We start from the raw sequence: 70,397 nt of genomic DNA on the forward strand, positions 1-70,397 counted from the left end.
CATTGAGGTGACATAACTCCTAGCAACCCCACGTTTATCAGAGTAGAACTGTGTTCCACAGGGTTGTCAGTGGCTGAGTTTTCAGAAGTAGACTGTCAGGCCTTTCTTCCAAGGTCCCTCTGGGTGGACTCAAACCTCCAAGCTTTCTGTTAGCAGCTCTGGTAATAGCAATAGCAGTATAAATTGTATGAGCAATGGGCATGCACTCTGTGTGGAATGCTTAACTTTTTTTGTTTTCTTTTGTAGTTCTGGAAGGTAGGTACGCTATCATCACTCCCATTACACAAATGAGAAACTAAAGCTCAGGCAAGCTCAAGGATTTCACCCCTGGCTTTAGGCAGGATTTGGATCTAGTTTGGGCTTATGATACTCCATGTATTATGGATTGAATTGTGTCCCCTCAAAATCTGAGTTAGAATTCTAACCCCTATACCTGTGAGTGTAATTCCATTTAGGGACAGTCTTTGTTTTGTTAATGTCACCATATCAGTGTAGCATGTTTCCTAAACCAAATCACTTCTGAGTGATATGAAGAACAGCATAAAATACCCTTTGCTTTCAAGTGGATTCCCGCTCAGTGACAGTATAGGACAGAGTAGGACTGCCCCCTAGGGTTTCCAAGGCTGTAATCTTTGTTTTGTGACATTGGTGGAATCCCCACAGTGTGTCAGCACTCCCACCTTTCCCTTTCCACCTCAGGCTCTCTGTGTCCATTGTCCAGTTTTCCTGTCCCTTCCTGCTCTCTCATCTTTGCTTTTGGACAGGTGTTGCCCATTTGTTCTCATATACTTGATTGAGTTAAGAAGCATATTTCCAAGTGTGTTATTGTTTGTTTTATAGGACTGTCTGCTCATTCCCTGAATGGTGGACTTCAGGAGTGGCTTCAGATCTGTGTTAGCAAGGTGTCCTGGGGTCATACTCTCAGGGGTTCCTCCAGTCTCTGTCAGACCAGTAAGTCTGGTCTTTTTGTGTGAATTTGAGTTTTGTTCTACATTTTTCTCCTACTCTGTCCAGAATCCTCTCTTATAATCTCGGTTAGAGTGGTCAGTGCTGGTAACTGTCCAAGGCTGTCATCTTTACAAAAGCAAACTGCCATATCTTCTCCTATTGGGTGGCTGGTGGGTGTGAATCACTGCTGATCTTTTGGCTAGTAGCCAAGTACTTTACTGCCTGCACCACCAGGCTCCTACAAAGAGCAGCATCGACAAAGAGAAAGAAACGTAAATGGGAGAAGATAGATGCCACAGTGAGATCACTCAGGAACCAAGCAATGCCAGGGCTACAGAAGTTGAGAAAGGATCTTCCGCCGGAGCCAACAAAAAAGCTACTTCCCCTAGAGCTACTGCCCTGAATTTGGACTTCTAGCCTCCTGAACTGTGAGAAAGTGAACTTGTGTTCTTTGAATTCACCCACTTGTTCTATTCCTGATACAACAGCTCTAAGAAAACGGGATATCACACTTTAGAAATTTCTATAGCAGTGTTACTTAATGTGTGATTACCCAGACCAGCAGCATCAGTATCAGCTGGGAACTTGTCAGAGATGCAATTTCTTGGGTCCCAACCTGGACCTACTAAATCAGAAACTCCTAGGTAGAACCCAGAGATCTGTGTCTTAACAATCCCTTTGGGTGATTCTGATGTACACTAAGGTTCGGAGCTACTGTGCTACAGTAATGTGCTGTCTTTATGTAGAATAACCAACTCATCAATCTCCACCTCTCTTTTGTGCACCTGGCTCATGGAGCAGGGTGGCTGAGGACTGAGAGCTCTGGCCCTCATTATATTTTTACGCCAACACCTTGGGCTTCATGATGGATGGTTCATATATCTGCCCTGTTAGGAATGACTGGTAGAAAATGGGCCCTGTCAGGCCACCCAGTGGCTCATTTTGGCCTCCTTCAAAAGGTCCAAGGGTCACTCTTCCAGGATCCTGCAGGAGACTGAGGGGGCAGAGAAGGTATGATTCTAAGCCTTGGCCATAGTACAAATTCTGCCAGGAGACAACATTTAACCTTAGTCATTCTTGAAGTGGACTTTGATGAGATTCTACCAAGAGGGAGAAGAGGTAGTGTCTAACTATCCATGGATACAGTAAAATATTTCCTGATCTAAAACCCCCTGACTGAGGGACAAGGAAGAGGAAAGAGTGAGGGTGGGGTTCTAGTTCCTGAGAAGGGCATTCCCATTTGTGAAGTGTGAGAGAAGACGAACAGGTGATTTCTCAAAGCACCATGAAGGACCGGAGGATAAGTAAAACAACCCAGAAAGAGTTCCTTCAATATTTTAATGCAGAAAAATTGTAATGACAACCTTTCTTGCATTTTTTGATTTTCCCAATTTTTCTCCTTTCCATTCATGTTTCTAGAGTAGTCAGTGACTGTTGATGAAACAGATAACAACACACAAGTCAGGAAATTGAGGAAAACAAGGAACATTCTAATCCAAGCTCAACATTTTCTCTCCCATAAAGGCTACTACAATTATGTTGGTGTTGTTTGGTGTCATTGAGTTGGTTTTCAACTCATAGGGACCCCATGTGACAGAGTAGAACTGCCCTATGCTGTACTCTTGACTATAATCTTTACAGAAGCAAATCACTTTGTCTTTCTCTCATAGAGCCAAAGAGTGGTTTCGAATTACCAACCTCTCAGTTAGCAGCCAAGCACTTAACCATTGCTACACCAGGGCTCCTTACAACAGCTGTACTGCTATTAATAGAAATATAACAACAACAATAACAGCTAATAATTCTATTCACTATATCCCAAGCACTGAGACATTTTCTTGTTTAATGCACACGGCGTTTTATTCATTTGAAACATACAGGTGAACTTAATGTTCTACGTCACTGGCATGATAACCCCTCTTGAGGATGTGCCTGTCAAGTGGCCCAAATGTTACCACTGGCTAGTCAAACAACTCTCTTACTCAGCCAGAGGACAAAGGAAAAAAATGCTGGCTCCACACCTCTGCCCTCTCAAGACTTCATGTATTCCATCCTCCTTCCACTTCTGTTGTGAAAATGTGCCCTTCCAAAGCTCACATCCTAAGATGAATAGTTTTGTTTTGACTAAAGCAGAAAACTAGACATTTTCAATAATCAGGTGCATACCAGCTCTTAGACTCATTTTTGCTTGCAGATTTCTTGACTCAACCATGATATGGAGCTTCAGTGTTATGAGGTGGCAATTGCTGAGGGTCCATCACCCCCTAGGTACTAATGGCAGAGGCCAGATGGTGGAAGAACCTGAATGACAAAGTGAAGATTCCAAGTTTTATTTCAGTAGGACACCATTGTGGTGCTCCACAGGAATGTGCTAGGCCCTCAGAAGCTCCTTTGGGAAGATCACTCTGCAAAAATGCACAGGACCGGTGCATTCAGGCTTGTAAGGAATGGCAATGATTACAAAATCATCGCCACAAGGACATGTTCTAGAAGGTAGCTGCCAAGAAAACATATTCAAAAAGAAGTATACTGTAAAACGACTGAATGTCTAGACTCAGTCCACACATATGGCCCTAAGCTTCTTAGCAGCCAAAGAAATGATAAAAACATGTAATTACAAGAGAAAATAAACTCGTTATTCAGAAAAAAAAAGCACAGCAGTCCTTTTTTTGTAAAGTCCAGACAGGAATTTCCTCTATGTGCCTAATATTCGCACAGTAAACTCAATGGAGATTCAGTTGGCCTTTTCCTATAATGTCCCTCACTGTAGGCTAATAACAAACGAAAAATCACAATTCTACTGACTGAAACAATTCTTTCTAAATAGACGGGCTTCAATGGTGAGGTTTGATCTAACTGTAAAATACAGAATATTTGAAGGACCTGGTTTATGATGTTATTGTTCACAAGGAGGCAGCAGAGAATCTGGGATTATAATTTCCAGCAACAACTGAGATTTGAAATTATGAGCAAACTCGGATACTCTCAAGTTAACTACAGAGTTAAAACTCTTTGAGAAAATGAAGTCATCTAACCAGTTTTGAGAGTCGCTGGGTGGTGCAAAGGGATACCCGGTGGTTCGGTGATTAAGAGCTGAGCTGCTAACCAAAAGATTGGCTGTTAACCAAAAATGGGCAGTTCAAACCCACCAGCCGCTCCATGGGAGAAAGATGTGACAGGCTGCTTCCGTAAAGATCACAGCCTTGGAAATCCTATGAGGCCGTTCTACTCTGTCGTATGGGTTGCTATGAGTTGGAATCAACTCAACACCAAAGGGTTGGGTTATGTGGTGCAAACAATAAACCAAAAGGTTGGAGGTTCAAATTCAGAGATGCTTCAAAAGAAAGGGCTGGTGATCTACCTCCAAAAAATCAGCCTTTGGAAACCCTGTGGAGCACAGTTCTACCCTGACAAACATGGGATGGCCATGAGTTTGAATCAGCTCAACAGGTTTTTTTTTTTTTTTTCTGAACCAGGTGTGATGCTATATTAAGAGACTATTAGAATTGAATCCTAGATGTAAAAATACTGTGCAGCCTTGATGGTTCCTAAAAAATAAAACAAGACATGTTTCCTTTTTTGTACTATAACACTAGAAAAATATATGATATATGGAAGCTGCTCAAAAAAAATATTCGGTGAAGGAAGGAAATAAGTAGAGGAAACTGAGGGAAAGAATTATTTCAATATTACTAGAATTTAAAGCATTAAAAAATTTCATTCAATGTGTCTGCTTCACTTTGCTTCAGACCCATCAACAACATGAAATCAGCAAACCACACAGGTGTCTCAGGATTCCTCCTTCTGGGCCTCTCTGAGGATCCGGAAGTGCAGCCCTTACTCTTTGGACTCTTCCTGTCCATGTACCTGGTCACTGTGCTTGGGAATCTGCTCATCATCCTGGCTGTCATCTCTGACTCCCACCTCCACACCCCCATGTACTTCTTCCTCTCCAACTTGTCCTTTGTCGACATCTCTTTCACCTCCACCACAGTCCCCAAGATGCTGGTAAACATCCAGACAGAGAACAGAGCCGTCAGTTACACAGGCTGCCTTACTCAGGTCTATTTTTTCTTGGTTTTTATATGTATGGAAAATTACTCCTGACAGTGATGGCCTATGACCGGTTTGTGGCCATCTGCCACCCTCTGTATTACACGGTCATCATGAGCCCCTGCCTCTGTGGCCTGTTGATTCTACTCTCCTTCTTCATTAGCATCATGAACGCCTTGCTCCAGAGTCTGATGGTGTTGCATCTGTCCTTCTGCACAGACCTAGAAATCCCTCACTCCTTTTGTGAACTTGCTCAGATCCTCAAGCTGCCCTGTTCTGATACCCTCATCAATAGCATCCTCGTGTACTTAGTGACTAGCCTCCTGGGGGTGGGGTCTCTCTCTGGGATCATTTTCTCTTACATTCGAATCTTCTCCTCCATCCTAAGAATCCCATCAACTGGTGGCAGGTATAAGGCTTTTTCCACCTGTGGGTCTCACCTGTCTGTTGTTTCCTTATTCTACGGGACCTGTGTTGGGGTCTACCTTAGCTCTGCAGCTACTCTGTCCTCTAGGAGGAGAGCAGCGGCCTCAGTCATGTACACCGTGGTCACTCCTATGATGAACCCCTTTATCTACAGCTTGAGGAATAGGGACATGAAAGGGGCCGTCAGAAAACTTATCTCTGCAACACCTTCCTGTTTTTGACTGTGTCATTTGCCTTGGATGTGGGCTTCTAGAACAAGTGTCAAAAGAAATGAAATACTGCATATGCCAGAGACCCTGATGCTTCTATAATTCAGTTTTTCCAGCAAAGTAGTTAATTCAAGGGCTGTCAAGGCAAATAGCTTTGTGTTGAATCCTGCTTTTTTATGTCTTACTAAAACCAAAACCAAGCCTGTTCCTACAAAGTTGATTCCGACTCATGGCAACTCCATGTGTTACAGAAAAAAACTGTTCCATGGGGTTCTCTTGGCTGTAAGCTTTATGGAAGAGGATCACCTGGACTTTCTTCCATGTTGCTGCTAGGTGGGTTTGAACTGCCAATGTTTAGGTTAGTAGTTGAGCACAAATTGTTTGCACTACCCATGTATTGAGTAACAACTCTCTGAGTTCTGTTTCCACCTCTATAAAAAGAACAGAGTCATAGTGCATCCTTACTGGTGATATTAGGAATGTTAACTGAGATAGTTCAATATATTATATAGTAAAACGTGTGAGAGCTGGAACCTGTTGAAGGTGGAAACCTGTAAAAGAGGGAAAACCCAAGTATTTTCCATAAGGAGAGAGCAATAGAGAAGTGGTAATCAACACCCTGTCAAAGGTGGAAAACTCGTGAGGCCCAAAACAACAAGGCAACCCCATCAAGATCAAGCTCTTACAGGTTTCACTGTACATATGCAGCAATTTGTCGGTATTAAAGACTTGTAAAATTAAACAAGGAGAGAGGAGAGAGGGCGGAGCTCTCTATACTTTCTCCTCAATTTTTCTGTAAGCCTAAAACTACTCTAAAAATAGTTTCTTTTAATGAATTTTTAAAAATAAATGAGTAATTCTCAGCTGTGCAATCCTCAGGTTAGTGAGCCTTCTTCAGTAGACACTCAGTTGCTTCCACTTTAATGTATTGATTAAATCAACCCTCACTTCACCCTCTCCTCTTTGAGTTATGCTCATTTTCCTCTTTGTCCTCATTTCTGTTAGAATCTATACAGGGAAATGTATTTGAATGAAGCCATTTGGGATTTCTTATTAACCCACCCAGCCCTGTTGCTGTTGAGTCATTTCTGATTTATAGTGATCCTGTTTTTGTAGGCCAGAGCAGAACTGCCCCATAGGGTTTCCAAGGAGCAGCTGGTGGCTTTGAACTGCTGACCTTTTGGTCAGCAGCCATGACTCTTAACCACTGCACCGCGAGGAGTCCTATTAACCTGCAACATTTATCCATGAGTGCACTTCTTACTATCCAAATGTATGGAGCTTCTCTTTTCATCCTTTTGTTAGTGATTTCTAGCAGAGTTGCCTTGTGGTCAGAGAACATAGTTTGTATCATTTTAATTCTTTGAAATTTATTGAGACTTGCCTTACGCTGTATATGTGGTCAAAGATAGTAAATGTTCTGTTTCTGCTGGAAAATAAAAGTGTATCCTATGATTATGGGGTGCATCATTCTATATATCTCCAATAGGTCAAGTTTGTTTGCTGTTCTCGTTATCTGCCATCATATAAGCCACGGAGACATGGCACCCCTTGCAAAAGAGAAGAAACCACCCCCCATCCCTACGATGGGTTACAGATGGGACCCTTGGATCCATACTGTTTTCACTGGCTGATTTTCTGCAAGTTTGTTAATCATCTTCAAATCTTGTTTCTTTTTACTGATTTTTGATCTGGTGATTGTATCCACTGTGGAGCAATATGTTTTAAAAGCACTTAAATGATTTTGAATCCGTCTGTGGAAACCCTGGTGGTATAGTGGTTGAGTTTGGCTCCTAACCAAAAGGACAGCAGTTCAAATTCACCAAGCACGCCTTGGAAACCCTGTGGGGCAGTTCTACTCTGACCTAGAGGGTTGCTATGAGTTGGAATTGGCCTTGGTTTGGTTTTTTTTTTTAATCTTTATTTCTCCTTGTAGTTCAATTAACGTACCATTAAATCAAACCAAACTAGTTTTCACTAAGTCAATTCTGACTCATAGCGACCCTCTAGTACAGAGTAGAACTGCCCCATAGGGTTTCCAAGGAGCAGCTGGTGGATTCAAACTGCAGCAGTAGCACTTAAACACCACACCACCAGGGCCCAATGTGCCATTAAGTGAGTGAAAATTCAAAATTGTTACATCTTCCCGGTGTGTTGAATCTTTTATCTTAATGAGGTTACCTTTTTTATCTCTGGGTATGTTCTTGCATTAAAGTCTACTTCATCCGATATTACCAGAAAACAACAAACAAACCCATTGCATTCAGGTGGATTCCTCATAGCGACTCTAGAGGACAGAGTAGAACTTCCCATAGTTTCCAAGGAGCCCCTGGAGGATCTGAACTGCCGATGTTTTGGTTAGTAGTCATAGGTCTTAACCACTGCGCCCCCAGGGTTTCCCATCTGATAGTAGCATACTGTAATTAGACAAGCTTTTCTGGGCCCTCTAGGTGATGGAAAATATGGCAGTAATCCATGCAGTGGCTAGACGGCTCCCAAAATAACCAGTTGCCTTCAAGTCAACGCTGACTCATAGTGACCCCATATGTGTCAGAGTAGAACTGTGCTCCATAGTGTTTTCAGTGGCTGAATTTTCCAGAAGTAGATTGCCAGACCTTTCTTCCCAGGTGCCTCTGGATGGACTCTAACCTTCAACCTTTCAATTAGCAGTCAAGCTCATTAAGTATTTACACCTCTCAGGGACTCAGGTTAGTCCCTGGTTCTCCTCTATTCTGAAGACACATTGCGTTGTGGGCCCAGCCCAAAATAGGGAGTCCCTGACTCTGACTCTGACTTTAAACCTGTGGATTCCTAAAACCCCTCAGCTGCCTCGCCTAGACCAACTCAAGGGTAAAACCAACCACCCTGATGTCTGGCTCGCCTCTCTGAATCCCCATCCTGGTCTCATTGCAGTAATTTCTTACTATCATTGAGCTTTTTAAGTGCTTTTCAGTTCCATTTTTTCTGATACAGAAATCTTAAATGAAAAGCAACTGTTTGTTCTTATCATATTCTTTCTTGATTTAAAAGTTTATTCGAACATCGCCTTTCTTAGTGGGGTCCTTGATATTTTGTGATGTTTATGGAAATGCTGATTACTATATCTTGCCTCAAGTAATAGAATTTTGAACCCCAAGATCTTTGCACCCTAGGGTTACACCCATGGTTATGTTATGTTACACGGTAAGAGGGACTTTGCAGATGCAGCAGTATTGTTGTTGCTCTGTGCCATCAAGCTCATTCTGACACATGGTGAACCTATATGGCAGACTAGAACTGTTCTATAGGGTTTCCTAGCCTGTAATCTTTATAGGTGCAGACCACCAGATCTTTTCTCCCGTGGAGTTGCTGGTAGGTTCAAATCGCCTTTTGTTTAGCAGTAGAGCGCTTAACCATTGCACCACCAAGGATCCTTTGGCAACAGTATTACAATAGCCAAAAGGGAAAACAACCCAAATGGCCATCAACAGATGAATGCGTAAACAAATTATGGCCTATATATACAATGAAATATTATTCAACCATCAAGAGAAATAAAGTTCTGATACTGAAGCCTAGATACAACGCGGATGAACTTCAAAAACACAATGCTAAGTGAATGCAGCCGGACACAAAACATGATATATTGTATGATTCCATATATATGAACTATCCGGAGCAGGTAAATCCATAGAAACAGAATACAGATTGGTGGTTAGCAGAAGCAAGGGAAAGGGGAATGGACAGTTATTGCTTAACGAGTACAAGGCTTTCCGTTGTTGTTGTCAGGTGCCCTCGAGTCAGTTCCGACTCACAGCAAACCTATGTGTAACAGAACAAAACACTGCCCAATTCTGTGCCATCCTCACAATTGTTGCTAAGTTTGAGCCCATTGTTGAAAAATAGGTATAATAAAGACTCTGTCAGTTTGTTGTATTGTGGTGGCTGGTGTGTTGCTATCATGCTGAAAGTTATGCCACCAGTATTTCAAATACCAGCAGGGCTTCTCCCAGAGTGAGACAAACTAGGAAGAAAGGCCTGGTGATCTACTTCTGAAAAGTAGCCAATAAAAATCCTACGGATTACAACACAGTATTGTCCAATATAGAGCTGAAAGATGATCCTCCTGGTTGACCGGCACTCAAAATACACAGTGGCCAAATCAATCATACACAACAATGGACTCGAGCATACCAACGGTCGTGAAGATGGTGCAGGACCCAATGACGTTTTGCTCTGTTTTACAAGGGAACTGCCGTGAGTCAGAGCCTAATCAAGAGTAGCTAGCAACAACAGGAAGACATTCAATGTCATACAACTAACCTATTCTTCCTCAAAATTTCCCCCTAGAAGTAGACTTCATTGATGATTCTTGCCTAATCCAATCTTTCCATCTCTAGCACTCCTTGCACACTTACCAATTAGTCCTCAGCATTTTACTACAAGTACAAGCTCTCTCTTCTCCCCATCGATTGATTTACCTATTTATTGTTGGTATGGACTCATGAGTTACTATTTTTTCCAATGGTTTGTTCCTCTTTGCTGTACTCAATGTGGTGTTCAAATTGTATCAGATTAGGCCCTTCATGCTGGCTCCTGTATCGTTGTGATGTGTCCCATCATATTTTTCATCACTCCTTTACTTCTTGGAAAAACCTGGTTGCATAGTGGTTAAGTTCTATAGCTGGCAACCAAAAGGATGGCTGTTCAAATTCACCATGTGCTCCTTGAAAACCCTATGGGGCAGTTCTACTCTGTCCTATAAGGTCAACATGAGTCGGAATCAACTCGACAGCAATGGGTTTGTTTTTGCATTTTTTACTTCCTGACATAATAAGATGTTGCAGGCTAATCTCGAACCTAACCTGCCCCAGCTCTGAAATCAACCATCTTTCTGCAACCTTTCTTTTTAGTGTGAAATGGAATTAGAGACCAAGATCTAGGTTTGCTCATTGCCACTGAGGTAAACTTGCTTCTTGGCACTTTCAGAGGACAGAACAGGGAAACAGTGTAAAAACAGTATGGGGGCAGTGTCTACCTCCTCTAACATCACAGGGGAGAAGGAGAATAAAGATCAATAGCCCAAGGCTGATTCTTATGAGGCAGAGATCAGATATGCTTCCTCTGTCTGCCATCTTTACCGATTCTGACACCTTCCCTCCCACGACACTGTCTACTTCTCTGTTGGTTTCAATAATTCATTGCAATGGCCATACAGAACTCACAGACAATAGCCATGATTATGGGGTTTATTAGGGAATTTACAGTTACAATTCAGGTTTAGGAATGCTCAGGATACAATTGTTCCAACAGGACAGCCTCTTGCCAGCCATGCTTGCAGGCAGTTCTCTCTGGCCCTCAGCCTCTTCCCTGCTAGGGCAAGTGCTACAAAGCTCTTTTAGCTCTGATGATAAGTGTCCAGAGGAACCCTACCCCACCAACAAGCCTCCCTCTCTAGGTTCTCAGCTTTCTCACTCCGTGGGCCAGGAAGCCTAACACCCCGTCTCCTGCCATGAAATCTCTCTCTCCCTCTGTCTCCTGGTAATAGCAGCTTCTCAGCGGAGGGATCCCCGGTCTCTCTAGTCCTGCCTCTTCTTCCTTGGTGGTGGTGGGATCATCTCTCTGCTCTGGAATTGGCTCTCTTTTAAGGTAAAACTGACCAATCCCCTTGGTGGGCCACAGTTAATTTACCTTATTTGCACAGTTCCACCCAATCACTTGGGTGGGAGTTACAAAACCCTGGCAAGAAAGGCCACACAAAAGTGATCCATCGCACCACACTAGCATGTATGTACACATATACATGCACATATTTGTGAACATGAACACATGTTGTTGTTGTTTTTAGGTGCTGTCGAATGGATTCCAATTCAGCAACACTACGTACAACTGAATGAAACACTACCCAGCCCTTCACCATCATACATATAGTCCAGCTTCTCGAATTATTTGCTCAGCATACGTGTGTACATACATATATGCATTTAGCAGTGATGACTTCACATTAATACTTCCAATTTCAATCCTCCTCCCCAGCACACACAGGGTTCTTTCTTGGTCTCCAATTTCTGTGTGGATTGTAGAGACCTTGACTTATTCTTCTTTGAATCAAATTCTGACACACTGTAAGATTTCCATATATGTGTTTTTATGTTGTTAGGTGCCAACAAGTCAGTTCCTACTCTTAGCGACACTGCTTATAACAAAACTAAGCATTGCCGAGTTCTGTACCATCCTCATGGTCATTGTTATGCTTTCAGCCCTTTGGCCACTGGGTCAATCCCTCTCATTGAGGGTATTGTTCTCTTTCACTGACCCTGTAATTTACCAGGGATGATGACCTTCTTCATGGACTGGTCCTAAGACAGGAAGCAAAGGCCCTGAGAAAGGAGGGCGTCTTTTTGAGAAACAGCAAAGAGACTACTGTGGTTAGAGGGGAAGCAAGTAAAAGAGAAATAGACTATACCGTCAGAGAGGTAATAGGGGGTTGAGTGTGGCACCTAGAGCCTTAGTAAGACAGAGAACAAAGGGGCCCCCAAAGCTGCAAACAAAGTAACAAGAAATGGGCCAGGGCACCGAAACAAAGCCATTCCCCAGAACAGTGGGGTAGAGTATCTAAAAATAGCCCAGAAACTTCTTTAAAGTTGCCTTTGAGAAGCAGCTGGAGAAAACCAGGCCCAGGGACATGTGTTGAATATCCACCTGTGACCCCTGTGTGACCTCTCACCAGGGGCAGTGAGGGGCAGCGGCCCCAGCCAGGGAATCGAAGCCGGGATGCCAGGGACTTCACAGTTGTGACACCCCATAATAAGTCCTTCTACAAATAACAGAGGCCTCCAGGACAGGAGCCATCTTGGAAAGCTCATGGGCCTGTACCTTAGTTAACATATCCCAGCCTGTGGCTATGAATAAACGAAACTTTTCTTGCCCAAGAACTTTTAAAATTTCAGGCCTGTCTTTTGTTCTGAGACGGGGGTATGCCTTGCCCTAGGCCCTACTCGTCTCTGCTTGCAAGCCTCTTCAATAAAGCTTTGCTTCTGTGGAAAACTCTACGTGCCTTACTTGGTCATTCTTGACCAGTGAGAGCCAAGAACATTATTCTGGTAACATTTCCAAAATAGGATACAGAGTGTTTCAGATATTTCCTATTTATGTACATATTTTGGTATACATTAGGAAATATATTGCCAGCACACGCAAAAATATCCTCTGCTCAGGATTAACCAAAAAACCAGTTGTCTTTGAGCTGACTCTGACTCATGGCAACCCCATGTGTGTCAGAGTAGAACTGTGCCCCATAGGGTTTTCAGTGCTGATTTTTGGGAAGTAGATCACCAAGCATTTCTTCTGAGGCACCTCTGGGTGAACGTGAACCTCCAACCTTTTGGTTAGCAGCTGGGTTAACCATTTGTACCACCCAGAGACTCCTTCCTCAGGATTAACCAAAACCAAAAATCTGTTGCCATGTACTTGATTCTGACTCATAGCAACCGTTTCACACAGACTAGAGCTGCCCCCACTGGGTTTCCAAAAGTCTGATCTTTACAAAATAAGATGTCACATCTTTCTCCCATGGAGTGGCTGGTGGGTTTGAACTACCAACCTTTCAGTTAGCAGCCAGACACTTACCCACTAAGCCCCCAGGGATCCTTTGTTCATGATTAGGCTGAGTTAAAAATCCAGGTTGATTAAGAGTCACTTTTATGTGGGTGAGTGTATTGGTGACAATCATAATGATGGTTCAAAAATTAACGATGTTTGAGCAACTGCCTCCTGCAAAAGCACTTGGTGAAAGGTTCCCTGCTCTTCAGTACCTGGATCAGCCTCTTGCTGTGACCTTCAACTCTGGAGCACAACAGAGGCAGGTCATTAGGGCCACTGGTTCCCTTTTTTGTGCTGTAGGACTGGGATGATGGGACAACAATTTGGCTAATGAGGAGCTTTGGAGATAAGGACTCCAGGGCTAGAAAAATCTGTAAATTGACCCTCTCTTTTCTGTCAACACAACCTCACCACTGCCACACCAGAAAGGAAGACAACTTCTCTCCTCCCAGGGAAAGTGCCTTCTCCATAAACTCCACTCATGACTGTCTCCTTGAGGTTGGTTGATCTGTCTTCAGTATTCACAACCTTGGAAGAAACTCAGCCCTGTGACTCTCCCTGGGACAACTGTGGAGATACAGAAATTCCTTGTAAGTTACAAAGGAAAGAAAGTAGGCTTTATTATTATTAATCCCATTCTGGGGATAGTCTCGGGTTAGTTAAGTACGAAGCCTAAAGCAGTGGTTCTCACGATGTTGTCCGCATACCCAGCATCCAGGGATGGCTTCGTGGGCTTGTGACCCACTCTCTTGCTTTAATGCTCTGCTGTCACCATCTTGACATTTTTGAACAAGGGACCATGACATTATGCACTTGTCCCCAAAATTATGTAGCTGGTCCTGCAGTAGCCTGAGCATCACCAGGAGAGTTCTTTGAAATGTAATTTCTCGGGTGCTGAATCAGATACGGGGGATGGAGCCCAGAAATCTTTGGATTTTTTTTTTTTTGGTTGATTTTTGTTATTTCTTCAGAAATCGGTCTTTTAAGAAGCCGTCCAGGTGCCTCTGATGCATGCTAAAAATTGAGAAACCAATAAATAAATAAATAACGATTGCTGTCCAGTCAGCTCCAACTCATGGCAGCTCCATGTGTGTCAGAGTAGAACTGTGCTCCACAGGGTTTTCGATGGCTGATTTTTGTGGAAGTAGATCAATAGGCCTTTTCCGCAAGGTGATTTTGGTAGACTCAAACCTCCTACCTTTTGGCTAGCTGTGAGTGCTTTAACCATTTGATCCACCCAGGGACTCATCACCTAAAGTTAATGCCTTATACATCAGACAGCTCCCAACTTTTCATTAGCTTCTTGGCATATTTCCAAGTTCTCAGACAGTGGATTTGCAATTGCTCCTGACTCTGCTGACCCTTTATCTCAACCTAGAATTGCAGGCACTGATTTCTTCCTCAGAGGAATCAGTACTTTCTAAAAGGTTCTAAACACTCAAGGCCATTCTGATGCCTCCCCTTACATCCCAGGAAAGGCAGGAGGGGACCCATGGGCTGCACCGTCACAGTACTGATTTTGGACTCACACCTTTAGGGGGGCGTTGAGATTCAGGGTAGGAAGATTAGTCTCCCAAGTCTACTTGCTCCTTGATATGATCAAGAGTCCTGGTGGAATTTTCAAAACAGACTTCTTTTCCTCACAATTCGGAAGTGTTGCCTTGAGGATGTTCTCTCTTCTACCTTCCTCCTCCTCTTTAACCTTCCTGCCCTTTCCTATCATACCCTCTCCCCACACCACGTGCCCTTCTAGGGGAGGTATCATGTCAGGATCTCTGGTCACATCCTGCTTATAGTAATAACCGAAAGCAAATCAGGTGCCATTGAGTTGGCTCAACTCTTAGTGACCCCACGTGTATCAGAGTAGAAGTGTTCTCCATGGGGTTTTCAGTGACTGAGTTTACAGAAGTGGATTGTCAGAGCTTTCTTCTGAGGTACTCTGGGTGGCCTCGAACCTCCAACCTTTCTGTTAGCAGCTCAATAGCAGTATAAAAAATATGAGCAATGGGTGTGCACTCTGTGTAGTGTGCTTGACTTTTCCTTTTCATCTGTAGTTCTGGAAGGTAGGTACTCTATCATCATTCCCATTACACAGATTAGAAACTAAAGCTCAGGCAGGCTCAAGGATTTCACCCCTGGCTTTAGACAGGATTTGGATCTAGATAGGGCTTATGATACTCCATGTATTATGGATTGAATTGTGTCCCCTCAAAATAGGAGTAGAATTATAACCCCTGTACCTCTGAGTGTAATTCCATTTGGGGACAGTCTTTTCTTTGTTTTGTTAATGTCACCAGATCAGTGTACTGTGTTTCCTAAACCAAATCACTTCCGAGTGATATGAAGAACAGCATAAAAAACCCTTTGCTTTCAAGTGGATTCTCACTCAGTGACCCTGTAGGACAGAGTAGAACTGCCCCCTAGGGTTTCCAAGGCTGTAACCTTTTTTTCACATTCAGAAATTTATACACAAATTGTTTTGTTACGTTGGTTGCAATCCCTACAATGTGTCAGCACTCCCACCTTTCCTTTGAACCCCAGGTTCTCCGTGTCCATTTGTCCAGTTTTCCCGTCCCTTCCTGCCCTCTCATCTTTGCTGTTGGACAGGTGTTGCCCATTTGTTCTCATTTACTTGACTGAATTAACAAGCATGTTCTCAATGTGTTATTGTTTGTTTTATAGGTCTGTTTAATCTTTGGCTGAATGGTGGGTTTCAGGAGTGGCTTCAAATCTGAGTTATTAAGGTGGCCTGGGGTCATACTCCTTTGCGTTCCACCAGTCTCTGTCAGAGCAGTAAGTCTGGTCTTTTTTTGTGAATTTGTGTTTTTTTCTACATTTTTCTCCTACTCTATCCAGAATCCTCTGTTATGATCCCTGTCAGAGTGGTCAGTAATGGTAGCTGTGCAAGACTGTAATCTTTACAAAAGCAAACTGCCATATCTTCTCCCATTGAGTGGCTGGTGGGTGTCAATCACCGCTGAGGTTCTGGTTACTAGCCAAGCACTTTAACCCCTGCACCACCAGGCTCCTACAAAAAGCAGCATCGACAAAGAGAAAGAAACGTAAATGGGGGAAGATAGATGCCACAGTGACACCACTCAGGAACCAAGCAATGCCAGGGCTACAGAAGCTGACAAAGGATCTTTCCCCAGAGCCAACAGAGAGAGCACCTTCCCCTACAGCTGCTGCCCTGAATGTGGACTTCTAGCCTCCTAAACTATGAGGAAGTGAAATTCTGTTCTGTAAAGGCACCCACTTGTATTCCTGTTACAGCAGCTCTAAGAAGCCCGGACATCACCCTTTAGAAATTTCTACAGCAGTGTTTCTCAAGGTGTGATTACCCAGACCAGCAGCATCAGTATCACCTAGGAATTTGTTAGAATTGCAAATTCTTGGGTCCCAACATGGACCTACTAAATCAGAAACTCTTAGGTAGAACCCAGAGATCTGTATCTTAACAATCCCCTTGGGTGATTCTGGTGCGCACTAAGGTTCGGAGCTACTGTGCTATAGTAATGTGCTGTCTTTATGGAGAATAACCAACTCATCAATCTCCACCTCTCTTTTGTCCACCTGGCTCATGGAGCAGGGAGGCTGGGGACTGAGAGCTCTGGGTCTCATTATCTTTTTACTCTAACTCCTTGGGCTTTATGATGGATGCTTTATATATCTGCCTTCTTAAGAATGACTGGTAGATAATGGGCCCTGTCAGGCCACCCAGTGGTCCTTTCTGGCCTCCTTCAAAAGGTTCAAGGATCAGTCTTCCAGGATCTTGCAGTAGACTGAGGGGACAGAGAAGGTACGACTCTAAACCTCGGCTGTACTACAGATTCTGCCAGGACACAACATTCATCCCTAGTCATTCCTGAGCTGGACTTTGATGAGATTCTACCACGAGGAGGAGGAGGTAGGGTCTAATCTCCAAGGATGCAGTAAAATATTTCCTGATCTACAGCTCTGTGACTGAGGGACAAGGAAGAAGAAAATGTGAGGGTGGGGTTGTAGTTCCTGAGAAGGGCATTCCCCTCTGTGAAGTGTGAAAGAAGAGGAACAGCCGATTTCTCAAAGCACCATGAAGGACCAGAGCATAAGTAAAACAAGCCAGAAAGAGTTCCTTCAATATTTTAATGCAGAAAAAATTTTACTGACAACTTTTCTTGCATTTTGTAATTCTCCTAATTTTCATTGTTTCCATTCATGTTTCTAGAGTAGTTAGTGACTCTTGATGAAACAGATAACAATATATATGTCAGGAAACTGAGGAAAAAAAGGAACATTCTAATCCAAGCTCAACATTTTCTCTCCCATAAAGACTACTACAACTATGTTGGTGGTGTTGGGTGTCATCCAGTCAGTTTCCAACTCATAGCGACCCTATGTGACAGAGTAGAATGGCCCTGTGGGGTTTTCTTGGCTGTAATCTTTACACAAGCAGGTCATTTTGACTTTCTCCAATAGAGCCACAGAGCAGGTTCGAATTACCAACCTTTCATTTAGCAGACAAGCGCTTAACCATTGCACCACTGGGGCTCTTTACAACAGCTATACTGCAGTTAATAGAAATATAACCACAACAGTAATAGCTAATAATTCTATTCACTATATCCCAAGGGCTGAGATCTTTTTTTCTTTAATGCACACAGCATTTTATCCATTTTTAGGACACAGGTGAGCTTAACGTTCAGGGTGACTGGGTTCATAAATCCTCTCGAGGATGTGCCTGTCAAGTGTCCTAAATGTTACTATTGGCTACTCAAACAACTCTCTTACTCAGCCAGAGGACAAAGGAAAAAAATGCTGGCTCCACACCTCTGGCCTCTCAAGACTCCATACGTTCCATCCTCCTTCCACTTCTCTTGTGAAAATATGCCCTTCCAAAGCTCACATCCTGAGATGAATAGTTTTGTTTTGATTAAAGCAGAAAACAAGTCATTTTCAATAATTAGGTGCATACCAGCTCTTAGAATAGTATTTGCTTGCAGATTTCTTGACTGAACCATGGTATGTTGCTTCCGTTTTATGAGGTGGCAATTGCTGAGGGTCCATCACCCCCTAGGTACTAATGGCAGAGGCCAGATGGTAGAAGAACCTGAATGACAAAGTGAAGACTCCAAGTTTTATTTCGGTAGGACACCATGGAGGTGCTCCACAGGGATGTGCTAGGCCCTCAGAAGATCCTTTGGGAAGATCACTCTGCAAATATGCACAGGAGCAGTGCATTCAGGCTTGTTGGGAGTGGGGAATGATTACAAAATCATTGCCACAAGGACTTGTTCTAGAAGGTAGCTGCCAAGAAAACGTAGTCAAAAGAAATACACTGTAAAATGACTGTGAATTTCTAGACTCAGTCCACACATATGGCTCTAAGCTTCTTAGCAGCCAAATAAATGATAAAAACATGTAATTACAGGAAAAAAATGAACCTGTTATTCAGAAAAAAAGTACAGGAATCCTTTTTTGTAATGTCCAGACAGGAATTTCCACTGTGTCTGATATTTCTACAATAAACAAAACACAGCTTCGTTTGGCCTTTTCATATAACGTCCCTCACTGTAAGCTGATAACAAATGAAAAACCACAGTTGTACAAAAGCAGTTCTAGTGGCTGAAACAATTCTTTCAAAATAAACAGGCTTCAATGGTGAGGTTTGATCTAATTGTAAAATACAGAATATTTGAAGGACTGGGTTAATGATGTTATTGTTCCAAGGAGGCAGCAGAGAATCTGAGGTGATAATTTCCAGCAACACCTGAGATTTGAAATTATGAGCAAACTCAGATACTCTCAAGCTAACTACACAGTTAATACTCTTTGAGAAAATCAAGTCATCTAACGAGTTTTGAGTCACTGGGTAATGCAAAGGGATCCTTGGTGGCTCTCAGCTGCTATCCAAAAGATTGGTTTTTAACCAAAAGATGAGTGGTTCGAATCCACCAGCCACTCCATGGGAGAAGGATGTGGCAGTCTGCTTCCATAAAGATCACAGTCTTGGAAACCTTATGAGGCAGTTCTACTCTGGCCTATAGGTTGCTATGAACTAGAATCAACTCGACACCAACGGGTTGGGTTATGTGGTGCAAACAGTATAAATAAAAGGTTGGTGGTTCAAGTTCACCCAGAGATGCTTCAGAAAAAACGCCTGGTGATCTAATTTCAAAAAATCAGTCATTGAAAACCCTGTAGAGCACAGTTCTACTCTGACAAACATGCAGTGGCCATGAGTTCGAATCTGCTCGACTGTTTTTTTTTTCTGAACCAGGTGTGATGGTGTATTGTGAGAATATTAGAATTAAATCCTAGATGTAGAAATGCTGTGCAGGATTGATAGTTCCTAAAACATAAAACAGCACCTGTTTCCATTTTTGTACCACTAGAGAAATATATGATACATGGAAGCTGCTCAAAAAAATATTTAGTGAAGAAAGGAATCAGTAGAAGAAACTGAGGGAAAGAATTACTTAAATATTACTAGAATTTAAGGCATAAAAAATTTCATTCCATTTGCGTGTTTCATTTTGTTTCAGACTCACCAACAACATGAAATCAGAAAACCACACAGGTGTCTCAGGATTCCTCCTTCTGGGCCTCTCTGAAGATCCGGAAGTGCAGCCCTTACTCTTTGGACTCTTCCTGTCCATGTACCTGGTCACTATGCTTGGGAACCTGCTCATCATCCTGGCTGTCATCTCTGACTACCACCTGCACACCCCCATGTACTTCTTCCTCTCCAACTTGTCCTTTGTCGACATTTGTTTCACCTCCACCACAGTCCCCAAGATGCTGGTAAACATCCAGACAGAGAACAGAGCCATCAGTTACACAGGTTGCCTTACTCAGGTCTATTTTTTCATGGTTTTTATCTGTATGGACAATTTACTCTTGACTGTGATGGCCTATGACCGGTTTGTGGCCATCTGCCACCCTCTGTATTACACGGTCATCATGAACCCCCGCCTCTGTGGCCTGTTGATTCTACTCTCCTTCTTCATTAGCATCATGAACGCCCTGCTCCAGAGTCTGATGGTGTTGCATCTGTCCTTCTGCACAGACCTAGAAATCCCTCACTTCTTTTGTGAACTTGCTCAGATCCTCAAGCTGGCCTGTTCTGATACCCTCATCAATAACATCCACGTGTACTTAGCAACTAGCTTGTTGGGTGTGGGTTCTCTCTCTGGGATCATATTCTCTTACACTCGAATCGTCTCCTCCATCCTAAGAATCCCATCGACTGGTGGCAAGTATAAGGCTTTTTCTACCTGTGGGTCTCACCTGTCTGTTGTTTCCTTGTTCTACGGGACCTGTGTTGGGGTCTACCTTAGCTCTGCAGCTACTCTGTCCTCCAGAAAGAGAGCAGTGGCCTCAGTGACGTATGCCGTGGTCACTCCCATGATGAACCCCTTTATCTACAGCCTGAGGAATAGGGACATGAAAGGGGCCTTGAGGAAACTTATCTCTGTGATACCTTCCTGTTTTTGACTTGTTATTTACCTTGGATGTGGGCTTCTAGAACAAGTGTCAAAAGAAATGAAATATTGAGTATGCCAGAGACCCTGATGCTTCTATAATTCAGTTCTTCCAGCAAACTAGTTAATACAAGGGCTGTCAAGGCAAATAGCTTTGTGTTGAACCCTGCTTTTTTAGGTCTTACTAAAATCAAAACCAAACCCGTTCCTACAGAGTTGATTCCAACTCCCGGGACCTCCATGTGTTACAGAAAAAAACTGTTCCATGGGGTTTGCTTGGCTGTAATCTTTATGGAAGCAGATCGCCAGGACTTTCTCCCATGGTGCTGCTAGATGTGTTTGAACCGCCAATGTTTAAGTTAGTAGCTGAGCACAAATTGTTTGCACCACGCATGTGTCAAGCAACTTAACTCTCTGAGTTCAGTTTACACATCTATAAAAGAAGCAGAGTGGTATTGCATGCTTAATGGTGATTTTGGGAGTGTTAACTGAGACAATTCAATATATTATATGGTAAAATATGTGAAAGCTAGAAACTATTTGAGGTGTCAGAAAAGGAAAACTCAAGTATTTTCCACATATAGAGAGCAATAAGAAAAGTGGTAAGCTGCACCCTGCCAAAGGTGGAAAACTTGTGAGAGGAAAAACAAGGCAGCCCCATCAAGTTCCAGTTCTTACAGGTTTCATTGTATATATGCAGCAATTCGTCTGTATTAAAATAAAAAAAACCAAACCCGCTTTTCTCGAGTCAATTCCGACTCATAGCGAACCTATAGGACAGAGTAGAAATAACTCACAGAGTTTTCAATGAGCACCTGGTGGTTTCGAACTGCTAACCTCTTGGTTAGCAGCCATAGCACTTAATCACTATGCCACCAGGGTTTCCTCGTATGTATTAAGGCCTTGTAAAATTAAATAGGCAGAAAGGAGATACGGCGGATCTCTCTATATTTTTTCCTCAATTTTTCTGTAAGCCTAAAACTGCTTTAAAAACACTTTTCATTAATTTTTAAAAAGTAAATGAATAATTATCAGCTGTGCAATCCTCAGGTTACTGGACTGTCAGTGGACACTCAGCTGCTTCCACGTTCATATATTGATTAAACAACCCTCACTTCACCCTCTCCCCTTTGAGTTATGCTCGTTTTCCTCTTTAACTTTGTCCTCATTTCTGCTGGAATCTATACAAGGAAATTAATTTGAATGAAACTATTTGGGATTTCTTATTAACCCACCAAGCCCCGTTGCTGTTGAGTCAATTCTAACTCATAGAGATCCTGTAGGATAGAGCAGAACTGCCCCATAGGGTTTCCTAGGAGGGGCTGTTGAATTTGGTTAGCAGCCATGGCTCTTAACCACTGCACCACAAGGGGTCCTATTAACCCACAACATTAATACATAAGTGCACTTCTTACTATCCAAATATGTGGAGCATCTCTTTTCACCCTTTTCTTACTGATCTCTGCATAGTTGCCTTGTGATCAGAGAACATAGTTTGCATGATTTTAATTCTTTGAAATTTTTTGACAATTGCCTTATGCTGTATATGTGGTCAAAGATAGTAAATGTTCTGTTTGTGCTGGAAAATAAAAGTGTATCCTATGATTATGGGGCGTGTCGTTCTATATATCTCCAATAGGTCAAGTTTGTTTGTGGTTCTTGTTATCTGCCATCATATAAGCCACAGACTCATGGCACCTCATGCACAAGAGAAGAAAATACCTCCCATCCCTATCATGGATTACAGGTGGGACCATTGAATCCATACTGTTTTCAGCGGCTGATTTCCTGCAAGTTTGTTAATCATCTTCAAATTTTGTTTCTTTTTACTGATTTTTGATCTGTTTATTGTATCAATTGTGGAGCAATATGTGTTAAAATCACTCAAATGATTTTAAATCTGTCTGCGGAAACCCTGGTGGTAGAGTGGTTGAGTTCGGCTGCTAATCAAAAGGGCGGCAGTTCAAACCCACCAAGCACTCCTTGGAAACCCTATGGGGCTGTTCTCCTCTGTCCCAAACAGTTGCTATGAGTCAGAATTGGGTTTGTTTTTTGGATTTTTTTTTTTTTAAACCTCATTTCTCCTTGTAGTTCAATCAATGTACACTTAATCCAAACCCGTTGCCACTAAGTCAATTCTGACTCATAGCGACCCTCTAGGACAGAGTAGGACTGCCCCATAGTGTTTCCAAGGAGCGGCTGGTGGATTCGAACTGCCAACCTTTTGTTAGCAGCCATAGCAATTAACCACTATACCACCAGGGCCCCAATGTACCATTCAGTGAGTGAAAATTCAGAATTGTTACATCTTCTGGTGTGTTGAATCTTTTATCTTAATGAGGTCACCTTTGGTATCTCTGGGTATGTTTTGCATTAAAGTCTACTTCATCTGATAAAAACAAACAAACTCGTTGCCTTTGAGTGGATTCCTCATAGTGACCCTAGAGGACACAGTAGAACTTCCCCATAGTTTCCAAGGAGCCCCTGGTGGATATGAACTGCACACATTTCGGTTAGTAGCTGTAGCTCTTAACCACTGTGCCACCAGGTTTCCCATCTGATATTAATATACTGTAATTAGACGAGCTTTTTCTGGGCCCTCTAGGTGATCAAAAATATGGCGGCAATCCATGCAGTGGCTAGACTGCCCTTCAAACAACCAGGTGCTTTCAAGTCAACTCTGACTCATGGTGACCCCATATGTGTCACAGTGGAATTGTGCTCCATAGTGTTTTCAGTGGCTGATTTTTCCAGAAGTAGATCGCCAGACATTTCTTCCCAGATGCCTCTGGATGGACTCTAACTTTGAACCTTCCAATTAGCGGTCAAGCTCATTAAGCATTTGTACCTCTCAGGGACTCAGGTTAGTCCCCAGTTCTCCTCTATTCCGAAGATGCATTCCTTTGTGGGCCCAGCCCAAAACAGGGAGTCCCTGACTCTGACTCTGACTTTGAACCTGTGGATTCCTAAAACCCCTCAGCTGCCTCTCCTAGACCACCTTAAGGGTAAAACCAGCCACCCTGATATCTGCTCACTTTTCTGAATCCCAATCCTGGACTCATTGCAGTAATTTTTTACTATCATTGAGTTTTTTTGGTGCTTTTCAGTTCCATTTTTTTCTGATACAGAAATCTTAAATGAAAAGAAACTGTTCCTGCTTATCATATTCTTTCTTGATTTAAAAGTTTATTCTAACATTGTCTCTCTTAGTGGGGTCCGTGATATTTTGTGATGTTTCTGGAAATGCCGATTAACATACTTCACTTCAAGTAATAGAATTTTGGACCCCAAGATCTTTGCACCCTAGTGTTACTCCCATGGTTATGTTATGTTACACAGTAAGAGGGACTTTGCAGATGCAGCAGTATTGTTGTTGCTGTGTGCCATCAAGTCCATTCTGACACATGGTAAACCTATATGGCAGACTACAACGGCCCCATAGGGTTTCTTAGGCTGTTATGTTTACAGCTGCAGACCACCAGATCTTTTCTCCCCTGGAGCTGCTGGTAGGTTCCTTTTGGTTAGCAGTCGGGTGCTTAACTACTGCACCACCAAGGATCTTTGGCAACACTATTACAATAGCCAAAAGGGAACAACAACCCAAATGGCCATCAAAAGATGAATGGATAAACAAATTATGGCCTATACATACAATGAAATATTATTCAACCATCAAGAGAAATAAAGTTCTGATACTGAAGCCTAGATACAACGTGCATGAACTTCAAAAATACAGTGCTAAGTGAATGCAGCCGGACACAAAACATGATATATTGTATGATTCCATATATATGAAATATCCGGAGCAGGTAAATCCACAGAAACAGAATACAGAGTGGTGGTTAGCAGAAGCAAGGGAAAGGGGAATGGACAGTTATTGCTTAATGAGTACAAGGCTTTCTGTTGTTGTTGTTGTTAGGTGCCCTCGAGTCAGTTCTGACTCACAGCAAACCTATGTGTAACAGAACAAAACACTGCCCAATTCTGTGCCATCCTCACAATTGTTGCTATGTTTGAGCCCATTGTTGAAAAACAGGTATAATAAAGACTCTGTCAGTTTGTTGTATTGTGGTGGCTGGTGTGTTGCTATCATGCTGAAAGTTATGCCACCAGTATTTCAAATACCAGCAGGGCTTCTCCCAGAGTAAGACAAACTAGGAAGAAAGGCCTGGTGATCTACTTCTGAAAAGTAGCCAATAAAAATCCTACGGATTACAGCACAATATTGTCCAATATAGAGCTGAAAGATGATCCTCCTGGTTGACCAGCAGTCAAAATACACAGTGGCCAAATCAATCATACACATCAATGCACTCGAGCATACCAACGGTCCTGAAGATGGTGCAGGACCCAGTGACATTTTGTTCTGTTTTACAAGGGAACTGCCGTGAGTCAGAGCCTACTCAAGAGTAGCTAGCAACAGCAGGAAGACATTTAAGGTCATAGGACTATCCTACTCCTCATCACAATTTCCCCCAGATGTAGAATTCATTGATGATTCTTGCGTAACCCATTTTTTCATCTCTAGCACTCCTTGCACATTTACCAATTGGTCCTCAGCATTTTGCTGTAAGTACGAGCTCTCTCTTCTCCCCATCAATTTATTTATTTATTGCTGTTTTAAGGACACATGAGCTCCTGTCTTTTCCACATGAGCTCCTGTCTTTTCCAGTGGTTTGTTCCTCATTGCTGTACTCAGTGTGGTGTTCAAATTGTATCACATTTGGCCCTTCGTGCTGGATCCTGTATCCTTGTGACATGCCACATCATATTTTTCATCACTTCTTTATTTCTTTACCTCCTGGAAAACCCTGGTGGCATAGTGGTTAAGTGCTATAGCTGCTAACCAAAAGGCTGACAGTTCAAATTCACCAGGTGCTCCTTGGAAACCCTATGGAGCAGTTCTGCTGTGTCCTATAGGTAAGTATGGGTCGGAACCGACTCGACAGCAATGCGTTTGTTTTTGGATTTTTTACTTCCTGTCATAATAAGATGTTGCAGGCTAATCTTGAACCTAACCTGCCCCAGCTCTGAAATCAACCATTTTTCTGCAACCTTTCTTTTTAGCATGGAATGGAATTAGACACCAAGATCTAGGTTTGCTCATTGCCACCGAGGTAAAACTGCTTCTTGGTACTTTCAGAGGACAGAACAGGGAAACAGTGTAAAAATGGTATGGAGGTGGTATCTGACCTCCTCTACCTTCACAGGGGAGAAGGAGAATCAAGATCAATAGCCCAAGGTTGATTCTTATAAGGCAGAGGTCAGATATGCTTCCTCTGTCCCCCTTCTTTACCGATTCACACCAACTGTCCCTCCCACGACACTGTCTACTTCTCTGCTGGTTTCAATAATTCATTGCAATGGCCATACAGAACTCACAGACAATAGCCATGATTATGGGGTTTATTAGGGAATTTACAGTTATAATTAAGGTTTAGAAATGCTCAGGATACAATTGTTCCAACAGGACAGCCTCGTCCCCGCCATGCTTGCTGGCAGTTCTCTCTGGCCCTCAGCCTCGTCCCTGCTGGGGCAAGTGCTACAAAGCACGTTTAGCTCTGCTGATAATTGCTCAGAGGCATCCTACCCTACCAACAAGCCTCTAGCCCAAAGGTACTCAGCTTTCTCATTCCTTGGGCCAGGAATCCAGATACGCCGTCTCCTGCCATGAATCTCTCTTTTTCTCTCTCTCTCTCTCCTGGTAACAACATTCTCAGTGCAGGGATCCCAGGTCTCTGTATCCCTAGCTGTTCCTCCTTGGTGGTGGTGGGATCCTCTCCCTGCTCTGGAATTGGCTCTTTTTTGAGGTAAAACTGACCAATCCCCTTGGTGGGTTACAATTATTAACCTTATTTGCACAGTCCCACCCAATCGCTTGGGTGGGAGTTACAACACCATGGCAAGAAAGACCACAAAAAAGCGATCCATCGCTCCCCACTAGCATGTATGTACACATATACATGCACATATTTGTGAATATGAACACATGTTGTTGTTTTTAGGTGCTGTTGAATGGATTCCGACTCATAGAGACACTACGTACAACTGAATGAAACACTACCCAGCCCTTCACCATCATCCATGTAGTCCAGCTTCTCGAATTATTTGCTCAGCATACGTGTGTACATACATATATGCATTTAGCAGTGATGACTTCACATTAATACTTCCAATTTCAATCCTCCTCCCCACCACATGGGGTTCTTTCTTGGTCTCCAATTTATGTGTGGATTGTAGAGACCTTGACTCATTCTTCTTTGACTCAAACTCTGACACAATGTAAGAATTCCATATAAGCGTATTTATGTTGTTAGGTGCCAACAAGTCAGTTTCTACTTTTAGCGACCCTTCTTATAACAAAACTAAACATTGCTGAGTTCTGCACCATCCTCATAATCATTGTTATGCTTTCAGCCCATTGGCCACTGGGTCAATCCATCTCGTTGAGGGTATTGCTCTTTTTCACTGACCCTCTAATTTACCAGGGATGATGTCCTTCTTCAGGGACTGGTCCTAAGACAGGGAGCAAAGGCCCTGCAATCGGAGGGTGTCTGTTTCAGAAACAGCAAAGAGACTGCTGTGGTTAGAGGAGAAGCAAGTAAAAGAGAAATACACTATACGGTCAGGAAGGTAATAGGGGGTTGAGTGTGGCACCTAGAGCCTTAGTAAGACAGAGAACAGAGGGGTCCCCAAATCTGCAAACAAAGTAACAAGAAATGGGCCAGGGCACAGAAACAAAGCCATTCCCCAGAACAGTGGGGCAGAGTATCTAAAAATAGCCCGCAAACGTCTTTAAAGTTGCCTTTCAGAAGCAGCTAGAGAAAACCATGCCCAGGGACTTGTGTAGAATATCCACCTGTGACCCCTGTGTGACCTTCCACCAGGGGCAGTGAGGGGCAACAACCTAGCCAGGGAATCGAACCCAGGAAGCGAGGGACTACACAGTTCTGACACCCCATAATAAGTCCTGCTACAAAAACCAGAGGCCTCCAGGACAGGAGCCATCTTGGAAAGCTGATGGGTTGGCACCTTAGTTAACATATCCCAGCCTGTGCCTATGAATAAATATGAATCTTTTCCTACCCAAGATCTTTTAAAATCTCAGGCCAGTCTTTTGTTCTGAGACGGGGGTATGCCTCGTCTCCGCTTGCAAGCCTCTTGGATAAAGCTTTGCTTGTGGGGAAAACTCCACGGGCCTTACTTGCTCATTCTTGACCAGTGAGAGGTAAGAATATTATTCTTGCAAAATGGGAAACAGAGAGTGTTTCAAATATTTCCTATTTATGTACAAATTTTGATATATATTACGAAATATATTGCCAACAGGCACAAAAATATCCTTTGCTCAGGATTAAAAACAGAACCAGTTGTCATTGAGTTGACTCTGACTCATGGCAACCCCATGTGTGTCAGAGCAGAACTATGCTCCATAGGGTTTCCTTTGTTCATGATTAGGCCGAGTTAAAATTCTGAGTTGATTAAAAGTCACTTTTCTGTTGGTGAATATATTGGTGACAATGATGGTTCAAAAATTAATGATGTTTGAGCAACTGCCTCCTGCAAAAGCACTTGGTGAAAGGTTCACTGCCCTTCAGCATCTGGAACAGCCCCTTGCTGTGACCTTCAACTCTGGAACACAACAGAGGCAGGTCATTAGGGCCACTGGTTTCCTTTTTTATGCTATAGGACTAGGATGATGGGAGAACAATTTGGCTAATGAGGAGCTTTGGAGATAAGGCCCCCAGGGCCAGAAAAATCTGTAAATTGACCCTCTCTTTTCTGTCAGCACCATCTCACCACTGCCACACCAGAAAGGAAGACAGCTTCTCTCCTCCCAGGGAATGTGCCTTGTCCATAATCTCCACTCATGACTGTCTCCTTGAAGTTGATTGATATGTCTTCAGTATTCACAACCTTGGAAGAAACTCAGCCTGTGATCCTCTCGGGGACGATTGTGGAGATACAGAAATCCCTTGTAAGTTACAAAGGAAAGAGAGAAGGATTTATTATTATTAATCCCATCTGGGAGTAGTCTTGGGTTAGTTAACTACGAAGTCTAAAGCAGTGGTTCTCACAATGTTGTCCCCAAGCCCAGCATCCAGGGATGGCTTCATGGGCCTGTGACCCACTCTCTTGGTTTAATGCGCTGAAATTTTTGAACAAGGGACCACGACATTATGCAATGTCCCCAAAATAATATAGATGGTCCTGCAGCAGTCTGAGCATCACCTGGAGAGTTCTTTGATATGTAATTTCTCGGGGTTAACCTTAGACCTGCTGAATCAGAAACAGTGGATGGAGCCCAGAAATCTGTGGGGTTTTTTTTTTTGTTGTTGTTGTTGTTGCTGATTTTTGTTATTTCTTCAGAAATCCGTCTTTTAAGAAGCCCTCCAGGTGACCCTGGTGCATGCTAAAAATTGAGAAACCAAAAAAAAAAAAGTTGCTATCCAGTCGACTCTGACCCATGGCAGCACCATGCATATCAGAGTAGAACTGTGCTCCACAGGGTTTTCAATGGCTGATTTCTGTGGAAGTAGATCACCAGGCCTGTTTCCCAAGGTTCTTTTAGGTGGACTCAAACCTCCAACCTTTGGCTAGCAGTGAGTGCTTTAACCATTTGCACCACCCAGGGACTCACCACCTAAAGTTACTGCCTTATACATCAGATACCTTCCAATTTTTCGTTATCATCTTGGCATGTTTCCAAGTCCCCAAGCAGTGGATTTGCAATTGCTCCTGACTCTGCTGACCCCTTTCTCTCAACCTAGAATTGCAGGCACTGATTTCTTACTCAGAGGAATCAGTACTCTCTAAAAGGTTCTAAACACTCAAGGCCGTTCTGATACCTCCCCTTTCTTCCCACGAAAGGCAGGAGGGGACCCATGGGCTGCCCCGTCAAATTCCTGATTTTGGACTCACACCTTTAGGGAAGACACTGAGATTCAGGGTAAAGATTCGTCTCCCCAGTCAACTTGCTCCTTGATATGATCAAGGGTCCTGGTGGAATTTTCAAAATAGTTTTCTTTCCTCACAATTCACAGATGTTGCCTTGAGGATGTGCTCTCTTCCACCTTCTTCCTCCTCTTTAATTTTCTTGCCCTTTCCTATCATACCCTCTCCCCACACCACATGCCCTTCTGGGCAAGCAATCATGTCAGGATCTCTGCTCACATCCTGGAAATAGTAACAACCAACAGCAAACCAGCTGCCATTGAGGTGACATAACTCCTAGCAACCCCATGTTTATCAGAGTAGAACTGTTTCCACAGGGTTTTCAGTGGCTTAGTTTTCAGAAGTAGACTGTCAGGCCTTTCTTCCGAGGTCCCTCTGGGCGGACTCAAACCTCCAAGCTTTCTGTTAGCAGCTCTGGTAATAGCAATAGCAGTATAAATTGTATGTGCAATGGGCATGCACTCTGTGTGGAATGCTTAACATTTTTGTTTTCATTTGTAGTTCTGGAAGGTAGGTACTCTGTCATCATTCCCATTACGCAGATGAGAAACTAAAGCTCAGGCAAGCTCAAGGATTTCACCCCTGGCTTTAGGCAGGATTTGCATCTAGTTTGGGCTTATGATACTCCATGTATTATGGATTGAATTGTGTCCCCTCAAAATCTGAGTTAGAATTCTAACCCCTATACCTGTGAGTGTAATTCCATTTGGGGACAGTCTTTGTTTTGTTAATGTCACCATATCAGTGTAGCATGTTTCCTAAACCAAATCACTTCTGAGTGATATGAAGAACAGCATAAAATACCCTTTGCTTTCGAGTGGATTCCCACTCAGTGATACTGTAGGACAGACTAGGACGGCCCCCTAGGGTTTCCAAGGCTGTAATCTTTTTTTTTTCCTCATCCAAAAATTAATGCAAAAATTGTTTTGTGACATTTTTGGATTCCCCACAGTGTGTCAGCACTCCCATCTTTCCCTTTCCACCTCAGGCTCTCCGTGTCCATTCGTCCAGTTTTCCTGTCCCTTCCTGCCCTCTCATCTTTGCTCTTGGACAGGTGTTGCCCATTTGTTCTCATATACTTGATTGAATTAAGAAGCATGTTCCCAAGGGTGTTATTGTTTATTTTATAGGACTGTCTACTCATTGCCTGAATGGTGGACTTCAGGAGTGGCTTCAGATCTGTGTTAGCAAGGTGTCCTGGGGTCATACTCTCAGGGGTTCCTCCAGTCTCTGTCAGACCGGTAAGTCTGGTCTTTTTGTGTGAATTTGAGTTTTGTTCTACATTTTTCTCCTACTCTGTCCAGAATCCTCTATTATGATCCCTGTCAGAGTGGTCAGTGCTGGTAGCTGTCCAAGGCTGGAATCGTTACACAAGCAAACTGCCATATCTTCTTCCGTTGGGTGGCTGGTGGGTGTGAATCACTGCTGATCTTTTGGCTAGTAGCCAAGTACTTTACTGCCTGCATCACCAGGCTCCTACAAAGAGCAGCATCAACAAAGAGAAAGAAACATAAATGGGGGAAGATAGATGCCACAGTAAGACCACCCAGGAACCAAGCAATGCCAGGGCTACAAAAGCTGAGAAAGGATCTTCCCTCAGAGCCAACAAAAAAGTTACTTCCCCTGGAGCTACTGCCCTGAATTTGGACTTCTAGCCTCCTAAACTGTGAGAAAGTGAACTTGTGTTCTTTGAATTCACCCACTTGTTCTATTTCTGTTACAGCAGCTCTAAGAAAACAGGATATCCACTTTAGAAATTTCTATAGCAGTGTTTCTTAACGTGTGATTACCCAGACCAGCAGCATCAGTATCACCTGGGAACTTGTTAGAAATGTAATTTCTTGGATCCCAACCTGCACCTACTAAATCAGAAACTCCTAGGTAGAACCCAGAGATCTGTGTCTTAACAATCCCTTTGGGTGATTCTGATGCGCACTAAGGTTCGGAGCTACTGTGCTATGGTAATGTGCTGTCTTTATAGAGAATAACCAACCCATCAATCTCCGCCTCTCTTTTGTCCACCTGGCTCATGGGGAAGGGAGGCTGGGGGGTGAGAGCTCTGGGTCTCATTAAATTTTTACGCTAACACCTTGGGCTTCATGATGGATGGTTCATATATCTGCCCTGTTAAGAATGACTGGTAGAAAATGGGCCCTGTCAGGCCACCCAGTGGCTCTTTTTGGCCTCCTTCAAAAGGTCCAAGGGTCACTCTTCCAGGATCCTGCAGGAGACTGAGGGGACAGAGAAGGTACGATTCTAAGCCTTGGCCATAGTACAAATTCTGCCAGGAGACAACATTTAACCTTAGTCATTCCAGAGCTGGATTTTGATGAGATTCTACCAAGAGGGAGAGGAGGTAGGGTCTAAGTGTCCATGGATACAGTAAAATATTTCCTGATCTAAAACCCCCTGACTGAGGGACAAGGAAGAGGAAAGAGTGAGGACAGGGTTCCAGTTCCTGAGAAGGGCATTCCCATCTGTGAAGTGTGAGAGAAGACAAACAGGTGATTTCTCAAAGCACCATGAAGGACCGGAGGATAAGTAAAACAACCCAGAAAGAGTTCCTTCAATATTTTAATGCAGAACAATTGTAATGACAACTTTTCTTGCGTTTTGTGATTTTCCCAATTTTTCTCCTTTCCATTCATGTTTCTAGAGTAGTCAGTGACTATTGATGAAACAGATAACAACATATAAGTCAGGAAATTGAGGAAAACAAGGAACATTCTAATCCAAGCTCAACATTTTCTCTCCCATAAAGGCTACTACAATTATGCTGGTGTTGTTGGGTGTCATTCAGTCGGTTTTCAACTCATAGGGACCCCATGTGACAGAGTAGAACTGCCCTATGGTGTTCTCTTGACTGTAATCTTTACAGAAGCAAATCACTTTGTATTTCTCTCATAGAGACACAGAGTGGGTTCAAATTACGAACCTTTCAGTTAGCAGCCAAGTACTTAACCATTGCTACACCAGGGCTCCTTACAACAGCTCTACTGCTATTAATAGAAATATAACAACAACAAAATCAGCTAACAATTCTATTCACTATATCCCAAGCACTGAGACGTTTTCTTGTTTAATGAGCACAGTGTTTTATTCATTTGAAGGACAGAGGTGAACTTAATGTTTTGCGTCACTGGCATCCTAAACCCTCTTGAGGATGTGCCTGTCAAGTGGCCTAAATGTTACCACTGGCTAGGCAAACAACTCTCTTACTCAGCCAGAGGACAAAGGAAAAAATGCTGGCTCCACACCTCTGACCTCTCAAGACTTCATGTATTCCATCCTCCTTCCACTTCTGTTGTGAAAATGTGCCTTTCCAAAGCTCATATCCTGAGATGAATAGTTTTGTTTTGATTAAAGCAGAAAATAAGTCATTTTCAATAATTAGGTGCATACCAGCTCTTAGACTCATTTTTGCTTGTAGATTTCTTGACTCAACCATGATATGGAGCTTCAGTGTTATGAGGTGGCAATTGCTGAGGATCCATCACCCCGTAGGTACTAATGGCAGAGGCCAGATGGTGGAAGAACCTGAACGACAAAGTGAAGACTCCAAGTTTTATTTCACTAGGACACCATTGTGGTGCTCCACAGGAATGTGCTAGGCCCTCAGAAGCTCCTTTAGGAAGATCACTCTGCAAAAATGCACAGGACCAGTGCATTCAGGCTTGTGAGGAATGGGGAATGATTACAAAATCATCGCCACAAGGACATGTTCTAGAAGGTAGCTGCCAAGAAAATATATTCAAAAGAAATATACTGTAAAATGACTCTGAATTTCTAGACTCAGTCCACACATATGGCCCTAAGCTTCTTAGCAGGCAAAGAAATGGTAAAAACATGTAATTACAAGAGAAAATAAACCCGTTATTCAGAAAGAAAGCACAGCAGTCCTTTTTTTCTAATGTCCAGACAGGAATTTCCTCTATGTGCCTGATATTCCTACAGTAAACACAATGGAGATTCATTTGGCCTTTTCCTATAACGTTCTCACTGTAGGCTAATAACAAATGAAAAATCACAATTCTAGTGACTGAAACAATTCTTTCTAAATGAACAGGCTTCAATGGTGAGGTTTGATCTAATTGTAAAATACAGAATATTTGAAGGACTGGGTTTATGATGTTATTGTTCAAAAGGAGGCAGCAGAGAATCTGGGAGTATAATTTCCAGAAACACCTGAGCTTTCAAATTAAGAGCAAACTCAGATACTCTCAAGTTAACTACACACTTAAAACTCTTTGAGAAAATGAAGTCTTCTAACCAGTTTTCAGAGTCAATGGGTGGTGCAAAGGGATACCTGGTGGCTCAGTGATTAAGAGCTCAACTCTTAACCAAAAGATTGGCTGTTAACCAAAAGATGGGCAGTTCAAACCCACCAGCCTCTCCATGGGAGAAAGATGTGGCAGCCTGCTTCCATAAAGATCACAGCCTTGGAAATCCTATGAGGCAGTTCTACTCTGTCGTATGGGTTGCTACAAGTTGCAATTAGCTCGACAATAAAGGGTTGGGTTATGTGGTGGAAACAGCATAACCAAAAGGTTGGAGGTTCAAATTCAAATAGAGGTGCTTCAGAAGAAAGGGCTGGTGATCTAGCTCCAAAAAATCGGCCATTGGAAACCCTGTGGAGCACAGTTCTACCCTGACAAACATGGGATGGCCATGAGTTTGAGTCAGCTCGACAGGTTTTTTTTTTTTTCTGAACCAGGTGTGATGCTATGTGAAGAGACTGTTAGAATTAAATCCTAGATGTAAAAATACTGTACAGGCTTGATAGTTCCTAAAAAATAAAACAGCACATGTTTCCACTTTTGTAACACTGGAAAAATATATGATATATGGAAGCTGCTCAAAAAAATATTCGGTGAAGGAAGGAAATAAGTAGAGGAAACTGAGGGAAAGAATTATTTCAATATTACTAGAATTTAGAGCATTAAGAAATTTCATTCAATATGTCTGTTTCGCTTTGCTTCAGAACCACCAACAACATGAAATCAGCAAACCACACAGGTGTCTCAGGATTCCTCCTTCTGGGCCTCTCTGAGGATCTGGAAGTGCAGCCCTTACTCTTTGGACTCTTCCTGTCCATGTACCTGGTCACTGTGCTTGGGAATCTGCTCATCATCCTGGCTGTCATCTCTGACTCCCACCTCCACACCCCCATGTACTTCTTCCTCTCCAACTTGTCCTTTGTCGACATTTGTTTCACCTCCACCACAGTCCCCAAGATGCTGGTAAACATCCAGACAGAGAACAGAGCCATCAGTTACACAGGCTGCCTTACTCAGGTCTATTTTTTCATGGTTTTTATATGTATGGACAATTTACTCTTGACTGTGATGGCCTATGACCGGTTTGTGGCCATCTGCCACCCTCTGTATTACACGGTCATCATGAGCCCCTGCCTCTGTGGCCTGCTGATTCTACTCTCCTTCTTCATTAGCATCATGAACGCCTTGCTCCAGAGTCTGATGGTGTTGCATCTGTCCTTCTGCACAGACCTGGAAATCCCTCACTTCCTTTGTGAACTTGCTCAGATCCTCAAGCTGGCCTGTTCTGATACCCTCATCAATAACATCCACGTGTACTTAGTGACTAGCCTCCTGGGTATCGGTCCTCTCTCTGGGATCATTTTCTCTTACATTCGAATCTTCTCCTCTATCCTAAGAATCCCATCGACTGGTGGCAAGTATAAGGCTTTTTCCACCTGTGGGTCTCACCTATCTGTTGTTTCCTTGTTCTACGGGACCTGTGTTGGGGTCTACCTTAGCTCTGCAGCTACTCTATCCTCTAGGAAGAGAGCAGTGGCCTCAGTCATGTACACCTTGGTCACTCCTATGATGGACCCCTTTATCTACAGCTTGAGGAACAAGGACATGAAAGGGGCCGTCAGAAAACTTATTTCTGTGATAACTTCCTGTTTTTGATTGTGTCATTTGCTTTGGGTGTGTACGTCTTGAACAAGTGTCAAAAGAAATGAAATACTGAGTATGCCAGAGACCCTGATGCTTCTACAATTCAGTTCTTCCAGCAAAGTAGTTAATTCAAGGGCTGTCAAGGCAAATAGCTTTGTGTTGAATCCTGCTTTTTTATGTCTTACTAAAACCAAAGCGAAACCCGTTCCTACAAAGTTGATTCCGACTCATGGGAAGTCCATGTGTTTACAGAAAAAAACTGTTCCATGGGGTTCTCTTGGCTGTAATCTTTATGGAAAAGGATCACCAGGTCTTTCTTCCATGTTGCTGCTAGGCGGGTTTGAACTGCCAGTTTTTAGGTTAGTAGTTGAGCACAATTTTTTTGCACTACCCATGTATCAAGTAACAACTCTCTGAGTTCTGTTTCCACCTCGATAAAAAGAACAGAGTCATAGTGCATCCTTACTGGTGATATTAGGACTGTTAACCGAGATAGATCAATATATTATATAGTAAAACGTGTGAGAGCTGGAACCTGTTGAAGGTGGAAACCTGTAAAAGAAGGAAAACCCAAGTATTTTCCACAAATAGAGAGCAATAGAGAAGTGGTAATCAACACCCTCTCAAAGGTGGAAAACTCGAGAGACCCAGAAAAACAAGGCGACACCGTCAAGTTCAAGCTCTTACAGATTTCGCTGTACATATGCAGTGATTTGTCTGTATTATGGACTTGTAAAATTTAAAAGGGAGAGAGGAGAGAGGGCGAAGCTCTCTAGAGTTTCTCCTCAGTTTTTCTGTAAGCCTAAAAGTACTCCAAAAATAAGTTCTTTTAATTAATTTTAAAAAATAAATGAGTAATTATCAGCTGTGCAATCCTCAGGTTAGTGAACCTTCTTCAGTAGACACTCAGTTGCTTCCACTTTAATGTATTGATTAAATCAACCCTCACTTCACCTTCTCCTCTTTGAGTTACGCTCCTTTTCCTCTTTGTCCTCATTTCTGTTAGAATCTATACAGGAAATGTATTTGAATGATGCCATTTGGGATTTCTTATTAACCCACCCAGCCCTGTTGCTGTTGAGTCGATTCTGATTTATAGTGATCCTGTAGGCCAGAGCAGAACTGCCCCATAGGGTTTCCAAGGAGCGGCTGGTGGCTTTGAACTGCTGACCTTTTGGTCAGCAGCCATGATTCTTAACCAGTACACCACAAGGAGTCCTATTAACCCGCAACATTTATACATAAGTGCACTTCTTACTATTCAAATATATGGAGCATCTCTTTTCATCCTTTTGTTAGTGATTTCTAGCAGAGTTGCCTTGTGGTCAGAGAACATAGTTTGTATGATTTTAAATCTTTGAAATTTATTGAGACTTGCTTTACGCTGTATATGTGGTCGAAGATAGTAAATGTTCTGTTTCTGCTGGAAAATAAATGTGTATCCTTTGATAAGGGTGCATTGCTCTATATATCTCCAATGGGTCAAGTTTGTTTGCTGTTCTCGTTATCTGCCATCATATCAGCCACGGAGACATGGCACCCTGTGCACAGGAGAAGAAACCACCCCCCATCCCTACGAGGGGTTACAGATGGGACCCTTGGATCCATACTGTTTTCACTGGCTGATTTTCTGCAAGTTTGTTAATCATCTTCAAATCTTGTTTCTTTTTACTGATTTTTGATTTGCTGATTGTATCCACTGTGGAGCAATATTTGCTAAAATCACTCAGATGATTTTGAATCCGTCTGTGGAAACCCTGGTGGTATAGTGGTTGAGTTTGGCTGCTAACCAAAAGGACAGCAGTTCAAGTCCACCAAGCACTCCTTGGAAACCATATGGGGCAGTTCTTCTCTGTCCTAGAGGGTCGCTATGAGTCAGAATTGGGCTTGGTTTCATTTTTTTTTTTTAATCTTTATTTCTCCTTGTAGTTCAATCAACGTACCATTAAATCAAACCAAACTAGTTTTCGCTAAGTCAATTCTGATTCATACTGACCATCTAGGACAGAGTAGAATTGCCCCATAGGGTTTCCAAGGAACAGCTGGTGAATTCAAACTGCAGCAGTAGCACTTAAACACTATGCCACCAGGGCCCCAATGTACCATTAAGTGAGTGAAAATTCAGAATTCTTACATCTTCCCGGTGTGTTGAATCTTTTATCTTAATGAGGTCACCTTTGGTATCTCTGGGTATGTTCTTGCATTAAAGTCTACTTCATCTGATATTACCAGAAAACAACAAACAAACCCATTGCATTCAGGTGGATTCCTCATAGCGACTCTAGAGGACAGAGTAGAAATTCCCCATAGTTTCCAAGGAGTGCCTGGTGGACCTGAACTGCCCACGTTTCAGTTAGCAACCGTAGCTCTTAACCACTGCGCCCCCGGGGTTTCCCATTTGATAGTATTATACTGTAATTAGACGAGCTTTTTCTGGGCCTAGGTAATGCAGTGGCTAGATGGCTCCCAAAAAAACCAGTTGCCTTCAAGTCAATGTTGGCTCATGGTGACCCATATGTGTCAGAGTGGAATTGTCCTCCATAGTGTTTTCATGGCTGATTTTTCCAGAAGTAGATTGCCAGACCTTCTTCCCAGGTGCCTCTGGATGGACTCTAACTTTCAACCTTGCAATTAGCAGTCAAGCTCATTAAGCATTTACACCTCTCAGGGACTCAGGTTAGTTCCCACTTCTCCTCTATTCCAAAGATGCATTCCTTTGTGGGCCCAGCCCAAAACAGGGAATCCCTGACTCTGACTCTGACTTTGAACCTGTGGATTCCTAAAACCCCTCAGCTGCCTCTCCTAGACCACATAAGGGTAAAACCATCCACCCTGATGTCTGGCTTACCTCTCTGAATCCCCATTCTGGTCTCATTACACTAATTTCTTACTATCATTGAGTTTTTTTTAGTGCTTTTCAGTTCCATTTTTTTCTGATACAGAAATCTTAAATGAAAACAAACTGTTTCTGCCTATGATATTCTTTCTTGATTTAAAAGTTTATTCTAACATTGTCTTTCTTAGTGGGGTCCTTGATATTTTGTGATGTTTATGGAAATGCTGATTACTATACCTCACCTCAAGTAATAGAATTTTGGATCCCAAGATCTTTGCACCCTAGTGTTACTCCCATGGTTATGTTATGTTACAGGGTAAGAGGGACTTTACAGATGCAGCAGTATTGTTGTTGCTCTGTGCCATCAGGCTCATTCTGACACATGGTGAACCTGTATGGCAGACTGGAACTGTCCCATAGGGTATCCTAGGCTGTAATCTGTACAGATACAGATCACCAGATATTTTCTCCTGTGGAGTTGCTGGTAGGTTCAAATCTCCTTTTGGTTAGCAGTCGAGTGCTTAACCATTGCACCACCAAGGATCTTTGGCAACACTATTACAATAGCCAAAAGGGAAAACAACCCAAATGTCCATTAATAGATGAATGCATAAGCAAATTATGACATATACATACAATGAAATATTATTCAACCATCAAAAGAAATAAAGTTCTGATACTGAAGCTTAGATACAACGTGGATGAACTTCAAAAATACAATGCTAAGTGAACGGACCAGACACAAAAGGTGACATACCGTATGATTCCATATATATGAAATATCCGGAGCAGGTAAATCCACAGAAACAGAATACAGATTGGTGGTTAGCAGAAGCAAGGGAAAGGGGAATGGACAGTTATTGCTTAACGAGTACAAGGCTTTCTGTTGTTGTTGTTAGGTGCCCTCGAGTCACTTCCGACTCACAGCAAACCTATGTGTAACAGAACAAAACACTGCCCAATTCTGTGCCATCCTCACAATTGTTGCTACGTTTGAGCCCATTGTTGAACAATAGGTATACTAAAGACTCTGTCAGTTTGTTGTATTGTGGTGGCTTGTGTGTTGCTATCATGCTGAAAGTTATGCCACCAGTATTTCAAATACCAGAAGGGCTTCTCCCAGAGTAAGACAAACTAGGAAGAAAGGCCTGGTGATATACTTCTAAAAAGTAGTCAATAAAAATCCTACGGATTACAGCACAATATTGTCCAATATAGAGCTGAAAGATGATCCTCCTGGTTGGCAGGCACTCAGAATACACAGTGGCCAAATCAATCATACACAACAATGGACTCGAGCATAGAAACGGTCATGAAGATGGTGCAGGACCCAATGACGTTTTGCTCTGTTTTACAAGGGAATTGCCATGAGTCAGAGCCTAATCAAGAGTAGCTAGCAACAACAGGAAGACTTTTAATGTCATACAACTAACCTATTCTTCCTCAAAATTTCCCCCTAGACGTAGAATTCATTGATGATTCTTGCCTAATCCAATCTTTCCATCTCTAGCACTCCTTGCACACTTACCAATTAGTCCTCAGCATTTAACTATAAGTACGAGCTCTCTCTTCTCCTCATCAATTTATTTACCTATTTATTGTTGGTATGGACTCATGAGTTCGTATCTTTTCCAATGGTTTGTTCCTCTTTGCTGTACTCAATGTGGTGTTCAAATTGTATCAGATTAGGCCTTTCCTTGCTGGCTCCTGTATCCTTCGGATGTGTCCCATCATATTTTTCATCACTCCTTTACTTCTTGGAAAAACCTGGTTGCATAGTGGTTAAGTTCTACAGCTGGCAACCAAAAGGATGGCTGTTCAAATTTGCCAGGTGCTCCTTGGAAACCCTATGGGGCAGTTCTACTCTGTCCTATAAGGTCAACATGATTCGGAATCCACTCCACAGCAATGGGTTTGTTTTTGCATTTTGTACTTCCTGACATAATAAGATGTTGCAGGCTAATCTCAAACCTAACCTGCCCCAGCTCTGAAATCAACCATCTTTCTGCAACCTTTCTTTTTAGTGTGGAATGGAATTAGAGACCAAGATCAAGGTTTGCTCATTGCCACTGAGGTAAACTTGCTTCTTGGCACTTTCAGAGGACAGAACAGGGAAACACTGTAAAAATGGTATGGGGGCAGTGTCTGACCTCCTCTAACATCACAGGGGAGAAGGAGAATAAAGATCAATAGCCCAAGGCTGATTCTTATGCGGCAGAGATCAGATATGCTTCCTCTGCCTGCCATCTTTACCGATTCTGACACCTTCCCTCCCACGACACTGTCTACTTCTCTGTTGGTTTCAATAATTCATTGCAATGGCCATACAGAACTCACAGACAATAGCCATGATTATGGGGTTTATTAGGGAATTTACAGTTACAATTCAGGTTTAGGAATGCTCAGGATACAATTGTTCCAACAGGACAGCCTCTTCCCAGCCATGCTTGCAGGCAGTTCTCTATGGCCCTCAGCCTCTTCCCTGCTAGGGCAAGTGCTACAAAGCTCTTTTAGCTCTGCTGATAAGTGTCCAGAGGCACTCTACCCCACCAACAAGCCTTCCGCTCTAGATACTCAGCCTTCTCACTCCGTGGGCCAGGAATCCTAAGACGCCGTCTCCTGCCATGAAATCTCTCTCTCCCTCTGTCTCCTGGTAATAGCAGCTTCTCAGCGGAGGGATCCCCGGTCTCTCTAGTCCTGCCTCTTCTTCCTTGGTGGTGGTGGGATCATCTCTCTGCTCTGGAATTGGCTCTCTTTTAAGGTAAAACTGACCAATCCCCTTGGTGGGCCACAGTTAATTTACCTTATTTGCACAGTCCCACCCAATGGCTTGGGTGGGAGTTACAAAACCATGGCAAGAAAGGCCACACAGAAGCGATCCATCGCACCACACTAGTGTGTATGTACACATATACATGCACATATTTGTGAACATGAACACATGTTGTTGTTGTTTTTTGGTGCTGTCGAACGTATTCCAACTCAGCAACACTACGTACAACTGAATGAAACACTACCCAGCCCTTCACCATCATACATATAGTCCAGCTTCTCGAATTATTTGCTCAGCATACGTGTGTACATACATATATGCATTTAGCAGTGATGACTTCACATTAATCCTTCCAATTTCAATCCTCCTCCCCACCACACACAGGGTTCTTTCTTGGTCTCCAACTTGTGTGTGGATTGTAGAGACCTTGACTTATTCTTCTTTGAATCAAACTCTGACACACTGTAAGAATTCCATATATGTGTTTTTACGTTGTTCGGTGCCAACAAGTCAGTTCCTACTCTTAGCGACACTGCTTATCACAAAACTAAACATTACCAAGCTCTGCACCATCCTCATAATCATTGTTATGTTTTGAGCCCATGGGCCACCGTGTCAATCCATCTCATTGAGGGTATTGCTCTTTTTCCCTGACCCTCTAATTTACCAGGGATGATGTCCTTCTTCAGTGACTGGTCCTAAGACATGGAGCAAAGGCCCTGAGATCGGAGGGTGTCTGTTTGAGATACAGCAAAGAGACTGCTGTGGATAGAGGGGAAGCAAGTAAGAGAGAAATAGACTATATCGTCAGAGAGGTAATAGGGGGTTGAGCCTGGAACCTAGAGACTTAGTAAGACAGAGAACAGAGGGGCCCCCAAATCTGCAAACAAAGTAACAAGAAATGGGCCAGGGCACCGAAACAAAGCCATTCCCCAGAACAGTGGGGTAGAGTATCTAAAAATAGCCCAGAAACTTCTTTAAAGTTGCCTTTGTTTTTTTTCAGAAGCAGCTGGAGAAAACCAGGCCCAGGGACATGTGTACAACGTCCACCTGTGACCCCTTTGTGACCTCCCACCAGGGGCAGTGAGGGGCAGCGGCCCCAGCCAGGGAATCGAAGCCGGGATGCCAGGGACTTCACAGTTGTGACACCCCATAGTAAGTTCTGCTACAAATAACAGAGGCCTCCAGGACAGGAGCCATCTTGGAAAGCTCATGGGCCTGCACCTTAGTTAACATATCCCAGCCTGTGGCTATGAATAAACATGAATCTTTTCTCGCCCACGAACTTTTAAAATTTCAGACCTGTCTTTTGTTCTGAGACCGGGGTATGCCTTGCTCTAGGCCCTACTCGTCTCTGCTTGCAAGCCTCTTCAATAAAGCTTTGCTTCTGTGGAAAACTCTACGTGCCTTACTTGGTCATTCTTGACCAGCGAGAGTCAAGAACATTATTCCCGTAACATTTCCAAAATGGGATACAGACTGTTTCAGATATTTCCTATTTATGTACATATTTTGGTATATACTGGGAGATATATTGCCAGCACACACAAAAATATCCTTTGCTCAGGATTAACCAAAAAACCAGTTGTCATTGAGCTGACTCTGACTCATGGCAAACCCATGTGTGCCAGAGTAGAACTATGCCCCATAGGGTTTTCAGTGCTGATTCTTTGGAAGTAAATCACCAAGCCTTTCTTCTGAGGCACCTCTGGGTGAACGTGAACCTCCAACCTTTTGGTTAGCAGCTGGGTTAACCATTTGTACCACCCAGAGACTCCTTGCTCAGGATTAACCAAAACCAAAAATCTGTTGCCATGTACTTGATTCTGACTGATAGCAACCATTTCAGACAGACTAGAACTGCCCCATTGGGTTTCCAAAGCTGTGATCTTTACAGAATCAGACTGTCACATCTTTCTCCCATGGAGTGGCTGGTGGGTTTGAACTACCAACCTTTCAGTTAGCAGCCAAACACTTACCCACTAAGCCCCCAGGTCTCCTTTGTTCAGGATTAGGCTGAGTTAAAATTCTGAGTTGATTAAGAGTCACTTTTATGTAGGTCACTGTACTGGTGACACTCATGATGATGGTTCAAAAAATAATGATGTTTGAGCAACTGCCTGTTCCAAAAGCACTTGGTGAAAGGTTCTCTGCTCTTCAGTACCTGGATCAGCCCCTTGCTGTGTCCTTCAACTCTGGAACACAACAGAGGCAGGTCATTAGGGCCAGTGGTTTCCTTTTTTGTGCTGTAGGACTGGGATGATGGGACAACAATTTGGCTAATGAGGGCCTTTGGAGATAAGGCCCCCAGGGCTAGAAAAATCTGTAAATTGACCCTCTCTTTCCTGTCAACACAACCTCACCACTGCCACACCAGAAAGGAAGACAACTTCTCTCCTCCCAGGGAATGTGCCTTGTCCATAAACTCCACTCATGACTGTCTCCTTGAAGTTGGTTGATCTGTCTTCAGTATTCACAACCTTGGAAGAAACTCAGCCCTGTGACTCTTTCTGGGACAATTGTGGAGATACAGAAATTCCTTGTAAGTTACAAAGGAAAGAAAGTAGGCTTTATTATTATTAATCCCATCTGGGGATAGTCTTGGGTTAGTTAAGTAGAATGTCTAAAGCAGTGGTTCTCACGATGTTGTCCCCATACCCAGCCTCCAGGGATGGCTTCATGGGCCTGTGACCCACTCTCTTGCTTTAATGCTCTGCTGTCACCATCTTGACATTTTTGAACAAGGGACCATGACATTATGCACTTGTCCCCAAAATGATGTAGCTGGTCCTGCAGTAGCCTGAGCATCACCAGGAGAGTTCTTTGAAATGTAATTTCTCGGGTGCTGAATCAGATACGGGGGATGGAGCCCAGAAATCTTTGGGGTTTTTTTTCTTTTGGTTGATTTTTGTTATTTCTTCAGAAATCGGTCTTTTAAGAAGCCGTCCAGGTGTCTCTGATGCATGCTGAAAATTGAGAAACCGAAAAAAAAAAAAATTGCTGTCCAGTCAACTCCAGCTCATGGTAGCCTAAAACTGTGCTCCACAGGGTTTTCGATGGCTGATTTTTGTGGAAGTAGATCAATAGGCCTTTTTCCCAAGGTGATTTTGGTAGACTCAAACCTACCTTTTGGCTAGCAGTGAGTGCTTTAAGCATTTGCACCACCCAGGGACTCACCACCTAAAGTTAATGCCTTATACACCAGACAGCTCCCAACTTTTCATTAACTTCTTGGCATATTTCCAAGTCCCCAAGCAGTGGATTTGCAATTGCTCCTGACTCTGCTGACCCTTTATCTTAACCTAGAATTGCAGGCACTGATTTCTTCCTCAGAGGAATCAGTGCTTTCTAAAAGGTTCTAAACACTCAAGGCCCTTCTGATGCCTCCCCTTACATCCCAGGAAAGGGGAAAGGCAGGAGGGGACCCATGGGCTGCACCATCAAATTACTGATTTTGGACTCACACCTTTAGGGGAGACATTGACATTCAGGGTAAGAAGATTAGTCTCCCAAGTCAACTTGCTCCTTGAGATGATCAAGAGTCCTAGTGCAATTTTCAAAACACTCTTCTTTTGCTCGCAATTCACAGGTGTTGCCTTGAGGATGTTCTCTCTTCTACCTTCCTCCTCCTCTTTAACCTTCCTGCCCTTTCCTATCATACCCTCTCCCCACACCACGTGCCCTTCTAGGGGAGGTATCAGGTCAGGATCTCTGGTCACATCCTGCTTATAGTAATAACCAAAAGCAAATCAGGTGCCATTGAGTTGGCTCAACTCTTAGTGACCCCACGTGTATCAGAGTAGAAGTGTTCTCCATGGGGTTGTCAGTGGCTGAGTTTTCAGAAGTGGATTTTCAGAGCTTTCTTCTGAGGTACTCTGGGTGGCCTCGAACCTCCAAGCTTTCTATTAGCAGCTCTGGTAATAGCAATAGCAGTATAAATTGTATGAGCAATGGGCATGCACTCTGTGTGGAATGCTTAACTTTTTTGTTTTCTTTTGTAGTTCTGGAAGGTAGGTACTCTGTCATCATTCCCATTACGCAGATGAGAAACTAAAGCTCAGGCAGGCTCAAGGATTTCACTCTGGGCTTTAGGCAGGATTTGCATCTAGTTTGGGCTTATGATACTCCATGTATTATGGATTGAATTGTGTCCCCTCAAAATAGGAGTTAGAATTCGAACCCCTATACCTGTGAGTGTAATTCCATTTGGGGACAGTCTTTTGTTTGTTTTGTTAATGTCACCATATCAGTGTAGCGTTTTTCCTAAACCAAATCCCTTCTGAATGATGTGAAGAACAGCATAAAATACCGTTTGCTTTCCAGTGGATTCCCACCTAGTGACACTATACGACAGAGTAGGATGGCCCCTTAGGGTTTCCAAGGCTGTAATATTTTTTTTTTCTCATTCAAAAATTTATGCATAAATTGTTTTTTCACATTGGTGGAATCCCCACAGTGTGTCAGCACTCCCACCTTTCCCTTTCCACCTCAGGCTCTCCATGTCCATTCGTCCAGTTTTCCTGTCCCTTCCTGCCCTCTCATCTTTGCTTTTGGACAGTTGTTGCCCATTTGTTCTCATATACTTGATTGAATTAAGAAGCATATTTCCAAGTGTGTTATTGTTTGTTTTATAGGAGTGTCTACTCATTGCCTGAATGGTGGACTTCAAGAGTGGCTTCAGATCTGTGTTAGCAAGGTGTCCTGGGGTCATACTCTCAGGGGTTCCTCCAGTCTCTGTCAGACCAGTAAGTCTGACCTTTTTGTGTGAATTTGAGTTTTGTTCTACATTTTTCTCCTACTCTGTCCAGAATCCTCTATTATGATCCCTGTCAGAGTGGTCAGTGCTGGTAGCTGTCCAAGGCTGGAATCGTTACAAAAGCAAACTGCCATATCTTCTCCTGTTGGGTGGCTGGTGGGTGTGAATCACTGCTGATCTTTTGGCTAGTAGCCAAGTACTTTAATGCCTGCACCACCAGGCTCCTACAAAGAGCAGCATCAACAAAGAGAAAGAAACATAAACGGGAGAAGATAGATGGCACAGTGAGACCACTCAGGAACCAAGAAATGCCAGGGCTACAAAAGCTGAGAAGGTATCTTCCACTGGAGCCAACAAAAAAGCTACTTCCCCTAGAGCTACTGCCCTGAATTTAGAATTCTAGCCTCCTGAACTGTGAGAAAGTGAACTTGTGTTCTTTGAATTCACCCACTTGTTCTAATCCTGTTACTGCAGCACTAAGAAAACAGGATTTCACACTTCAGAAATTTCTAGAGCAGTGTTTCTTAACGTGTGATTACCCAGACCAGCAGCATCAGTGTCACCTGGGAACTTGTTAGAAATGCATTTTCTTAGATCCCAACCTGCACCTACTAAATCAGAAACTCCTAGGTAGAACCCAGAGATCTGTGTCTTAACAATCCCTTTGGGTGATTCTGACGCGCACTAAGGTTCGGAGCTACTGTGCTATAGTAATGTGCTGTCCTTACAGAGAATAACCAACTCATCAATCTCCACCTCTCTTTTGTCTACGTGGCTCATGGAGCAGGGTGGCTGAGGACTGAGAGCGCTGGCCCTCATTATATTTTTACGCCACCACCTTGGGCTTCATGATGGATGGTTCATATATCCGCTCTGTTAAGGATGACTGGTAGAAAATGGGCCCTGTCAGGCCACCCAGTGGCTCTTTCTGACCTCCTTCAAAAGGTCCAAGGGTCACTCTTCCAGGATCCTGCAGAAGACTGAGGTAGACAGAGAAGGTATGATTTTAAGCCTTGGCCATAGTACAAATTCTGCCAGGAGACAACATTTAACCTTAGTCATTCTTGAAGTGGACTTTCATGAGATTCTGCCGAGAGGGAGAGGAGGTAGTGTCTAACTGTCCATAAGGATACAGTAAAATATTTCCTGATCTAAAACCCCCTGACTGAGGGACAAGGAAGAGGAAAGAGTGAGGGTGGGGTTCTAGTTCCTGAGAAGGGCATTCCCATCTGTGAAGTGTGAGAGAAGACGAACAGGTGATTTCTCAAAGCACCATGAAGGACCAGAGGATAAGTAAAACAACCCAGAAAGAGTTCCTTCAATATTTTAATGCAGAACAACTGTAATGACAACTTTTCTTGCATTTTGTGATTTTCCCAATTTTTCTCCTTTCCATTCATGTTTCTAGAGTAGTTAGTGACTGTTGATGAAACAGATAACAACATATAAGTCAGGAAATAGAGGAAAACAAAGAGCATTCTAATCCAAGCTCACCATTTTCTCTCCCATAAAGGCTACCACAATTATGTTGGTGCTGTTGGATGTCATTGAGTTGGTTTTCAACTCATAGGGACCCCATGTGACAGAGTAGAACTGCCCTATGCTGTGCTCTTGACTGTAGTCTTTACAGAAGCAAATCACTTTGTTTTTCTCTCATAGAGTCACAGAGTTGGTTCGAATTACCAACCTTTCAATTAGCAGCCAAGCACTTAACCATTGCAACACCAGGGCTCCTTACAACAGCTGTCCTGCTATTAATAGAAATATAACAACAGCAATAACAGCTAATAACTCTATTCACTATATCCCAACCACTGAGACGTTTTCTTGTTTAATGCACACAGCGTTTTATTCATTTGAAGGTCACAGGTGAACTTAATGTTCTACGTCACTGGCATCATAACCCCTCTTAAGGAAATGCCTGTCGCCTAAATGTTACCACTGGCTAATCAAACAACTCTCTTACTCAGCCAGAGAACAAAGGAAAAAAATGCTGGCTCCACACCTCTGACCTCTCAAGACTTCACGTATTCCATCCTCCTTCCACTTCTGTTGTGAAAATGTGCCTTTCCAAAGCTCACATCCTGAGATGAATAGTTTCTTTTTGATTAAAGCAGAAAACAAGTCATTTTCAATAATTAGGTGCATACCAGCTCTTAGACTCATTTTTGCTTGCAGATTTCTTGACTCAACCATGATATGGAGCTTCAGTGTTATGAGGTGGCAATTGCTGAGGATCCATCACCCCGTAGGTACTAATGGCAGAGGCCAGATGGTGGAAGAACCTGAACGACAAAGTGAAGACTCCAAGTTTTATTTCAGTAGGACACCATTGTGGTGCTCCACAGGAATGTGCTAGGCCCTCAGAAGCTCCTTTGGGAAGATCACTCTGCAAAAATGCACAGGACCAGTGCATTCAGGCTTGTTGGGAGTGGGGAATGATTACAAAATCATTGCCACAAGGACATGTTCTAGAAGGTAGCTGCCAAGAAAACATATTCAAAAGAAATATACTGTAAAATGACTCCGAATTTCTGGACTCAGTCCACACATATGGCCCTAAGCTTCTTAAAGCAGGCAAAAAAAATGATAAAAACATGTAATTACAAGAGAAAATAAACCCGTTATTCAGAAAAAAAGCGCAGCAGTCCTGTTTTTGTAATATCCAGACAGGAATATCCTCTGTGCCTGATATTCCTACACTAAACACAATGGAGATTCATTTGGCCTTTTCCTATAACGTTCTCACTGTAGGCTAATAACAAATGAAAAATCACAATTCTAGTGACTGAAACAATTCTTTCTAAATGAACAGGCTTCAATGGTGAGGTGTGATCTAATTGTAAAATACAGACTATTTGAAGGACTGGGTTTATGATGTTATTGTTCAAAAGGAGGCAGCAGAGAATCTGGGAGTATAATTTCCAGCAATACCTGAGATTTCAAATTATCAGCAAACTCAGATACTCTCAAGTTTTAACTACACACTTAAAACTCTTTGAGAAAATGAAGTCATCTAACCAGTTTTGAGAGTCGCTGGGTGGTGCAAAGGGATACCTGCTGGCTCGGTGATTAAGAACTCAGCTGTTAACCCAAAGATTGGCTGTTAACCAAAAGATGGGTAGTTCAAACCCACCAGCTGCTCCATGGGAGAAAGATGTGGCAGCCTACTCCCATAAAGATCACAGCCTTGGAAATCCTATGAGGCAGTTCTACTCTGTCCTATGGATTGGTATGAGTTGGAATCAGCTCAACACCAAAGGGTTGGGTTATGTGGTGCAAACAGTAAACCAAAAGGTTGGAGGTTGAAATTCACACAGAGGTGCTTCAGAAGAAAGGGCTGGTGATCTAGCTCCAAAAAATCGGCCATTGGAAACCCTGTGGAGCACAGTTCTACCCTGACAAACATGGGATAGCCATGAGTTTGAATCAGCTCAACAGGTTTTTTTTTTTCTGAACCAGGTGTGATGCTATATTAAGAGACGATTAGAATTGAATCCTAGATGTAAAAATACTGTGCAGGCTTGATAAAAAAAAGGCTTGATAGTTCCTAAAAAATAAAACAGCCCATGTTTCCATATCTGTACTATAACAACTGGAAAAATATATGATATATGGAGCTGCTCAAAAAAATATTTGGTGGAGGAAGGAAATAAGTAGAGGAAACTGAGGGAAAGAATTATTTCAATATTACTAGAATTTAAAGCATAAAAAAAATATCATTCAATGTGTCTGCTTCACTGTGCTTCAGACCCACCAACAACATGAAATCGGCAAACCACACAGGTGTCTCAGGATTCCTCCTTCTGGGCCTCTCTGAGGATCCGGAAGTACAGCCCTTACTCTTTGGACTCTTCCTGTCCATGTACCTGGTCACTGTGCTTGGGAATCTACTCATCATCCTGGCTGTCATCTCTGACTCCCACCTCCACACCCCCATGTACTTCTTCCTCTCCAACTTGTCCTTTGTCGACATTTGTTTCACCTCCACCACAGTCCCCAAGATGCTGGTAAAAATCCAGACAGAGAGCAGAGCCATCAGTTACACAGGCTGCCTTACTCAGGTCTATTTTTCCACGGTTTTTATATGTATGGACAATTTACTTCTGACTGTGATGGCCTATGACCGGTTTGTGGCCATCTGCCACCCTCTGTATTACACAGTCATCATGAGCCCCTGCCTCTGTGGCCTGCTGATTCTACTCTCCTTCTTCATTAGCATCATGAACGCCTTGCTCCAGAGTCTGATGGTGTTGCATCTGTCCTTCTGCACAGACCTAGAAATCCCTCACTTCTTTTGTGAACTTGCTCAGATCCTCAAGCTGGCCTGTTCTGATACCTTCATCAATAACATCCTCGTGTACTTAGTGACTAGCCTGTTGGGTGTGGGATCATTTTCTCTTACATTCGAATCGTCTCCTCCATCCTAAGAATCCCATTGACTGGTGGCAAGTATAAGGCTTTTTCCACCTGTGGGTCTCACCTGTCTGTTGTTTCCTTGTTCTACGGGACCAGTGTTGGGGTCTACCTTAGCTCTGCAGCTACTCTGTCCTCCAGAAAGAGAGCAGTGACCTCAGTCATGTACACCGTGGTCACTCCCATGATGAACCCCTTTATCTATAGCTTGAGGAACAGGGACATGAAAGGGGCCTTGAGAAAACTTATCTCTGTGATACCTTCCTGTTTTGATTGTGTCATTTGCTTTGGATGTGGACGTCCAGAACAAGTGTCAAAAGAAATGAATTATTGAGTATGCCAGAGACCCTGATGCTTCTACAATTCAGTTCTTCCAGCAAAGTAGTTAATACAAGGGCTGTCAAGGCAAATAGCTTTGTGTTGAATCCTGCTTTTTTATGTCTTACTAAAACCAAAACCAAACCCGTTCCTACAAAGTTGATTCCAACTCATGGCAACTCCATGTGTTACAGAAAAAAACTGTTCCATAGGGTTTTCTTGGCTGTAATCTTTATCAAAGAGAATCACCAGGACTTTGTTCCATGTTGCTCCTAGGTGGGTCTGAACTGCCAATGTTTAGTTTAGTAGTTGAGCACAAATTGTTTGCACTACCCATGTATCAAGTAACAACTCTCTGAGTTCTGTTTCCACCTCTATAAAAAGAACAGAGTCATAGTGCATCCTTACTGGTGATATTAGGAATATTAACTGAGATAGGTCAATATATTAAATAGTAAAACGTGTGAAGCTGGAACCTGTTGAGGTGCACACCTGTAAAAGAAGGAAAACCCAAGTATTTTCCATAAGGAGAGAGCAATAGAGAAGTGGTAACCAACACCCTGTCAAAGGTGGAAAACTCATGAGACCCAGAAAAACAAGGTAACCCCGTCAAGATCAATCTCTTACAGGCTTCACTGTACATATGCAGCAATTTGTCTGTATTAGGGACTGGTAAAATTAAATAGGGAGAGAGAAGAGAGGGCGGAGCGCTATATACTTTCTCCTCAATTTTTCTGTAAGCCTAAAACTACTCTAAAAATAGTTTTTTTAGTTAATTTTTAAAAATAAATGAGTAATTCTCAGCTGTGCAATCCTCAGGTTAGTGAGCCTTCTTCAGTAGACACTCACTGGCATCCACTTTAACGTATTGATTAAATCAAACCTCACTTCACCCTCTCCTCTATGAGTTATGCACATTTTCCTCTTTGTCCTCATTTCTGTTAGAATCTATATAGGGAAATGTATTTGAATGAAGCCATTTGGGATTTCTTATTAACCCTCCCAGCCCCGTTGCTGTTGAGTCAATTCTGATTTATACTGATCCTGTAGGACAGAGCAGAAGTGCCCCATAGGGTTTCTAAGGAGGGGTTGGTGGATTTGAACTGCTGACCTTTTGGATAGCAGCCATGACTCTTAATCACTGCACCACGAGGAGTCCTATTAACCCGCAACATTTACATATAGTGCACTTCTTACTATTCAAATATATGGAGCATCTGTTTTCATCCTTTTGTTAGTGATTTCTAGCAGAGTTGCCTTGTGGTCAGAAAACATAGTTTGTATGATTTTAACTCTTTGAAATTTATTGAGACTTGCTTTACACGGTATATGTTGTCAAAGATAGTAAATGTTCTGTTCGTGCTGGAAAATAAAAGTATATCCTATGATTATGGGGTGCATTGTTTTATATATCTCCAATAGGTCAAGTTTGTTTGCTGTTCTCGTTATCTGCCATCATATAAGCCACGGAGACATGGCACCCTGTGCACAAGAGAAGAAACCACCCCCCATCCCTACGATGGGTTACAGATGGGACCCTTGGATCCATACTGTTTTCACTGGCTGATTTTCTGCAAGTTTGTTAATCATCTTCAAATCTTGTTTCTTTTTACTGATTTTTGATCTGCTGATTGTATCCACTGTGGAGCAATATGTGTTAAAATCACTTAAATGATTTTGAATCCGTTTGTGGAAACCCTGGTGGTATAGTGGTTGAGTTTGGCTGCTAACCAAAAAGACAGCAGTTCAAATCCACAAAGTACTCCTTGGAAACCCTATAGGGCAGTTCTACTCTGTCCTAGAGGATCGCTATGAGTCGTAATTCGACTTGGTTTGGTTTTTTTTTTTAAACCTTACCTCTCCTTGTAGTTCAATCAATGTACCATTAAATCAAACCAAAGTAGTTTTCACCAAGTCAATTCTGACTCATAGTGACCCTCTAGGACCGAGTAGAACTGCCCCATACAGTTTCCAAAGAGCAGCTGGTGGATTCAAACTGCACCAGTAGCACTTAAACACCACACCACCAGGGCCCCATTGTGCCATTAAAAAAAAAAAAAAAAAAAATTTTTTTTTTTTTTTAAGTGAGTGAAAATTCAAAATTGTTACATCTTCCCAGTGTGTTGAATCTTTTATCTTAATGAGGTTACCTTTGTTATCTCTGGGTATGTTCTTGCATTAAAGTCTACTTCATCTGACATTACCAGAAAACAACAAACAAACACACTGCATTCAGGTGGATTCCTCACAGCGACTCTAGAGGACAGAGTAGAACTTCCCCATAGTTTCCAAGGAGCCCCTGGTGGATCTGAACTGCCGATGTTTTGGTTTGTAGCCATAGCTCTTAACCACTGCACCCCCAGGGTTTCCCATCTGATAGTAGCATACTGTAATTAGACAAGCTTTTCTGGGCCCTCTAGGTGATGGAAAATATGGCGGCAATTTCGCAGTGGCTCGATGGCTCCCAAAATAACCAGTTGCCTCCAAGTCAACGCTGACTCGTGGTGACCCCATATGTGTCAGAGTAGAACTGTGCTCCATAGTGTTTTCAGTGGCTGAATTTTCCAGAAGTAGATTGCCAGACCTTTCTTCCCAGGTGCCTCTGGATGGACTCTAACTTTTAACCTTTCAATTAGCAGTCAAGCTCATTAAGTATTTACACCTCTCAGGGACTCAGGTTAGTCCCCAGTTCTCCTCTATTCCGAAGATGCGTTCCTGTGTGGACCCAGCCCAAAATAGGGAGTCCCTGACTCTGACTCTGACTCTGACTTTAAAACTGTGGATTCCTAAAACCCCTCAGCTGCCTCTCCTAGACCACCTTAAGGGTAAAACCAGCCACCCTGATGTCTGCTCACTTTTCTGAATCCCCAAACTGGTCTCATTGCAGTAATTTCTTACTATTATTGAGCTTTTTAAGTGCTTTTCAGTTCCATTTTTTTTCTGATACAGAAACTTAAATGAAAAGCAACTGTTTGTTCTTATCATATTCTTTCTTGATTTAAAACTTTATTCGAACATCGCCTTTCTTAGTGGGGTCCTTGATATTTTGTGATGTTTATGGAAATGCCGATTACTATATCTCATCTCAAGTAATAGAGTTTTGGACCACAGGCTCTTTGCACCCTAGGGTTACTCCCATGGTTATGCTATGTTACACGGTAAGAGGGACTTTGCACATGCAGCAGTATTGTTGTTGCTCTGTGCCATCAAGTTCATCTGACACATTGTGAACCTATATGGCAGACTAGAACTGTCCCATAGGGTTTCCTAGGCTGTAATCTTTACAGGTGCAGACCACCAGATCTTTTCTCCAGTGGAGTTGCTGGTAGGTTCAAATTGCCTTTTGGTTAGCAGTTGAGCGCTTAACCATTGCACTACCAAGGATCCTTTGGGCACACTATTACAATAGCCAAAAGGGAAAACAACCCAAATGTCCATTAATAGATGAATGCAAAAACAAATTATGGCCTATACATACAATGAAATATTATTCAACCATCAAAAGAAATAAAGTTCTGATACTGAAGCCTAGATACAACGTGGATGAACTTCAAAAATACAAAGCTAAGTGAACGGAGCCGGACACAAAAGGTGACATATCGTATGAATCCATATGTATGAAATATCCGGAGGAGGTAAATCTATAGAAACAGAATACAGATTGGTGGTTAGCAGAAGCAAGGGAAAGGGGAATGGACAGTTACTGCTTAACGAGTACAAGGCTTTCTGTTGTTGTTGTTAGGTGCCCTCGAGTCACTTCCGACTCACAGCAAACCTATGTGTAACAGAACAAAACACTGCCCCATTCTGTGCCATCCTCACAATTGTTACTATGTTTGAGCCCACTGTGGAAAATTAGGTATAATAAAGACTCTGTCAGTTTGTTGTATTGTGATGGCTTGTGTGTTGCTATCATGCTGAAAGTTATGCCACAGTATTTTAAATACCAGCAGGGCTTCTCCCAGAGTAAGACAAACTAGGAAGAAAGGCCTGGTGATCTACTTCTGAAAAGTAGCCAATAAAAATCCTACGGATTACAACACAATATTGTCCAATATAGAGCTAAAAGATGATCCTCCTGGTTGGCAGGCACTCAGAATACACAGTGGCCAAATCAATCATACACAACAATGGACTCGAGCATACAAACAGTCGTGAAGATGGTACAGGACCCAATGACGTTTTGTTCTGTTTTACAAGGGAACTGCCGTGAGTCAGAGCCTAATCAAGAGTAGCTAGCAACAACAGGAAGACATTCAATGTCATACAACTAACCTATTCTTCCTCAAAATTTCCCCCTAGACGTAGAATTCATTGATGATTCTTGCCTAATCCAATCTTTCCATCTCTAGCTCTCCTTGCACACTTACCAATTAGTCCTCAGCATTTTACTATAAGTACAAGCTCTCTCTTCTCCCCATCGATTTATTTATCTATTTATTGTTGGTATGGACTTATGAGTTCCTATCTTTTCCGATGGTTTGTTCCTCATTGCTGTACTCAATGTGGAGTTCAAATTGTATCAGATTAGGCCCTTCATGCTGGCTCCTGTATCGTTGTGATATGTCCCATCATATTTTTCAACACTCCTTTACTTCTTGGAACAACCTGGTGGCATAGTGGTTAAGTTCTATAGCTGGCAACCAAAAGGATGGCTGTTCAAATTCACCATGTGCTCCTTGAAAACCCTATGGGGCAGTTCTACTCTGTCCTATAAGGTCAATATGCGTTGGAATCGACTCGACGGCAATGGGTTTGTTTTTGGATTTTTTACTTCCTGACATAATAAGATGTTGCAGGCTAATCTCAAACCTAACCTGCCCCAGCTCCAAAATCAACCATTTTTCCACAAGCTTTCTTTTTAGTGTGGAATGGAATTAGAGACCAAGATCCAGGTTTGCTCATTGCCACTGAGGTAAACTTGCTTCTTGGCACTTTCAGAGGACAGAACAGGGAAACACTGTAAAAATGGTATGGGGGCAGTGTCTGACCTCCTCTAACATCACAGGGGAGAAGGAGAATAAAGATCAATAGCCCAAGGCTGATTCTTATGCGGCAGAGATCAGATATGCTTCCTCTGTCTGCCATCTTTACCGATTCTGACACCTTACCTCCCACGACACTGTCTACTTCTCTGCTGATTTCAATACTTCATTGCAATGGCCACACAGAATTCACAGACAATAGCCATGATTATGGGGTTTATTAGGGAATTTACAGTTACAATTCAGGTTTAGGAATGCTCAGGATACAATTGTTCCAACAGGACAGCCTCTTCCCAGCCATGCTTGCAGGCAGTTCTCTCTGGCCCTCAGCCTCTTCCCTGCTAGGGCAAGTGCTACAAAGCTCTTTTAGCTCTGCTGATAAGTGTCCAGAGGCACCCTACCCCACCAACAAGCCTCCTGCTCTAGGTACTCAGCTTTCTCACTCCGTGGGCCAGGAAGCCTAAGACGCCGTCTCCTGCCATGAGATCTCTCTCTCCCTCTGTCTCCTGGTAATAGCAGCTTCTCAGCGGAGGGATCCCCGGTCTCTCTAGTCCTGCCTCTTCTTCCTTGGTGATAGGTGGGATCATCTCTCTGCTCTGAAATTGGCTCTCTTTTAAGGTAAAACTGACCAATCCCCTTGGTGGGCCACAGTTAATTTACCTTATTCACAAAGTACCACCCAATCACTTGGGTGGGAGTTACAAAACCATGGCAAGAAAGGCCACACAAAAGTGATCCATCGCACCACACTAGCATGTATGTACGCATATACATGCTCATATTTGTGAATATGAACACATATTGTTGTTGTTTTTAGGTGCTGTCAAATGGATTCCAACTCAGCAACACTACGTACAACTGAATGAAACACTACCCAGCCCTTCACCATCATACATATAGTCCAGCTTCTTGAGTTATTTGCTCAGCATACGTGTGTACATACATATATGCATCTAGCAGTGATGACTTCACATTAATACTTCCAATTTCAATCCTCCTCCCCACCACACACAGGGTTCTTTCTTGGTCTCCAATTTCTGTGTGGATTGTAGAGACCTTGACTTATTCTTCTTTGAATCAAACTCTGACAACACTGTAAGAATTCCATATATGTGTTTTTACGTTGTTAGGTGCCAACAAGGCAGTTCCTACTCTTAGCGACCCTTCTTATAACAAAACTAAACATTGCCGAGTTCTGCACCATCCTCATAATCATTGTTATGTTTTGAGCCCATTGGCCACTGTGTCAATCCGTCTCACTGAGGGTAAGCCTCTTTTTCACTGACCCTCCAATTTACCAGGGATGATGTCCTTCTCCAGGGACTGGTCCTAAGACAGGGAGCAAAGGCCCTGAGATCGGAGGGTGTCTGTTTGAGATACAGCAAAGAGACTGCTGTGGTTAGAGGAGAAGCAAGTAAAATAGAAATAGACTATACGGTCAGAGAGGTAATAGGGGGTTGAGTGTGGCACCTAGAGCCTTAGTAAGTTAGAGAACAGAGGGGCCCCCAAATCTGCAAACAAAGTAACAAGAAATGGGCCAGGGCACAGAAACAAAGCCATTCCCCAGAACAGTGGGGTAGAGTATCTAAAAAAGCCCATAAACTTCTTTAAAGTTGCCTTTCAGAAGCAGCTGGAGAAAACCAGGCCCAGGGACATGTGTAGAATATCCACCTGTGACCCCTGTGTGACCTCTCACCAGGGGCAGTGAGGGGCAGCAGCCCCAGCCAGGGAATCGAAGCCGGGATGCCAGGGACTTCACAGTCGTGACACCCCATAATAAGTCCTTCTACAAATAACATGGGCCTCCAGGACAGGAGCAATTTTGGAAAGTTGATGGGCCTGCACCTTAGTTAACGTATCCCAGCCTGTGGCTCTGAATAAACATGAAACTTTTCTTGCCCAAGAACTTTTGAAATTTCAGACCTGTCTTTTTTTCTGAGACGGGGTATGCCTTGCTCTAGGCCCTACTCGTCTCCGCTTGCAAGCCTCTTCAATAAAGCTTTGCTTCTGTGGAAAACTCTACGTGCCTTACTTGCTCATTCTTGACCAGCAAGAGTCAAGAACATTATTCCCATAACATTTCCAAAATGGGATCCAGACTGTTTCAGATATTTCCTATTTATGTACATATTTTGGTATATACTGGGAGATATATTGCCAGCACACGCAAAAATATCATTTGCTCAGGATTAACCAAAACCAAAAACCTGTTGCCATGTACTTTTCTGACTCATAGCGACCGTTTAAGATAGACTAGAGCTGCCCCCATTGAGTTTCCAAAACTGTGATCTTTACACAATAAGATGTCACATCTTTCTCCCATGGAGTGGCTGGTGGGTTTGAACTACCAACCTTTCAGTTACCAGCCAAGCACTTACCCACTAAACCCTCAGGGCTCCTTTGTTCAGGATTAGGCTGAGTTAAAAATCCGAGTTGATTAAGAGTCACTTTTATGTGGGTGAGTGTACTAGTGACAATCATAATGGTGGTTCAAAAATTAATGATGTTTGAGCAACTGCCTCTTCCAAAAGCACTCAGGGAAAGGTTCACTGCCCTTCAGTACCTGGATCAGCCCCTTACTGTGTCCTTCAACTCTGGAACACAACAGAGGCAGGTCATTAGGGCCAGTGGTTTCCTTTTTTGTGCTGTAGGACTGGGATGATGGGACAACAATTTGGCTAATGACGAGCTTTGGAGATAAGGTCCCCAGGGCTAGAAAAATCTGTAAATTGACTCTCTCTTTTCTGTCAACACAATCTCACCACTGCCATACCAGAAAGGAAGACAACTTCTCTCCTCCCAGGGAATGTGCCTTGTCCATAAACTCCACTCAAGACTGTCTCCTTGAGGTTGGTTGATCTGTCTTCAGTATTCACAACCTTGGAAGAAACTCAGCCCTGTGACTCTCTCTCTGGGACAATTGTGGAGATACAAAAATCCCTTGTAAGTTACAAAGGAAAGAAAGTAGGCTTTATTATTATTAATCCCATCTGGGGATAGTCTCGGGTTAGTTAAGTAGAAAGTCTAAAGCAATGGTTCTCACGATGTTGTCCCCATACCCAGCCTCCAGGGATGGCTTCATGGGCCTGTGACCCACTCTCTTGCTTTAATGCTCTGCTGTCACCATCTTGACATTTTTGAACAAGGGACCATGACATTATGCACTTGTCCCCAAAATGATGTAGCTGGTCCTGCAGTAGCCTGAGCATCACCAGGAGAGTTCTTTGAAATGTAATTTCTCGGGTGCTGAATCAGATACGGGGGATGGAGCCCAGAAATCTTTGGGTTTATTTATTTATTTATTTTTGGTTGATTTTTGTTATTTCTTCAGAAATCGGTCTTTTAAGAAGCCGTCCAGGTGTCTCTGATGCATGCTGAAAATTGAGAAACCAAAAAAAAAAAAAGCAATTGCTGTCCAGTCAGCTCCAACTCATGGCAGCTCCATGTGTGTCAGAGTAGAACTGTGCTCCACAGGGTTTTCGATGGCTGATTTTTGTGGAAGTAGATCAATAGGCCTTTTTCCCAAGGTGATTTTGGTAGACTCAAACCTCCTACATTTTGGCTAGCAGTGAGTGCTTTAACCATTTGATCCACCCAGGGACTCACCACCTAAAGTTACTGCCTTATACATCAGACAGCTCCCAACTTTTCATTAACTTCTTGGCATATTTCCAAGTTCTCAGACAGTGGATTTGCAATTGCTCCTGACTCTGCTGACCCTTTATCTCAACCTAGAATTGCAGGCACTGATTTCTTCCTCAGAGGAATCAGTACTTTCTAAAAGGTTCTAAACACTCAAGGCCCTTCTGATGCCTCCCCTTACATCCCAGGAAAGGCAGGAGGGGACTCATGGGCTGCACCATCAAATTACTGATTTTGGACTCACACCTTTAGGGCGGCATTGAGATTCAGGGTAGGAAGATTAGTCTCCCAAGTCAACTTGCTCCTTGATATGGTCAGGAGTCCTGGTGGAATTTTCAAAACACTCTTCTTTTCCTCACAATTCACAGGTGTTGCCTTGAGGATGTTCTCTCTTCTACCTTCCTCCTCCTCTTTAACCTTCCTGCCCTTTCCTATCATACCCTCTCCCCACACCACGTGCCCTTCTAGGGGAGGTATCAGGTCAGGATCTCTGGTCACATCCTGCTTATAGTAATAACCGAAAGCAAATCAGGTGCCATTGAGTTGGCTCAACTCTTAGTGACCCCACGTGTATCAGAGTAGAAGTGTTCTCCATGGGGTTGTCAGTGGCTGAGTTTTCAGAAGTGGATTGTCAGAGCTTTCTTCTGAGGTACTCTGGGTGGACTCGAACCTCCAAGCTTTCTGTTAGCAGCTCTGGTAATAGAATAGCAGTATAAAAAATATGAGCAATGGGTGTGCACTCTGTGTAGTGTGCCTAAATTTTCCTTTTCATTTGTAGTTCTGGAAGGTAGGTACTCTATCATCATTCCCATTACACAGATGAGAAACTAAAGCTCAGGCAGGCTCAAGGATTTCACCCCTGGCTTTAGACAGGATTTGGATCTAGATAGGGCTTATGATACTCCATGTATTATGGATTGAATTGTGTGCCCTCAGAATAGGAGTAGAATTCTAACCCCTATCCCTGTGAGTGTAATTCCATTTGGGGACAGTCTTTTCTTTGTTTTGTTAATGTCACCAGATCAGTGTAATGTGTTTCCTAAACCAAATCACTTCTGAGTGATATGAAGAACAGCATTAAAAACCCTTTGCTTTCAAGTGAATTCTCTCTCAGTGACTGTATAGGACAGACTAGAACTGCCCCCTAGAGTTTCCAAGGCTGTAATCTTTTTTTCACATTCAGAAATTTATACACAAATTGTTTTGTGATGTTGGTTGTAATCCCCACAATATGTCAGCACTCCCACCTTTCCCTTTGAACCCCAGGTTCTCTGTGTCCATTTGTCCAGTTTTCCTGTCCCTTCCTGCCCTCTCATCTTTGCTGTTGGACAGGTGTTGCCCATTTGTTCTCATTTACTTGACTGAATTAACAAGCATGTTCTCAATGTGTTATTGTTTGTTTTATAAGTCTGTTTAATCTTTGGCTGAATGGTGGGTTTCAGGAGTGGCTTCAAATCTGAGTTATTAAGGTGGCCTGGGGTCATACTCCTTTGCGTTCCGCCAATCTCTGTCAGAGCAGTGAGTCTGGTCTTTTCTTGTGAATTTGAGTTCTTTTTCTACATTTTTCGCCTACTCTATCCAGAATCCTCTATTATGATCCCTGTCAGAGTGGTCAGTAATGGTAGCCGTCCAAGACTGTAATCTTTACAAAAGCAAACTGCATTATCTTCTCCCATTGAGTGGCTGGTGGGTGTCAATCACCGCTGAGATTTTGGTTACTAGCCAAGCGCTTTAACCCCTGCACCACCAGGCTCCTACAAAGAGCAGCATTGACAAAGAGAAAGAAACATAAATGGGGGAAGATAGATGCCACAGTGACACCACTCAGCAACCAAGCAATGCCAGGGCTACAGAAGCTGAGAAAGGATCTTCCTCCTGAGCCAACAGAGAGAGCACCTTCCCCTACAGCAGCTGCCCTGAATGTGGACTTTTAGCCTCCTGAACTATGAGAAAGTAAACTTCTGTTCTGTAAAGGCACCCACTGGTATTCCTGTTACAGCAGCTCTAAGAAGCCAGGATATCACACTTTAGAAAATTCTACTGCAGTGTTTCTCAAGGTGTGATTACCCAGACCAGCAGCATCAGTATCACCTGGGAACTTGTTAGAAATGCAATTTCCTGGGTGCCAACATGGACCTACTAAATCAGAAACTCTTAGGTAAAACCCAGAGATCTGTGTCTTAACAATCCCTTTGGGTGATTCTGATGCACACTAAGTTTCGGAGCTACCGTGCTATAGTAATGTGCTGTCTTTATGGAGAATAACCAACTCATCAATCTCCACCTCTCTTTTGTCCACCTGGCTCATGGAGCAGGGAGGCTGGGGACTGAGAGCTCTGGGTCTCATTATCTTTTTACTCTAACTCCTTGGGCTTTATGATGGATGCTTTATATATCTGCCTTCTTAAGAATGACTGGTAGATAATGGGCCCTGTCAGGCCACCCAGTGGTCCCTTCTGGCCTCCTTCAAAAGGTCCAAGGATCAGTCTTCCAGGATCTTGCAGAAGACTGAGGGGACAGAGAAGGTACGATTCTAAACCTCGGCTGTGCTACAGATTCTGCCAGGACAAAACATTCATCCCTAGTCATTCCTGAGCTGGACTTTGATGAGATTCTACCAAGAGGAGGAGGTAAGGTCTAACCTCCACAGATGTAGTAAAATATTTCCTGATCTACAGCTCTGTGACTGAGGGACAAGGAAGAAGAAAGAGTGAGGGCGGGGTTCTAGTTCCTGAGAAGGGCATTCCTTCTGTGAAGTGTGAGGGAAGAGGAAGAGGCGAATTCTCAAAGCACCATGAAGGACCAGAGCATAAGTAAAACAAGCTAGAAAGAGTTCCTTCAATATTTTAATGCAGAAAAAATTGTAATGACAGCTTTTCTTGCGTTTTGTAATTTTCCTAATTTTCTTCGTTTCCATTCATGTTTCTAGAGTAGTTAGTGACTGTTGATGAAACAGATAACAACATATATGTCAGGAAACTGAGGAAAAAAAGGAACATTCTAATCCAAGCTCAACATTTTCTCTCCCATAAAGACTACTACAACTATGTTGGTGGTGTTGGGTGTCATCCAGTCAGTTTCCAACTCATAGCGACCCTATGTGACAGAGTAGAACGGCCCTGTGGGGTTTTCTTGGCTGTAATCTTTACAGAAGCAGGTCATTTTGACTTTCTCCAATAGAGCCACAGAGCAGGTTCGAATTACCAACCTTTCATTTAGCAGACAAGCACTTATCCATTGCACCACTAGGGCTCTTTACATCAGCCATACTGCAGTTAATAGAAATATAACCACAACAGTAATAGCTAATAATTCTATTCACTATATCCCAAGGGCTGAAATCTTTTCTTCTTTAATGCACACAGCATTTTATCCATTTGTAGGACACAGGTGAACTTAAAGTTCTGCGTCACTGGCTTCATAAACCCTCTTGAGGATGTGCCTGTCAATTGGCCTAAATGTTACTATTGCCTAGTCAAACAACTCTCTTACTCAGCCAGAGGACAAAGGAAAAAAATGCTGGCTCCACACCTCTGGCCTCTCAAGACTCCATATATTCCATCCTCCTTCCACTTCTGTTGTGACAATGTGTCCTTCCAAAGCTCACATCCTGAGATGAATAGTTTTGTTTTGATTAAAGCAGAAAACAAGTCATTTTCAATAATTAGGTGCATACCAGCTCTTAGAATAGTATTTGCTTGCAGATTTCTTGACTCAACCATGATATGGAGCTTCAGTGTTAAGAGGTGGGAATTGCTGAGGGTCCATCACCCCCTAGGTACTAATGGCAGAGGCCAGATGGTAGAAGAACCTGAATGACAAAGTGAAGACTCCAAGTTTTATTTTAGCACGACACCATTGAGGTGCTCCACATGAGTGTGCTAGGCCCTCAGAAGCTCCTTTGGGAAGATCACTCTGCAAAAATGCACAGGACCAGTGCATTCAGGCTTGTCGGGAGTTGGGGATGATTACAAAATCATCACCGCAAGGACTAGTTCTAGAAGGTAGCTGCCAAGAAAATATATTCAAAAGAAATATACTGTAAAATGACTCTGAATTTCTAGACTCAGTCCACACATATGGCCCTAAGCTTCTTAGCAGCCAAAGAACTGATAAAAACATGTAATTACAGGAAAAAATGAACCTGTTATTCAGAAGAAAAGTACAGCAATCCTTTTTTGTAATGTCCAGACAGGAATTTCCTCTGTGTCCGATATTTCTACAATAAACAAAACACAGCTTCATTTGGCCTTTTCTTATAATGTCCCTCAGTGTAAGCTGATAACAAATGAAAAATCACGGTTGTACAAAAGCGGTTCTAGTGGCTGAAACAATTCTTTCTAAATTAACAAGCTTCAATGGTGAGGTTTGATCTAATTGTAAAATACAGAATATTTGAAGGAGTGGGTTTATGATGTTATTGTTCACAAGAAGACAGCAGAGAATCTCAGGTGATAATTTCCAGCAACACTTGAGGTTTGAAATTATGAGCAAACTCAGATACTCTCAAGCTAACTACACAGTTAATACTCTTTGAGAAAATGAAGTCATCTAACGAGTTTTGAGACTCACTGGGTAATGCAAAGGGATCCTTGGTGGCTCTCAGCTGCTATCCAAAAGATTGGTTTTTAACCAAAAGATGAGTGGTTCGAACCCACCAGCCACTCCATGGGAGAAGGATGTGGCAGTCTGCTTCCATAAAGATCACAGTCTTGGAAACCCTATGAGGCAGTTCTACTCTGGCCTATAGGTTGCTATGAACTAGAATCAACTCGACACCAAAGGGTTGGGTTATGTGGTGCAAACAGTATAAACAAAAGTTTGGTGGTTCAAGTTCACCCAGAGATGCTTCAGAAGAAAGGCCTGGTGATCTAATTCCAAACAATCATACATTGAAAACCCTGTGGAGCACAGTTCTACTCTGACAAACATGCGATGGCCGTGAGTTCGAATCTGCTCGACAGTTTTTTTTTTTTTCTGAACCAGGTGTGATGGTGTATTATGAGACTATTAGAATTAAATCCTAGATGTAGAAATGCTGTGCAGGATTGATAGTTCCTAAAACATAAAACAGCACCTGTTTCCATTTTTCTACCACTAGAGAAATATATGATACATGGAAGCTGCTCAAAAAAATATTTGGCAAAGGAAGGAATCAGTAGAAGAAACTGAGGGAAAGAATTATTTCAATATTACTAGAATTTAAGGCATAAAAAATTTCATTCCATTTGCCTGTTTCATTTTGTTTCAGACTCAACAACAACATGAAATCAGAAAACCACACAGGTGTCTAAGGATTCCTCCTTCTGGGCCTCTCTGAAGATCCGGAAGTGCAGCCCTTACTCTTTGGACTCTTCCTGTCCATGTACCTGGTCACTGTGCTTGGGAACCTGCTCATCATCCTGGCTGTCATCTCTGACTCCCACCTGCACACCCCCATGTACTTCTTCCTCTCCAACTTGTCCTTTGTTGACATCTGTTTCACCTCCACTACAGTCCCCAAGATGCTGCTAAATATCCGGACAGAGAACAGAGCCATCAGTTACACAGGCTGCCTTACTCAGGTCTATTTTTTCATGGTTTTTATACGTATGGAAAATTTACTCCTGACTGTGATGGCCTATGACCGGTTTGTGGCCATCTGCCACCCTCTGTATTACACAGTCATCATGAGCCCCCACCTCTGTGGCCTACTGATTCTACTCTCCTTCTTCATTAGCATCATGAACGCCCTGCTCCAGAGTCTGATGGTGTTTCATCTGTCCTTCTGCACAGACCTAGAAATCTCTCACTTCTTTTGTGAACTTGCTCAGATCCTCAAGCTGGCCTGTTCTGATACCTTCATCAATAACACCCACGTGTATTTAGTAACTAGCCTGTTGGGTGTGGGTTCTCTCTTTGGGATCATATTCTCTTACTTTCGTATCGTCTCCTCCATCCTAAGAATCCCATCGACCGGTGGCAAGTATAAGACTTTTTCCACCTGTGGGTCTCACCTATCTGTTGTTTCCTTGTTGTACGGGACCTGTATGGGGGTCTACCTTAGCTCTGCAGCTACTCTGTCCTCTAGGAGGAGAGCAGTGGCCTCTGTCATGTACACTGTGATCACTCCCATGATGAACCCCCTTATCTACAGCTTGAGGAATAGGGACATGAAAGGGGCCTTGAGAAAACTTATCTCTGTGATACCTTCCTGTTTTTGAGTTGTCATTCACCTTGGATGTGGACTTCTAGAACAAGTGTCAAAAGAATTGAAATACTGAGTATGCCAGAGACTCTGATGCTTCTATAATTCCGTTCTTCCAGCAAACTAGTTAATACAAGGGCTGTCATGTCAAATAGCTTTGTGTTGAATCCTGTTTTTTTATGTCTTACTAAAACCAAAACCAAACCTGTTCCTACAAAGTTGATTCCGACTCACGGGACCTCCATGTGTTAGAGAAAAAAACTGTTCCATGCGGTTTGCTTGGCTGCAATCTTTATGGAAGCAGATCACCAGGCCTTTCTCCTGTGGTGCTGCTAGATGTGTTTGAACTGCCAATGTTTAAGTTAGTAGCTGAGCACAAATTGTTTGCACTACCCATATATCAAGCAATTTAACTCTCTGAGTTCAGTTTCCACATCTATAAAAGAAGCAGAGTGGTATTGCATGCTTAATGGTGATTTGGGAACGTTAACTGAGATAATTCAATATATTATATGGTAAAATATGTGAAAGCTAGAAACTATTTGAGGTGTCAGAAAAGGAAAACTCAAGTATTTTCCACATATAGAGAGCAATAAGAAAAGTGGTAAGCTGCACCCTGCCAAAGGTGGAAAACTTGTGAGAGGAAAAACAAGGCAGCCCCATCAAGTTCCAGTTCTTACAGGTTTCACTGTATATATGCAGCAATGAGTCTGTATTAAAATCAAAAAAACCAAACCCACTTTCCTCGAGTGGGTTCCGACTCATAGCGAACCTATAGGACAGAGTAGAAATACCTCACACAGTTGCCATTGAGCACCAGGTGGATTCGAACTGCCAACCTCTTGGTTAGCAGCCATAGCACTTAATCACTATGCCACCAGGGTTTCCTCGTATGTATTAAGGCCTTGTAAAATTAAATAGGCAGAAAGGAGATAAGGCAGAGCTCTCTATACTTTTTCCTCAATTTTTCTGTAAGCCTAATACTGCTTTAAAAACAAATACTTTTCATTAATTTTTAGAAAGTAAATGAATAATTATCAGCTCTGCAATCCTCAGGTTACTGAACCGTCAGTGGACGCTCAGCTGCTTCCACATTAATATATTGATTAAATCAACCCTCACTTTACCCTCTCCCCTTTGAATTATGCTCGTTTTCCTCTTTAACTTTGTCCTCATTTCTGCTGGAATGTATACAAGGACATTTATTTGAAGGAAACCATTTGGGATTTCTTATTAACCCACCAAGCCCCGTTGCTGTTGAGTCAATTCTGACTCATAGTGATCCTGTAGGACAGAGGAGAACTGCCCCATAGGGTTTCCAAGGAGCGGCTGGTGGATTTGGTTAGCAGCCATGGCTCTTAACCACTGCACCACGAGGGGTCCTTTAACCCACAACATTAATACATAAGTGCACTTCTTACTATCCAAATACGTCGAGCATCTCTTTTCACCCTTTTCCTACTGATCTCTGGCATAGTTGCCTTGTGATCAGAGAATATAGTTTGCATGATTTTAATTCTTTGAAATTTTTTGAGAATTGCCTTATGCTGTATATGTGGTCAAAGATGGTAAATGTTCTGTTTGTGCTGGAAAATAAAAGTGTATCCTATGATTATGGGGTGCGTTGTTCTATATATCTCCAATAGGTCACGTTTGTTTATGGTTCTTGTTATCTGCCATCATATAAGCCACGGACTAATGGCACCTCATGCACAAGAGAAGAAAATACCTCCCATGCCTACGACGGATTACAGATGGGACCATTGGATCCATATTGTTTTCACCGGCTGATTTCCTGCAAGTTTGTTAATCATCTTCCAATCTTGTTTCTTTTTACTGATTTTTGATCTGTTTATTGTATCAATTGTGGAGCAATATGCGTGAAAATCACTCAAATGATTTTCAATCTGTCTGCGGAAACCCTGGTGGTAGAGTGGTTGAGTTCGGCTGCTAATCAAAAGGGCGGCAGTTCAAACCCAGCAAGCGCTCCTTGGAAACCCTATGGGGGCAGTTCTACTCTGTCCCAAACAGTTGCTATGAGTCAGAATTGGGTTCGTTTTTTGGATTTTTTTTTTTAATCTTCGTTTCTCCTTGAAGTTCTATCAATGTACAATTAAACCAAACCCGTTGCCACTAAGTCAATTCTGACTCATAGCGACCCTCTAGGACAGAGTAGGACTGCCCCATAGTGTTTCCAAGGAGCGGCTGGTGGATTCAAACTGCCAACCTTTTGTTAGCAGCCGTAACAATTAACCACTACACCACCAGGGCCCCAATGTACCATTCAGTGAGTGAAAATTCAGAATTGTTACATCTTCCTGGTGTGTTGAATCTTTTATCTTAATGAGGTCACATTTGGTATCTCTGGGTATGTTTTGCATTAAAGTCTACTTCACCTGATAAAAACAAACAAACCCGTTGCCTTTCAGTGGATTCTTCATAGCGACCCTAGAGGACACTGTACAACTTCCTCATAGTTTCCAAGGAGCGCCTGGTGGATATGAACTGCCGATGTTTCCATTAGTAGCCGTAGCTCTTAACCACTATGCCACCAGGGTTTCCCATCTGATACTAGTATACTGTAATTCAACCACCTTTTCATGGACCCTCTAGGTGACGGAAAATATGGCTGCAATCCATGCAGTGGCTAGATTGCCCTTAAAACAACCAGGTGCCTTCAAGTCAACTCTGACTCATGGTTACCCCATATGTGTCACAGTGGAATTGTGCTCCATAGTGTTTTCAGTGGCTGATTTTTCCAGAAGTAGATTGCCAAACCTTCTTCCCAGGTCCCTCTGGATGGACTCTAACTTTCAACCTTTCAATTAGCGGTCAAGCTCATTAAGCATTTACACCTCTCAGGGACTCAGGTTAGTCCCCAGTTCTCCTCTATTCCGAAGATGCATTCCTTTTGGGGCCCAGCCCAAAACAGGGAGTCCCTGACTCTGACTCTGACTCTGACTCTGACTCTGACTTTGAACCTGTGGATTCCTAAAACCCCTCAGCTGCCTCTCCTAGACCACCTCAAGGGTAAAACCAGCCACCCTGATATCTGCTCACTTTTCTGAGTCCCCATCCTGGACTCATTGCAATAATTTCTTACTATCATTGAGTTTTTTTGGTGCTTTTCAGTTCCATTTTTTTCTGATACAGAAATCTTAAATGAAAAGAAACTGTTCCTGCTTATCATATTCTTTCTTGATTTAAAAGTTTATTCTAACATTGTCTCTTTTAGTGGGGTCCTTGATATTTTGTGATGTTTATGGAAATGCCGATTGCTGTATTTCACTTCAAGTAATAGACTTTTGGACCCCAAGATCTTTGCACCCTAGTGTTACTCCCATGGTTATGTTATGTTACACGGTAAGAGGGACTTTGCCCATGCAGCAGTATTGTTGTTGCTGTGTGCCATCAAGTCCATTCTGACACATGGTAAACCTATATGGCAGACTACAACGGCCCCATAGGGTTTCCTAGGCTGTAATCTTTACATGTGCATACCACCAGATCTCTTCTCCCATGGAGCTGCTGGTAGGTTCAAACTGCCTTTTGGTTAGCAGTCGGGCGCTTAACCACTGCACCACCAAGGATCTTTGGCAACATTATTACAATAGCCAAAAGAGAACAACAACCCAAATGGCCATCAAAGGATGAATGGATAAACAAATTATGACATATACATACAATGAAATATTATTCAACCATCAAGAGAAATAAAGTTCTGATACTGAAGCCTAGATACACCGTGGATGAACTTCAGAAATACAATGCTAAGTGAACAGAGCCAGACACAAAAGGTGACATATTGTATGTTTCCATATATATGAAATATCCGGAGCAGGTAAACCCATAGAAACAGAATACAGATTGGTGGTTAGCAGAACCAACGGAAAGGGGGGAATGGACCATTATTGCTTAACGAGTACAAGGCTTTCTGTTGTTGTTGTTAGGTGTCCTCGAGTCAGTTCTGACTCACAGCAAACCTATATGTAACAGAACAAAACACTGCCCAATTCTGTGCCATCCTCACAATTGTTGCTACGTTTGAGCCCATTGTTGAAAAATAGGTATAATAAAGACTCTGTCAGTTTGTTGTATTGTGATGGCTTGTGTGTTGCTATCATGCTGAAAATTATGCCACCAGTATTTCAAATACTAGCAGGGCTTCTCCCAGAGTAAGACAAACTAGGAAGAAAGGCCCGGTGATCTACTTCTGAAAGTAGCCAATAAAAATCCTACGGATTACAGCACAATATTGTCCAATATAGAGCTGAAAGATGATCCTCCTGGTTGGCAGGCACTCAAAATACACAGTGGCCAAATCAATCATACACATCAATGGACTCGAGCATACAAACAGTCGTGAAGATGGTGCAGGACCCAATGATGTTTTGTTCTGTTTTACAAGGGAACTGCCGTGAGTCAGAGCCTACTCAACAGTAGCTAGCTCAGCAAGAAGACACTTAAGGTCATACGACTGTTCTACTCCTCATCAAAATTTCCCCCTAGACGTAGAATTCATTGATGATTCTTGCCTAATCCATCTTTCCATCTCTAGCACTCCTTGCATACTTACCAATTGGTACTCAGCATTTTACTGTAAGTACGAGCTCTCTCTTCTCCCCATCGAATTATTTATCTATTTATTGTTGGTATGGACTCATGAGTTCCTATCTTTTCCAATGGTCTGCTCCTCATTGCTGTACTCAATGTGGCGTTCAAATTGAATCAAATTTGGCCCTTCATGCTGGCTCCTGTATCCTTGTGACATGCCCCATCATATTTTCGATCGCTTCTTTAATTCTTTACGCCCTGGAAAACCCTGGTGGCATAGTGGTTAAGTCCTATAGCTGCTAACCAAAAGGTTGGCAGTTCAGATTCACCAGGTGCTCCTTGGAAACCCTATGGGGCAGTTCTACGCTGTCCTA

General features: G+C 42.8%; 2 protein-coding genes and 3 pseudogenes across 2 annotated transcripts; all 5 read left to right on the forward strand.

Annotated features, from left to right (window-relative positions):
- The first annotated feature begins 4,521 nt into the window (after positions 1 to 4,521).
- LOC135230883 (olfactory receptor 7G3-like) lies at positions 4,522 to 7,158 on the forward strand (annotated as a pseudogene).
- A 12,340-nt stretch (positions 7,159 to 19,498) lies between these two features.
- LOC100667032 (olfactory receptor 7G3-like) lies at positions 19,499 to 20,693 on the forward strand. The gene has a single exon (XM_003413415.3). It carries the CDS (start codon positions 19,755 to 19,757, stop codon positions 20,691 to 20,693), a length of 939 nt encoding a protein of 312 aa, XP_003413463.2. The 5' UTR covers positions 19,499 to 19,754.
- A 12,966-nt stretch (positions 20,694 to 33,659) lies between these two features.
- Positions 33,660 to 35,568, forward strand: LOC100666752 (olfactory receptor 7G3-like). The gene has a single exon (XM_003413414.3). The coding sequence runs from the start codon at positions 34,594 to 34,596 to the stop codon at positions 35,566 to 35,568; it is 975 nt and encodes a 324-aa protein (XP_003413462.2). The 5' UTR covers positions 33,660 to 34,593.
- A 13,225-nt stretch (positions 35,569 to 48,793) lies between these two features.
- LOC100666468 (olfactory receptor 7G3-like) lies at positions 48,794 to 50,682 on the forward strand (annotated as a pseudogene).
- A 13,864-nt stretch (positions 50,683 to 64,546) lies between these two features.
- Positions 64,547 to 65,485, forward strand: LOC100664444 (olfactory receptor 7G3-like; annotated as a pseudogene).
- The last annotated feature ends 4,912 nt before the right edge of the window (positions 65,486 to 70,397 follow it).

Source organism: Loxodonta africana, chromosome 3, assembly GCF_030014295.1.
Source record: "Loxodonta africana isolate mLoxAfr1 chromosome 3, mLoxAfr1.hap2, whole genome shotgun sequence".
Lineage (NCBI taxonomy): Eukaryota > Metazoa > Chordata > Mammalia > Proboscidea > Elephantidae > Loxodonta > Loxodonta africana.

What these genes read in the sequence shown, in the direction of transcription:
- LOC100666752 (XM_003413414.3), top strand. Translation starts at nt 34,594, where the DNA reads ATGTCTGTTTCGCTTTGCTTCAGAACCACCAACAACATGAAATCAGCA.
- LOC100667032 (XM_003413415.3), top strand. Translation starts at nt 19,755, where the DNA reads ATGAAATCAGAAAACCACACAGGTGTCTCAGGATTCCTCCTTCTGGGC.